Source organism: Camellia sinensis, chromosome 3, assembly GCF_055761805.1.
Source record: "Camellia sinensis isolate YWXY chromosome 3, ASM5576180v1, whole genome shotgun sequence".
Taxonomy (NCBI): Eukaryota; Viridiplantae; Streptophyta; class Magnoliopsida; order Ericales; family Theaceae; genus Camellia; species Camellia sinensis.
In genome coordinates, this window is record NC_138963.1 from 205,247,679 (window position 1) to 205,319,767 (window position 72,089).

General features: G+C 41.5%; 1 pseudogene; it reads left to right on the forward strand.

Moving 5' to 3' along the window:
* Positions 1-14,566: 14,566 nt before the first annotated feature.
* On the forward strand, positions 14,567-29,035 carry LOC114271933 (subtilisin-like protease SBT3; annotated as a pseudogene).
* Positions 29,036-72,089: the final 43,054 nt, after the last annotated feature.

Below are 72,089 nucleotides of genomic sequence, written 5' to 3' on the forward strand. Positions count from 1 at the left end.
TCTATTGAGGGCTTGCTAATTTCATAACTCCAAAACTCGCCAACCAAAACTATGTAGCGTGCCATTAACCATAGCGCACACATTAGTTTTTATTATGCCAAACAAGGCAACAAAACCACAGCGACTTTGAGTCATGTTGCCTTACTTTGGCTCAATTAAGGCTTGATCTAAAGTCTCCAAGACTTTTGCTCATCTAAAGAATGGGATTACATTGTTTACATTTGAACATCTTTACTAAGTCTAGGTCAACCAATTAACTTCCATAAGCTAAGTCAATTTAGAGAGAAATTCGCATTGGGATTAATTTGATTAGCATAATATAATTTTGCCACAAAAATCTAAATTAAATAGCGACAATATTACACAAGTTGCAAGATCAAAAATCCGCTATGCTCATAATCATCTCTTGCGCCACAGGTGACAATTATCCAAAATTTAATTTAATTTATGCACAAAATATTGGTTTTCGGGAGTTAATCTACAAAGATTTCTCTCAACCGAATAACCTCCCACTGACTATGGCATGTCTAAAAGCATGATAAAAAATTCTAATTCCATACAATAGCATCATAATGTAGATACACAACCAACTCATGCTATGTCACAATTAATAATGAAATTTAAACAAATAACAATTAATTATGCTATTGCAATTACAACATATTAGAAACTCTAGGCAAAAAATAATAATATGCTGTATTTAATATTCAAATTATGCCATAACAGAAACTATATCACTTTTGAAATTTTCTGGAATTTTTTGGTATTTTCTGAAATTTTAAATAACTAATAAACACACATAAAATTAGAAATAAATATTTCAGAATCTGGTAAAATGCTATAACTATACTAGTAAATAGTAAACTACAACAGTAGTCTACAATAAAAATTCAGCCCCAGAAACTTAATCATGTAACACCAGATGCATTTTAAACCAGAAATAATGAATTACTATTTCAGGAAAAATATTTTTTATTTTTATAAAATTTTCAAAATTTTACAGAAGATAAAAAATTTAATTATGAGTCTAACGGTACCAACCACGCTTAAAACGAAGCTATAACGAATTAATTATGACCATTTAACGTGATTCAGAATTTAAAAACAAAACAAACAGACCCTTAACATCAGCAGCCAAGTCGGCGCAGGAAAAACAGCGCGGCTCAGCGCGCGGCTCAGAGACGGCTCAACACGCGGCTCAGAAACGGCTCAGCAGCAGCTCAGCGAGCGGCTCACAAGCGGCTCAGCGCACGGTGCGTGTGCGTGGCGCGGACGGCGCGAGTGGAAAGAGCCACAGACGCTCGTGGAAGCGCGTCTGAATCGCGTCTGGTTCGTGGAGGCGCGTGCAAGGGCGTGGCAGCGCGTGGAGACGCATGGAAGCCTCCCACGGCGTTAGGTGGCGCGTGAGGCCCACGCTTCGCCTTCCAAGGTGTTTTCTGGTTCGATTTTTGTACCGCCGGACTCCATTTTTCACAATAAAAACATTTATGGCATTAAAAATAACATTTAATGAACATAAAAATGAAGACATCTTCCTCATTTATTAATATTCATGCATATATCACGTATATATATTTATATAAAAATATACACATATTTTAATGCATAACAATAAACACGAAAATACCTATAATAGCTCTGATACCAATGTAAGTCTAAGGTAAAACGCAGCGGATGAAAAATTATGGTCATACCTTTTTCTGCAGAGTCTGAATTGAAAGGATCTCGTGGGTAAATCACGTGCTTCCTGAATCTGATCAATCAACCCAGCAGTGGAGTGATATTACAGAATGAATATCACCCACACAAGTCACAGTGCAAAATGGCTCTTGATTGTTGTATTTTGGGAGAGAGTCAGAATATGGGAAACAACATACGACATACGTTATTCTTCTCTTAATCACCCATATCCCATATTATATCAGATATATTGGATAATAATAAATCTATCCATATCAGTTATATCAGATAGATATGGATATCCTGAGTGGTTATCCAAGTAGGTTTTGAATTCAAATTCAAACTTTACATGGATAAGGATCAAAATGTTCAAAGGGTCATGCCACGTGGGCGCCCAATTTCTAACACTACTAAATTACAACAAAATATCAAATCATCCTAAACTTCCAAACTCCAAAACTACTCTCAAACTACCTAACTTGGGCAGGCCGGTGGGCCTGCTCCCTAGCCTAGGCTCGGGCTTACGGCGGGCCTGAACAAATTTTTTATTTTTTATTTTTTTGATCAAAATTTTATTATTTTTCACTAAAAAAACACTAGGTCTCGGCGCGAGCCTCGGGTTAGGCCTTGAATGGGCCTTAAGCAGGCCGATGGGCAGGGTTCACGGGCTGAGTTGGGCTTCAAAATGATGGCCCAGGGTCTCGGGCTAGGCTTAGGCCGAGCCCAAACGAGCCTAAACGGGCAGGGCCCATCTAGGGCCATGGGCGAGTTCGGGCTGCCCTCGGGCTACAAGCCATTTTTACACTCCTATATACAAATTACCCTCTCACACTCCAAGGATTGGAATTAAAATGTAAAACATAAGAGCATCTCTAATGATTGTTGCTATAATACCATTGCTGTTGCTATAATTTGACAATGAATAGTAGTAATTTGCCAAATTATAGCAGTGGTGCTCCAATGGTACACATGTTCTTTTGGCAAATCTGAACCAATTTTTCCTCCAAATTTATAGGTGTTGTTTGGATATAGATTTTTTAGTAATTGTTTTTGTTTATTTTTTTTTGTCTTTTGTGACCTTTTTTTTTTTGTAAAAAAAATTATATATTTATATTATACTTGGCTAGACAAATATAAAAAATAAAAAAGGAATTGAAAAATTGAAAAAATAAATTTAAATACTCAAAATATCTAGGTTCTCTCTTAAAATATCTATCTCTCAAAATGTTTGGATAGAGATGAACCATGGGCTCTCTCTCAAAATATCTATCTCTTTGTCTCTCTCCATTGCCTTTGTCTCCCTCTCTCTTATCGTCTTCATCTTTATATACCCCACTTTGCTATCTCTCTCTCTCACTCAAAATTTCCTATCAATATTTGATGAATCGCTCATGTTAATCGTCTCCAATCTCTGTACGTACCACCGTAGCTCCATCCTTTCAACCTTATTCATTGTCCCGAAAAACCCTAGGTTCATAATCCAATTGAAGTTTTCTTCAATGGCGTCATTGAAGCAGATAAAGAAGAAACTCTTTCTCTTGCTCTATTCTTTTACTGACACTACAACATATAAGAGTTTTAGAGACCAAATATTTTGGTCTCTAAAAGTAAATATTTTGTTGCAAAAGATATTTAGGGACTAATTTCTATCGTCATGAGGACAGTCGCTAAAAGGTCGTCTAAGAAAGTAAAAAATAAGGCTTATAGCAACAAAATTTTGAAAATGTCACTAATAAATAGACTTTTAGGGACAAAATAATTTGGTCTAAAAATGATTTATTTTTTGAGACAAACTCCCAAAAGGATAATAATTCATCATTAATGTCTAATTTTCGTTGTTAAAAATATAATAATGACACTTTTCGCAACAAAAATATTTGGTCCCTAAAAAATAATTTTGTCCCTAAAATCTTAATTTTTTGTAGTGTGATTGAAGTTTTCTTTGAGGTTGGGTTTAGTGAGTAGAGACGAGCAAGGGTTCGACACGACCAAATGGCACCACTTGAATTGCTTTCCCATGAAATCAAAGTCGATTGCCATACCAAAGGCGATCAAAGGGTTCTTTTCGCTGAAGGTTGGTTCGATGGTTATGCTAATTCACTGTTTCAATTTAAAGTTAAAAAAAAAAAATGAATATGTTGAGATTGCTTGAAATTCTGTTTAAAAATAAATTGTTGATTTTTTTTTTTCTTTCAAATGTCAATTGCCAACACTGTTTAAACAAATTGGTGAGTTTTGTTTGAAAAAAATTTCCTAAATTATGCAAAATGAAATTATTGATGTTTTTGTTTGAGTTTTTTTTTTTTTTTTTTTTTTTTTTCTAGAAAATGATGAGAAAGGGAGGGAGGAAATGAAGAAAATCAGTTAGTTTTAGGTGAGCTGGTGGATTTGCTATTTGCCAAAGTTGTTGTCAAACTTGGCAATAACTTTGGCATTTGCCATTTATAACAGCTGCTATTTGTGAACATCGGAGAACCTTTTTTCCTCGAAGCTGCTATAATATAGCTTTAGCAGCTCCAATGACAAATCATTGGAGATGCTCTAAAGATGTCATATATCAATTTGTATTTTCTCGAAATAGATGATAATGTTGAAAACAAAATTTAAAACAATCCTTTTGTTTTCACTAACCATCTCTATTGGTGAGAAAATTCTATAATATACATTCATTTTCTTTAAAATTATAGTATTTTATGATCTTAACTACTACTTTGTCTCATAACCAACTTATCTTCAATAATAACCAAAGACAACAATGGATCATAACTAAACATCGTTAAGTCATAAATAAATGGCCTATTTGGTGCAATCTATTTTAAGCAAAAAAATATTAATAAGAAAATAAAAGCCAAAAACAACCTTCCCTCTGCTTCTAAATAATCATTTCGTTTCAATTTTTTAAAAAACTATTTTCACATAATAAGTTGTAAGTATAAACTGTATTAAATAGTCTATTATAAACTCTGAAATTAAAATAAGTTATAATCAGCTCATTTAAACTATAACAAACATCACCAGAATAACAACCACAATAAATCATAAAAAACACTTAAATTGGGTCATAATTTTTTTTAAAAAAACTTGAGCTCAATAAATGTAAGTAGCCATCATAACCAAAACTAGGAAAAATTATATGCGGACCCAAACAAGTGCGTAGGTCTGGTCAATGATGTAGTTATATGCTAGTCAAATAATAAAGAAATGCATTCACTGCAACAAAATGCACCTTTTGTGACTAAAATTGGTGACTAAAAAAAATTTAGTCACCAAAAGTTGTGGAATTGGCAACTAAAAAATTTTTTAGTCGGCAAAAGTGCAATATTTAGCTACTAATTTTTTTTAGTCGGGATATATTGATTATTGGCGACCAAAAAAAATTTAGTAGCTAAAAATATTAGAATTAGTGACAAAAAATTATTTTAGTTGCTGTATATTGAGTTTTGGCTACTAAAACGATTTAGTCACCGAATGTAAAATAAAAAATTATTTTTTATCTTTGGCGACCAACATTTTGGTTGCCAAAAACTTATTTTCAATGACAAAAAGAAATTTTAGTTGCCAAAAATTTAAAATATTTTGAGGGAGACACATTTCAAATTTTGGAGGGATTTATAAAATTAATTGGTGACTAAAGAATTTAGTCGCTAATGGTGTGATACAAATATATATATATATATATATATTTGGTTTCCAAACCAAACAAACCGGCGCTTCTCTCTCTCTCTCTCTCTCTTCAACGTTCTTCTCTCTCTTTGTTTCCCTTTCCAGTGCCTGTTTTGGTGTTCTCAGCTGCTGCTGTTGCTGTTGTGGCCGCGACCTTCTTCTTTGTCCTCTCTCTCTCTCTCTCCTTCTCCTTCTCCTTCTCCTCCTCTTCATTCTTCTTGTTCTTACCCATTTCCCGCGATCTTAACCACTGCTGAAGTCGCTGTGTCTGGGGAAGAGATGATCTCGCCAACGACGGAGGATGTAAGATGGGTGAAGGATTAGATTGAGGCCAACAGACTTCATATGCAGGACAATGTCCTCCGTAAGGGAATTAACCCTCATAGCTCTAAGATCTTATTCAATCAGTAACCTCTCTCTCTCACTTTCAATTTGTCTATGTATGTATTGGATTTTTGGAAATCTACACTTGTCAAGCTCTTCATTGAAAATAAATGGTGAATTTAGGTTTTGGATTTTTAGAGATATGTTATATTATGGCCTATAGATTTTAGGTTTTGGATTTTGATTTGGTCTACATTCCAATTTCGATGTTTTGGACTTCTATTTGTGTTTCTTAATCAAACATTGAATCTAATCACATTAACTTCTCCAGTTTTTTATTTTTATTTATTTATTTTTAATTTTACATACATACTAGTGAATATTTGTGAATGTGTGACCTGTTCTGGTTCAAGATTGACAAGTTATGGACTTTTAAACCATCTCCATCACCCACGAAAACTCGATTGGCGGCTTCTTCATCACCAACGGAGTGCACGGGTGCGTGCGTGTGTGCTAGGAGGTCAAGAGGTGATGTAGATCCCTTTGACTTAAGAGATTATCAATCAAGAACTCTAGGTAAGGATTACATGCTTGAGTATTTCAAGATGAGCCATTGTTTCTGTGTGTGATCTAAAGCAGGATTTTCGGTGCAGAGTTGGTTTTATAGCTGTAACAAACTCTTACTAGGTATGTATCGAATAGTTTCTCTTATGTGTAAAAATTTATTGAGAACAAGGGTTATGTGTTTCTGTAGATGCATGTTGCTTGTTAAGAAAAGTGCTAAAACGTCAGGTAGTGTATATGTACACTGTAGAGCATGCTCTTTTTTTTTTTTTTTAAAGTCTTCATGGGGTTTCCTCACTTGTTTGATTTTTGAAGTTGTTGAAAAATTGGAATTATCTTTTTCATGTTATATGAGGTCCCTAGGGAATGCATGTTGGGGTTTACCATAACTTTTAACATTGTTGGTGCGGAGCCTTTGTTCCAAAATCTGTCCATTTGTTTCAAAAATAGTCAAAGTTGTATTTATAAGTGTTTTGAGATAGGACGAAAGAAGAATTGGAGACAAGATCCTAGAATGATATTGCTTGATGAATGTAGTGCCAACATTATTAAATATGGGCACATTCTTTATTTTTTGGTTGGATTTACTTTACTGATTTTTATTGAATTTCATTAAAATATCTTTTATGAATAAAAAAAAAAATAGATTCAACAAGATTTGGAATTCGAGACATACATATAGTCATAACATAAAGAAGGGCACATGACGGAATAACTGGTTTTACATTGGATAGAAGTATTGTTTGGAAATTCACATTGGTGTAGTTCTTATGATACAATTCTATCAGTAGGTCTACCAAATAGGGTGCTATAAATGTTGTTTGCATTTTGGAAATTTGAAGTTGGTTGTGTGTCCGTTGACTAAATGGTCCTTCCAGTTTAGACATGATCATTTTTTCATTCAAAATTTTAGCAGAAGCATCTCACTGTATTCTCATTTACAAGAACTCAAGCTTTGCAACTAAGAGAATCTCCAGTGAGATGCTATAATTGTTGTTGTTGTTAAATTATAACAACTCCCCTAAAAAATCCTTCTCTAGTGGGTTGCCAAAAGGACTGCCAAACTGAAACTAGGAACTCGGAAAAACACCTAGAAATTGAAATTGATGGCTAGGATTCACTCAAGGTTTGGTGACACAACAAAAACTTTAAACAAACACCATAGATTTATTTTAAACACATTGGATGATAAGGACCTTGATCAATTCATGAGTGTGAAAATAGGACAATTTTGGTGAAGGTTCAGGTTTGAACCTAAGTTGTCATGCTTTTGATTTTGGGGGAATTTCATTTCAGTGCAAATTAAAAAAATATCTATTTACATATTAATGTTAAACGCTACAACATTAAAAGATAATTTTACAAATTTTTTCATGTATCTGAAATTATTTTTTGACCTTATTTCCCCCTTTTATTTTGTGCTTTGATGATATTTGCATTAGTTAGAACTGGTATTGGATATAATTTATGATGGAGTTTAGGTTTACTTATTTATGAATAGCTATTGTGGCAGCCATAAGATGAATAATTTTGTTTGCTAAACTAATTATTTAGATTCTTCGCAGTTGTGAAATTGTAGTGCCTTCAATGTTCAATATTTGTGAAAATGCAGATTGCCAAAAGTAACAAAATTTGATGAAAACTACTGAAGGATTTTGATTCTGAAACAATTAGAATCATATTGTATACTGGTGAGAAGAAAATTTTGGAAACATTGCATGTAATTGTCAAACTAGAGTTTACTAGGTAGGCATGAGGTTCAATTTGGGGGTTGTATAAATTTTCAACAAAACAAAAACATTAAAATGATCTTGATAGGATTATATGCAGAGTACAGTATATCTAAATTATTAATTTTAATTTTAGTATTGTTATAATTTGCAGAGTATAATTTATCTAAATTGTTAATTTTATAATTGTTATAATTTGAAACATTAATTATATTGAATAAGTGCTAATGGTTTTTTTTTTTTCTTTTTTTACAGATTGCTTTTGCGTGGACTGTTGTGGATGTGTACGAAGAGCATTTGTTCTGTATATGGAAGACATTTATTTCGGAACAACAATCTGTTTTGGAAATCCAGTGTTTTTATATGTAATATTTAATTTAGATGGATTACACTTGGTTTGTATGGATTTATATGATATTTGGAATATGATGTTGCAAGTTAAAGTTTTTGAATAGTTGATAATGAAATAGGTATTATTCATAATGGATTTAGATTATAATTGATATATGTATTATTCTGTATACGTACAGGTTACAGGTTGCATTGATAATGAAATGTATATAATTTATAAATGAATGAAAAACATTCAATTTTTGCATTTTAAAAAAATTAATAAATAGAGCTTAAGCTTTTGGTAACTAAACATTTAGTAGCCAAAAAATAAAAAAGGAACTTATTGGCGACTAAACAGTTATTAGCCAAAAAAAAAAAATGAAAGTTTTTTGGCGACTAAAAAATTGGTAGCCAAAAAAGAGTCACATTTTTAGCAACTAAAAAATTGGTAGCCAAAAAGGAGTGTCACCTTTTTAGCGACTAAAAAATTGGTAGCGAAAAAACTGAAGATGGAAAATATTTTCTTCTTGGCGACTAAATATTTTCTTTTCGGCAACTAAATTTTTAGTCGCCAATTTGTGAGTAGCCAATTTGTGACTTTCGGCAACTAAAAAAAAATTAGTCGCCAATACTTTTCCCGACAATCATCTAACAACAAAGCTAGCGACTAAAAAATTTAGTTTGCAAAAATCTTTGACGACTAAAAAAATGACTTTTGGCGACTAAAAATTTAATCGCCAAAAGTATAATTTGTTGTAGTGATTATTAGTTTTTTTGACATATAAACTAAAGGCGTCATGTTTACAAGCAAATGTTAACAACTAAATAATATGAAGAAAGTTAGAATTTCAATATAAAATTCCATTAAAAAACATGTAGAAAAAATTGCAAAAGCAATGTCTCATAGAATTCTCCCCCTAACTATTTGTCATTTCAAAATGACAACAGAAAAAAATAATAAAAAAATTAAAAAAAATACTTCAAATTGCAATAGAGTTAAGTTTAATTGAGTTTGTAAAAAAAAAAAAAAAAATTAACATCTAATTAGAAGTGACTTTTTTAATTTCAGTCTGAACAATGTTAGAAACGCCAAATTTTTTATCAAAAAATTTATCAAATACTCATATCGGTGTGGATCCTACATGAGTGTGAGTTCCACATCTATGTAATACATGAATGTGAGTTCCACATCTATGTAAGTGATTGGATAAATTTTTTGATAATTTTGTTAGTATTCCTAATATTTTTCAGAGAAAACGCCTAAACATTCGGCCTGCAGTTCTAGGTTGATCAGTGACGGTAATGTCAAGGTTTTTCCCTATGAATTCTTATAAAAATAAAACTATATGATAGGATCTACATTATTATTATTATTATTATTATTATTATTATTATTATTATTATTATTATTATTATTTGTAGAAAACAATACAAATAGTTGAAGGGAGGTCGCATATATAAATACCTCTTGCATGAGTTTTGGATAGTGAAAGAAAAATGGGTTTGGTTATTGATCAAATTCCTCTACTTTGCTCATCAATTTTCATGTTGTTCTTCTTCTTCACATGGTTTCTGTTCATTCATGAAGAAAAGGATATTCTTTCTCATTCATTGAATTATGAATTACACAACTGTATTTATATATACAATGCTAAATTAAGCTTGTAACTAATTCATTGTAACTACCTAACCAATTCCTAACCACTTAACCAATTCCTAACTGACTATACAATGCTCTTGATGTAACTAATTGAGAATGTACAACTGGAGCTGTAGCAATTGCAACTGATTCTGAAGCTGAAGCTAAACCTGGAGCTGCTGTTGCTGTGGTTGGCTTATCACCCTCCTGCAAGCTGATGGGAGAGGAAGAGACCAGAAGCTTGGCTTGAAGATATTGGAACCTAGACACACAGAGAGGCTTTGTTAAGATATCAGCAATCTGGTCCAAAGAAGGAACATAACGGAGTAAAATCTGTTTGCGGGCAACTTTTTCGCGAATGAAGTGACAATCTACTTCTATATGTTTTGAATGAGTGTGAAACACAGGGTTGGAAGCTAAGGCAATAGCCGAGAGGTTATCACACCATAAAATGGGAGCAACTGAGGAAGGAAGCTGAAGCTCACAAAACAACATTTGCAACTAGGTGAGTTCAGCAGCAGTATGTGCCAAAGACTTGTATTCTGCCTCTATGGAGGAACAAGACACTGTGGGTTATTTTTTTTGCTGACCAAGAAATAAGATTCGAACCATGATACACACAATAGCCATAAGTACTGCGACGATCGAGAACATCACTAGCCCAGTTAGAGTCAGAGAAGGCCTGTAAATCGAAAAAACTAGGACTGAATGTGAGACCATGAGTTAAAGTCCCTTGAATAAATCGAAGCAATCTCTTGACTGAAGCAAAATGCCCAACAGTTGGAGCATGCATATGTTGACATGCTTGATTAACTGAAAGAGACAAATCAGGCCTGGTGATCGTAAGGTATTGGAGTGCCACAACTATATTGCGATAAAGTTTAGGTTGACTAAATGGAATATGAGAATTTGAAGAGAGAGAAGGCTTAAGAGAACTTGGGGAATTGCAAGGCTTGCAATTTGCTATTCCAGCCTTAAGAAGAATTTTAGAGGCATACTTATGGTGAGACAGAAAATAAGAATCACCACAATCCTTAATGGAGACCCCCCAAAAATATGAAATGTTCCCCAACTCTTTTATGGCAAAAGCAGTATGCATGTGAGCAATAAGAGAGGTAATGTGAGAAGAATTACTGCCCGTGACCAGGATATTATCAACATAGACTAGGAGAATAGTGATGGTAGAAGCTGTCCTTTGAATGAATAAGAAATTATCACAGTGACTGTTAATGAAACCTTATGATAAAAGAAAAGTAGAGAATGTTGACTACCAAGCTGTAGGAGCTTGCTTTAAACTATAGATAGCCTTTTTTAAGAGACAAACATGATGTGGATGAGCAGCACTAGGAAAACTAGGTGGCTGAGTCATGTAAACTTCCTCCTCCAAGGTTCCATGAAGAAAAGCATTACTAATATCGAGTTGCTTGAGAGGCCAATTGTAATGCAAGGCAACACACAATAATATGCGAATGGTGGGTTGTTTGGCGACAGGGCTAAAGGTTTCAGTATAGTCGATACCCTCTTATTAGAGAAACCCCTTGACAACCAAACGAGCCTTATAACGAGCAATAGATCCATCAGAATTACGCTTAATGCAAAAAACCCACTTGCAGCCTATGGCCGATTTTGAAGAAGGTAGAGGAACCAATGACCAAGTACCCTGGGCTAGAAGAGCATTATATTCCTCCAACATTGCATTATGCCAGACTGAGGACTGAAGAGGTTGCTGATAAGTCAATGATTCAGTGTCAAGATAGACAGAAGAAGAAGCAGAAGAAGAGGCCAATAAGGCTTGAGAAGAAGTTTTGGATCAAGTGAGCATTGGGTGAGTGTTAGTGGTAGAAGGAGGAAGAAGAAGGTCAATAGAAATAGAAGAAATGGGAATAGAAGAAGGAGGCTGGACACCAGCAGAAAGAGACTGATCAGTAGAGGCAATACACTGAGAAGGATGTTCAAAAGATGGTGTAGGTTGAGCAGAAAAGGAATGCAAAGAAGGCTGAGACATGACAGCCTGCAGAGGGACATAAACAGACTTAGGATGAGATGAAGATTGAAGATTTAAAGAAGGAGACTAGAAAAAAGACTGGAGATGAGACAAAGTCTGAGAAATTGGAGCAGTAAAGGCTGCAGCTGTAGCAGAGGTGGTACGAAATGGAAAGATTTGCTCATGAAAGATGACGTGGTGAGACAAATACACCTTCCCAGAGGAAGGATCTAAGCACCTATAGCCTTCGTAAGAAGGATGATAACCAAGAAATACACACAAAGTAGATTTAGGTTGTAGTTTATGAGATGTGTAGGGTTTTAGCCAGGAAAACATTGACAGCCGAACACACGTATAAAAGAGTAATCTGGAGATTTATGAAACAACAATTCATAAGGAGAAGAATGAGGAGTTTTAGAACTAGGCAAACGATTAATCAAAAAGATAGCTGTAGAAATGGCATCAAACCAGTACTTGATGGGAAGGGAAGAATGATGAAGCAAAATAATGGCAGTCTCAGTGATATGCCTATGCTTCCTTTCAGAGACTCCATTTTGAGGAGGTGTATGTGGGCAAGAATTTGATGGAGAATGCCATGAGTGTGAAAAATTGAGTCATAAATGAGTTGACAAACTCAGTGCCACCATCAGTGCGGAAAATTTTCAGGTGAGTAGAAAATTGATTTGCAACATAAGCTGTGAATTCCAAAAATTTAGCAAAAACTTCACTCTTGTAACATAAGGGAAAAAGCCAAGTAAACTTGCTATATTCATCAACAAAGATTACATAGTATTTGTAACCAGAAACAGATGGTAAAAATGGTCCCCAAATATCATAGTGAACTAGTGAAAAAGGTTTATTAACAGTAGAGTTAGACAGATTAAAAGGTAATCTATGACTTTTGGCCATACAACAGTGAACACAAGGGAAATCATTATTCTTGGCTTTATTACAAGCAACTGAAAGAGAAGACTTCAGTTTATTAAACTTGAGAGGTGATGGATGACCCAACCTCTGGTGCTAAATAGTTTCAGGCACAGTAGTAGCAGTGGAATTAAAGAAAGCATTATGAGAAATAGAAGAAGAAGGAGAAACAGCAGCAACAGATGAAGAAGAGGCAGGCATGGATGGTGCATGAAAATGATATAAACCATGGGAATTAAGGCCCTTGGGCAAAATGCCCTTCGTGTGCTTGTCCTGAATAACGAAGGAAGAATCATCAAATGTAATTGTACAATGATTATCTTTAGTGAGTTTATGCACAGACACAAGATTAGAAGCAATAGGAGTGTGCAAAACTTTATCGAGTTTGAAAGTATGATGTGAAGTGGGCAAAAGACCCTTACCAGTGTGAAGAATAGGGATAGAATTACCATTACCAACAGTGATATGATCAGAACCTTGGTAAGGTTGATGAAGACTCAGATTTGACAGATCATTAGTCATATGATCAGATGTAGCTGAATCAAGATACCATGGGGAAGAGTAATACTGAGATGGAGCAGAGGCCACATAAGCTTGAGAGTTAGACAGTCCAGTTGATGATTGTGAAGATTGATAAGATGGAGAGGCAGTTTGCTGAGACTGTGGCTGAGTAGGAAGATAAGTAGCATCTAACCTATGCCAACAATCCAAGGCTGAGTGATTAGTCTTACCACAAATCTGACAAATCAAGTTGTTGTTGTGTTGTCCTCCTGAAAATTGTCTACCTCTCCCTCTAGGAGAGTATCGACCTCTGTAGTCGTATCTAGAACTACCTCTGTTACCTCTGAACGAAGACCGTCCTCGGCCAAAAGAGCCACGAGTAGTAGCATATGCAATGGGGGATTCATGTGCCTGAATCTTCTTTGTTTTTGAATCAATATGCAGAGACTCTGAACAGAGAAGAAAGGAAAGTTCCTCCATAGAAATAGCTTTGGTTCTTGCTCGAATTGTAGTCTTTAAAGCATCAAATTCATCTGGTAAACCGTTCAAGATGGGAAGAACTAGATTTTCTTTTTCTATAGGAGAAGAAGCAAGTGCAAGTTGATCTGCCAAATTTTTAATCTGAGACAAGTATTCTTCAATTGTCTGAGAGCTTTTAGTCATATTATTCAAACGATTCTTCATTTGATGAATATGACTACGAGACACAGTAGTGAACCTTTTACAGATAACATTCCAGACCTCAGCACTCTGTTGCAGATGCAAAACAGAATAAAAAATCACAAGTGTGAGTGTAGCTGTAATACAACTCAGGAGATGTGCATCAATCTGTTTCCACTGTGCATAATCTGGATTGATTTCTTCAGCTCCATCAACATTTTTGATTGTTAATGGTGGAGAAGGAGAAGAACCATCAATGAACCCTAGCAGATTTGTAGCACGTAGAATATTGAGAACTTGACTTCTCCAAATGATAAAATTTGATGAATCTAGCTTGACAGTTATAAAGGAATTGAGATTTGAGATGAGAAGACTGAGATTTGGAGGAAGAGTGCTTGAGGTATTCATTGAAGATGTGGAAGAAGTCATTGGAGATTTGTGAAGCTTCTTGAAGAGCTTTGAAGAGCTACAGAGAAATTGATATAAAAAATTCAGAGTGCTCGTGGGAGCTATAGGAGCTCTGATACCATGAAGAAAAGGATATTCTTTCTCATTCATTGAATTATGAATTACACAACTGTATTTATATATACAATGCTGAATTAAGCTTGTAACTAATTCGTGGTAACTACCTAACCAATTCCTAAACACTTAACCAATTCCTAACTAACTATATAATGCTCTTGATGTAACTGATTGAGAATGTACAGCTGGAGCTGTAGCAGTTGCAACTGATTCTGAAGCTGAAGCTAACCTGGAGCTGCTGTTGCTGTGGTTGTCTTATCAATTCAGGATGTTGGGTCAACTTCAGTGGAGAGATCCACCTATATTGTTTACATGGACAAGTCTCTCATGCCCAAGGCTTTCACTAGCCACCATGATTGGTACTACTCCACTGTTGATTCCTTAAAACCAACGATTCCTTAAAACCAACGATTCCTATTGTCACAACAACCAGTTCTCAATATTCTACAATACCACCCAGGTTGATCTACACTTACAACAATGTGGCGCATGGTTTTTGTGCACTCTTATATCAAGATGAACTAGAAACCTTGAAGAAGTCATTGGGCTTCGTCTCGGTCTACAGTGATAAGCAAATCAAACTTCGTACTACTCACACCCCTGAGTTTCTCTCTCTCAATCCTTCCACGGGCCTATGGCCCGCTTCGGATTACGGAAAAGACGTGATCGTTGGTCTTGTTGACACTAGAGTATAGCCGGAGAGCCTAAGCTTCAGAGATGATGGTATGTGGACGTCACCAATTCTAGCCAAATGGAAGGGAAAGTGCGAGGTTGGACATGAATTCAATGCTTTCATGTGTAACTCAAAGTTGATTGGAGCAAGATACTTCAACAAAGGACTAGGCCTAATATTACCATCGGCATGAACTCAGCTAGGGACATTGACGGCTATGGTACTCACATTGCATCAACGACAGCTGGGAATTTTGTGGAAAGCACATCATTCTTCGGCTATGCAGACGGAATAGCAAGAGGGCTAGCGCCACGTGCTAGATTGGCTATTTATAAGGTCTTTTGGGATGAAGGAGCCCACGAATCTGATTTCTTGCTGGTATAGACCAGCCAGTTGCCGATGGGGTTGATATATTGTCACTCTCTTTTAGTTACGATTGGGACGTTCCATTCTCTGAGAACACAATTGCAATAGCTTGTTTTGGGGCCATGGAAAATGCTGTTTTTGTTTCTCATGCAGGAGGAAACACTGGTTCTGATTATTTGCCCATTTTTGATTCGATGCCATGGACCACAACAGTTGCTTCTGGAAGCATCGACCGTTCATTTGCTAGAATGTTGACTTTGGGGAATGGATTAACCTTCACAGGATGGACTATGTTCCCTGCAAGTGCCTTGGTGGAAAAATTACCACTAATTTACAACAAAACTATATCTTCCTGTGGTTTAGTTGAGTTGCTATGTGTTGGCAAAGGTTATGACGTGTTCAACCAATTAAGTGCTATCTCTATGTCCAATGTTGTTGCTGCTATATTTATACCAAATGAAAATTTTGAGACAACATCAGATTTTCCATGTCCTGGCGTGGTGATAAGCCCAAAGGATGGATCTGCTGTGATCAACTATGCAAAAACTAGTGATCGTCCTTGGGCTAGCATGAAGTTCAAGCAGACCACGGTGGGAACAAAGCCTGCACCAGCTATAGCTTCTTATTCATCAAGAGGTCCTTCTCAAACTTATACTGGAATCTTGAAGCCTGATTTAGTGGCACCTGGGTCACTAGTCTTAGCCGCTTGGATACCTAGTAATTCTGTAGCCTTGATTGGGTCTAATATATTTGTCCAATGACTACACAATGCTCTCTGGGACTTCCATGGCTTGTCCTCATGTTACTGGTGTGGCTGCACTCCTAAAAGGTGCACACCCAGAATGGAGTCCGGCTGCTATTCGATCAGCCATGATGACCACAGAAAATCCACTTGATAATACTAATAATCCTATTCGAGACCTTGGAAACAATCTTACATTTGCTTCATCGCTAGCTGTGGGGTCAGGTCACATTGATCCAAATCGAGCACTTGATCCAGGTTTGGTATACGATACACCTCCACAAGACTATGTGAATGTGTTGTGCTACATGAATTACACACAGAAGCAAATTTTAACTGTCACAAGGTCAAATCGTTACAATTGCTCAACGCCATCCCCTGACCTAAATTACCCATCATTTATTGCACTGTACGATAACAATTCAGCAATTCACACATTTCAGAGGACTCTTACTAATGTTGGAGATGGTGTGGCTACTTATAACGCTGAGGTGATGGCGCCAACAGGTTCCAAAGTTACAATCTCACTGATGATGTTGATTTTCGATCAGATGTATGATCAAATGAGTTACACTATGAGTATACAGTATGAGGGTGGCTTGAATGAGACCACCAGGTATGGTTCACTTGTTTGGGTTGACACTAATAGAACACATATGGTGAGGAGTCCAATCGTTCTACCTGTGATAACTTATTAAGCACACCATTTGAATAAAAGTAATGCTATACAAATAGAATATTTATATAAAGTTTTTGATGAGATTTCTATATAAAAATTCTATTTGTATATCAATTTCTGTTAAATAATTGATTGGAACATGTTGGGAAATATTTCTTGCATGTTAGTCCATTACAAAAAATATGTAATTCATATTTTGGCTTATGGATTTTCTATAAGTGAGCAATGCAACCTAAAACATTGGCCTGTGGACTTCTTTTCTTATTGAAGCTTTGAGGTATTCTGTTTTTGATTAATTTTTTTTATTTCTTGTTTGGTATCAATAAAGGATTATTTCCCTCTCTTTTTTTCCCCTCCTTCTTGTTTTTTTGGTTTCAACTCTTTTTTTTTTTTTTTTTTTTATTTATTTTTTTTTTTTGGGACTGATCCTAGGGTCCAAAAAATAAAGAATTATAAATTTATATTGGAAAAAATTATTTTAAATATGTTGTATATAGAAAATATTTGATGATTAAGGTCGCTTTCAACTGGCGTTAACCTAGAATCTTATCGACAAAAGGCCGTTATTCCATTTTTTTTTTAAAACTTTTAGTGGCAGATTGTAGTTTTTGACAAACAAACTAGTCCTTTATTGACAACGATAACCGTCCATTGCCATGATCATGTTTGGTTGACATCTCGTAGTGACCTTAATAATTTGTTGTTGATACCCTTCGTAGCTACCTAATTGGAAACAAAATCGCTACATGTTTTTTCACAGAAAAAGTGTTTTTCCTGTGATCCCACCAAAAAAAATAAAAATAAAAAAATAGACTCCCACTACATCCCCTAATTGAGACCTCTCAATTCTACTCCAATGACATGGTTACATCCCCTAATTGAGACCTCCCAATTCCACTCCAACGACGTGGTTAAAATTCATGTGAAACAGTCTCACACTCTTCTCTCTCTCTTTTTAAACCTCCTAATTTCACATCATTGGAGGTTAAGTTAAGGGGATGAATAATTTTTCAATAAGAATATCAACGAAGAGAAAAACTTGCACATGAATCTTATTATTTCATATGAAATTCATCTAATAATATTTCTAGTTAATAATTTTATTTATACATTAATCAGTTAATGTTGTTAACATTATTGATAAATATCAATCACCATTTTCTTTCTCATTCCCATATTGATAAAGACTTCCATTCCCCATTTCCTCCGAAACCATAGCAACCATCATTTTCCTTAGCTCACTACAAGGGCGAAAAGAAATATAACACTACTAAAAAAAGGCCACTATAGATACCCGTCGGTAACAAGATTAGTGACTTTTTGGTAAAGTGTCAAGGATACAATTGCCACCTTAAATGAAGGACGTTATAAAACTTAGGAAAATTTGTTGCCGATGTTTCTAAAACGCAAACTTAAAGCTGCTAGAGGAAGCCATCAAACTAACCTTATGTGACCTTAGCAGTGCTTTTATGTAAACCCCGCTAAATCTCTGCCTCTAGCTTTCGTTGCTCTAATATCCTTTAAACTTAACCTTAGGGGTGAGTATGGTCCGGATTGGTCCATATTGGAATAAAATCAGGACCAATTTGTTACCTACGATTCTTGAAAAATTAGAACCAACCCAATCTGTTTAAATCGTGAAAGCAATCCGAATCAATCAGTTTAAACACAAATTGGATCGGTTTTGGACCATGGATTCACATAATTAAGTAAAAAAATATATATAGAACATTTAAAGCAAACAAAAGCAGCAACAATAATAGTAGACAACAAACAAACAGAGATAACAATGACAAACAAATCCGTGTTTAAACAAACAGCAAGAACAAAATTCAGCAGCAGTAGACAACAACAAAGATAACAACAAACAAATTCAGCAGCAACGAGAACAAAATTCAGTAGTAGTAGACAAGATCTTGAAGGAGTTTCAGGCTGAGGATCATGCTGTGGCTCAGATTGAGACTGAGAGAGGTCGATGACATCATTTGTCTCTCCAGTACTTGACATCTATCAAACAAGAAAAAGAAATACAGAAATCATTTGTCTTTACATATACTATTTCTCTCCATACCACATAAATCATACTAGAAAACAAAGAAAAAAAATTCAGAAACAGAAAACAATAAAAATAAAAATAGAAAAAATAAAAATAAAAACAAAAAATAATAAAACCTCTTACTTACAATATAAATGAGATAAAATCACAATAAATTTTTTTTACTTACATTTACCGAATCCATGGTAAATGAGATAAACAATCGATTTAGGATTAAATCTACCGATCTGAGATGAAATCACAGCAGTTATGTTTTTTCTTTGAGATTAAACCCATTTCAAAGTGTTAGAGAGAGAGAGAGAGAGGGAGAGAGAGAGACAAGCAGCTATAACTACTGATCTGATCAGAGATGGATGATCTGAGCTAACTGCGTTTGAAAACAAAGGAACAAAAATAGTGTCACCGAGAGCGAGAGAGAGAGAGAGAGAGAGAGCTCATCGAGAGAGAGCTACCGATCTGATCTAAGATGGATGATTTGAGATGAGATGGATGATCTAAGCTAACTATGTTTGAGAACACACACAAAGAGAGAGAGAGAGAAAGAGAGAGAGAGAGAGAGAGAGAGAGAGAGAGAGAGAGATAAGAAGCTCACCGATCTGATCTGAGTCTAAGATGGATGAATGTGATAGACAGTACCAACAAAAAACTCAGTTTGATATGAGATGAGAAAGAGAATAGAGAGAGAGAGAGAGAGAGAGAGAGATGATAGTGAGAGACAGTGAGGGAGTGGTGTGAATTAGGTTAGAGTTTAGCTTTTATATGAGAGAAGAAATGATATTATGTGGGAGGGTATATAGTATAAATATAGACTATTTTTATACGGTCCGGATTGGTTTCAATCTGGTACCATGGGGTTCAATCCGAAACTGATCCATGGCCTACGGATTTTTAAATTTTCAATCCGAAATCGAATGATGGATTCAAAAAACCAATCTAAACCTACTGGATTGGACTGGACCGGATCGGATTACAGATTTTACGGATTTCTTGCTCAGCCCTACTTAGCCTTTTTACACTTTAAAAAAAAAAAAAGGCTATGAACAGCTATTCTTTGTGGTGATTGGTTGGCTTGTAGACATTGTCCAGTTTGATGTAATCATTCTTGTGTTTGCAATTACTCTTATCAATCAATAAATGAAAAAACCATTAACAACAATAGGGTACAACCAAAATCCCAGGGCAATCCCTCATGATTTTTCTAATAGGACGCAGTTAGAGCAATGACAAAGAACAGTAGGAGAGTAATAAAAAATTCAAGTCTATATTTTTGTATTTTTTCTTTGTAGTGCAAATTTTTTGAGCCAAACACCAATTAATAAATAGAAAATTGGCCATGTCAAGTTTTTTATTTTTTATTTTTTTTATTTATTTATATTTTTTTTTTATCAACAACGAAAGAAATCTTGATGAGATAAACTTTACAAGGAAGGAAAAAGACATCAATAGGGGGGAAGGGGGGTGGAGAGAGAGTGGGGAGGGGAATGATGTGGAAGCCATCAAACCAAGTAACTATTAGTGAGAGACCAACAGGTATACAAAACACTACAGCAGAAGTAACAACACAAAACCAAGACAGCTGAGTTATCAACACAGCTTCAGATGAGACAACAGATGTGTTACCAACAGATACACAAATACACAGTTCTAACACCATAAAAACAAATACAGTAGATATAACAACTCAGCTACAAAAGAGACTTTTGGCTAATAAACCCCATCCACCAGTGTAACAAAACCACAGCTGAAGGGAGTGATACCCAGTTCAGATCCCACCAAGTAGCAAAACTGCTCAGGTCACCTAAATGCCACTCAAAACACCAAACCAACATCCCCTACAGACCAGAGCACAACTGGTTACAGACCAGATAATAGCAAACCCTACTCACCAAGTGTGGCAGGCTAGGTACCAAACCAATCAAGCAGCACATAGATTACAGCAGACCACACTTATCATATTAGCAGGCTAGGAACCAAACCAGCTAGCATCCCTCAACTGTATTCCTTAATCTGATTCAAGTTGTTGATTAATTCCATGGTAGAGTACATGATCTGCTTAGAAGAAGCTTTAACCCATAGAGCAGATCTGATCTTAATAATCTCACATAACTCAGATCCACATGGCTGCACACCATTAAACATACAATCATTTCTTAACTTCCAAATGGCCCATAGAACAATAGAAGGTAAGGCCCTCCATAATCTCCTAATCGATTTCTTATACTTCCAACCTATCCACCAATGAAATAGGCAATCAATAGTCCTTGGCACCACCCAAACACACCCCCACCATTGCAGTAAATCAGACTAAACTTGCCAAGAAAATGAACAGTGCAAGAGGGCATGAATAGCAGATTCATTTTCAATTTCGCAAAAGGCACATAAGACAGATGCATTACTATTAAGGACACCGATATGTTGTAAAAGATTGGCCATGTCAAGTTACAAAGGAAAACGTATTGTATACGCTACGTAGGTGGCTAAATTCCAATAAAGCAAACATGTAGGTTCTCATATGAACATATTTACAAACACCTCACTGGCATATCCACTAGCTATATAGATCATAAATAAATTACAACTACAACATTGTCATGAGAGGCATACAATTTTAGACACAAAGTATACATTAAGTTTCTGGTTTAATTGTTAACTAACCTTTGCAATGAGCGTTACAACTTGTGATGTGATCTTCACACTTTCTGGTCATGTTGAATCTTCTACTTATCCCAAATTTTGAAATTGAAATGTTTGATTAAGATTTATTATCAGTGTGGTTCTTACCAAATCTACACTATCTATTTAAATTAAATACTTTTCTATCTAAATAGTACTCATCGATGATATTTCCATCGTTGGCACCAATTGGCTCAATAATTTTTTTTCTTTTTTGTTTTAAATTTAAAAAGAGACTGAAGTAAGTGATGACCAAACAATGAACGAGAGTACTACAATTCTAACATTTCTTTTTCAAGAAGGTTTCCTTTTCTTTGAGTACCTTAACAAAATCCTCCATTTTATTTTTTTTTTGGGTTGCACCAAATTTATAGTATTGGACGTCATATATTGTGCCTATCTAACAATTATTTTCTCATGACCAAATAGAAACTCACCATAATTTTAATGCATGGCTTCATTTTATTTTATTTTTGATCGGTAAAAAAAGAAACTTTATTGATAAAAGAGCAAAGTACAAGGTACAAAACAAAATACATCAATAAAGACAGGAAGGTGCAAAAGCATTACGATGAGCTAAATCATTCCAACTATGTTGACACAAAAAAGCCCATCCTATCATTTGCGAGCACCCCCAAGTTGGTGAGCAACCAACCAAAAAAACAAAAAAAACCACCACTACACCAATAGCACAGTATGACAGCCTAAACCTATCAACATAGCAGCTCACAGTTGAGCAGAGCAGTCCATGTTGGGTCGATGGACACTAATAAGTACTGTTTACTTAACCCTACTGTTTATGCTAACACTGGGTCCAATGGAGGGGGGGCAGCTCGGCTTTTCCGCGCCCCCCTTTTCGAGAGATCGAAAGAAGACCTACAGTTCAGACTTCCATGGTTCTGAATCTAATCTCTCAACTGCAATGTGAAATTGATAAATACCAATGAGTCCAAATCCAACAAATCATTTGGAAAATTGATTTTGAATAAAAAAAATAAAATTGGACTGCTTTGCTAGATACAGAGTTGCTACCTAAATATTTTATTTTGGGAAAATCTAGGAAACCTATGACTCGTGCCAAAGGCCACGTGTCCCTCATCACCAAGATTGTCTTAGCTCAAGAACTTAGGTACGAGAGGGGAAGGTCATGAATTGAGCACTCCCGCTCGCCCAATCAAAGATCAGCCTCTACTAATCATGATATAATTTTTATCAACATTATATGCTCTTGTTCTGGTTTATTAGACTAGCATTTACTATGTGATGCGTGCACACAAGATATAGACTAATTTGCCCGAATTGGAACTATTCAATTTCATGTTTGTTTTTTGAAAATGGTTTGATTTTGCCACTTAACAAAGTGGGCTTGAAGTTTGTTAATTTGCCACTTGATAAAGTGGGCTTAAACGTACATTCATTGAATCATTTCAATTCAAGCAACAAGCCTTCATCCACAGGCACTCAAATAGTTTAACAAGTAAACACTTAGCCACATGGAAAGCATGCTAGTCATGGCAGTCACTCACACTCATGCAAGTATGCTAAAGCACTAAAAACTCACCTAGTACTCCAAGCTAAGATAAAGCAAAAAAGTTAGAAAAATATGCATGATACCTAACTATACAAGATGGCTAATGCAAGGCATGCAACTAAAATAAGATCGGCTACTTAATATGTTAGTTACAACAATTTCATAGCATGAATTTAAACACGTATTCAACGAGGTAATAAACGACAATGCAAGTTTGAATGATGAACCGAGCCTCAATGTATGTAAGACAAATGAATGGATGAAAACATTCAATATGTTAATTGAAACGTGATGCCCCTAATCTAACCATGAAAAGTGGATAAATAAAAAGGAGAAAGACGTGGGATTGGAAGACATGCACATTATTACAACATTGATGCCCTCGCGCAAGAGTGTGTGAATGAATAAACTAGCGAAGCCAAACTACTTAACTAATTATTACAAAACTTGAATAAATAATTAACTACCTCTAAGCTAATTAAATATTACAACAATTAAATAATTAATTATGCAAAGCTAATTAATTAAATAACAATAATGAACTAATTTAATTAACTACTTTAAGCTAATTAAATAAGTACAATATGAAGCTAATTAGCTAACTACATTAACTAATTAATTACAAAGCGACTAATTAAACTAGCTAACTAATTAACTACAACACGAATTAATCAACTAGCCTTAGTAAGTTATTAAAACATGTAAGCGCAACAACTAAATGACAAATGACTAATTTAAACTAATTAACTAGTCCGGGAAGCGAAGGAGGCCCATGCATGCTCGGTTTCCACCGGAAGAACGTCCACTGTTTGCTCCTGAAAGCCTCTGTTGCACAACCCTTGCACTGGTTTTCCTTTTCCAGATCAACTCTGCTTTGCTTCATAAGCATTTTGCTCAAAATTCACGGGTGATCGACCGGTTGCCGTCCAACACTGATGGCCTGCAGGCTAGAAACAGTGGCTGGCCGGCCACTAATGATGCACCATTTCTTGCTGCAACAGAGAGCAAACAGAGTAAAGAGAGGGTATTCTCATAGGTTGTTTGTACTGTGTATCCCTCTTTATCATCAAAACAAGCTCAGAGGAGTAATACACTTGGTTCAAAAACACATCAATCAAACAATTTCATTACATGATGGCTAAAGAACCAAGGTGTAAAAATTAATAAATGCGCAAACAAGACCCATGACCTTCACCCTACCATGCATGATCAAGGGTAATGGAGATCTAGGAAACTTGGCACATTACATCACTTTGAGTATGAAATGCCCCAATTTTCCTTGTATTCAGTTAACGTCCGATTGAACACACCAAAACACAATCAAATTCTTATCTTTGCACAATTTTAGTTTCAACTTTAGTTACTCATTTTAATTACCCTTCCATTCTTTAACCAATTAAGTCCATTGGTGAGTTAAGTCCTCTAAAACAGAAGGAAGTGTCAAACAAGGAGTAGTTTAAGGCAAGAGAGAGGTGTCATGCCATTGATAATGAACCCCCAAAAGAGGATTAAACCGTTAAGCATGGACCTCAATCTCGAGCTTAAATAATCCTAAGGTTGACACAACCCTCAAAGAAAATAAAGAGTCAAGAAATGAGGGTGGTTGCAGAGATTAATGAGTGCTAAATTTAAGTGAGAAAAGCATTAAAACATGTAATCAACTCAAACAAGTAGAGTTTAAATGCTTAAAACACCAAGCTTGTAAGGACACTTACACTACAACCATGCAAAACAAGACTCAAATGACTTAAACAGCCCAAAATAGAGACAAAAAGTGTAAAATACATCTTAAAACATGCCGGAATTAAGCTACAAAAGACTAGAATATTAAGCTAACCCATAGAGCTAACTAGGATAGCAAATAAGACACAAGGAGGGGAGGCTAATCCCTCCAAATTTAGACTTCAAAAATAGATTTTCACCACTAAAAACACTCTGAAATTCAGTGTTCAAAAGCCCAAAAAAAGATGGTTTGAAAGTGGGAAACAAAGATGGAAAGGCCTTACAAATAAGGAAGAAAAAAGGGTGAACCACCCCCTACCTTTAAATGGCCTACAACCACCAATTTCAGCCCACAAAAATAGAGTTTTTATAGCCCCAAAACAGCCCAAAATTAGTGGGAAAAAGATAGAAAAACAAGTATACAAAGTAAGTTATAAAGGCAAGAATTATACCTCTTCAAGGGAAGACCAACTTTAGACAACAATTTAAGCCAAAACCACCTTCTAGAGCTCCAAGAAGGCCTCAAGAAACCTCAGACCAAAGGTGAACCACTTTGGCTAAGGAGGTGTAGGCAAAAGTGTGGTGTATCTAAGCTGCTATGCACAAACTTGCAAGAGAGAGAGAGAAATGTAGAGATAGAAGGATAATTTTTGCTACAAAAATTCTAACCATCAAAAATGGGGAAGGACACCCTTATATATAGAAAAACATGCATTTGGCTGAGATATATCCCTCCATACACATGTAGGGAGATGCAGCCGATTGTGCCAACAGCTGGCACAGCTGCCAACAAAATATCTGAAAAACGACATTGATGGCCGGCAGGCCACCAATAATGGCAAGCAGGCCACACTATTGACTGGCAAGGCACAGGGTGGCCGGCACCCCACCAGAGGAGGCTTGCAAGTCCCTGGGTCTTGAGGTTTGAAGGACTAGGGTTTTGGTCCAAAACAAGGCATAGAATGGATAGGGTTTAAAGGCTCAAAGACAGGGCATTCTGTTGAGGACTTCGGGCACTAAAACGAGCACATGCAGTCATAATCATCGAGTGCACAAGTGATGACGTCCAAGTCTTGAGGACGGTCAAAAATGGGGTGTCTACAGTTGCCCCTCTTTGACAGAACTCGAAAGTCATGAAATGATGTGAGTGAACGTCAAAGTCCGAAGATGACCCATTTTGACAAGGGCAAAAGACTTGGACAAACAAACAAAACAAAAAGAAAATGGTTGCGCCTACAGACTGCCTACGTATCCCTTTGTAAGGAATCAAACCAGTGTAGGTTTAGGGCAATGCAAATGATATGCGTGAAGAAAACTTTGAAAGCTGGACTAACACGCCTCGCGAAACCGACTATTTTGAAAATGCATGATCATGCGAGATGATGCAATAAGCAATAACAACATCCGATAAGCAACGATGACAACAATAAGTAAGATAGCAACACATGAATGAGCAGCCTCAAGCTTAAAACCAACACGGGTTTCCATACAAGAGATGAAACGCACTCTAACCACGTCAAAACACAAGATAAGGAAAGAAAACACCGCTCAGGTTCGCGTTTCACGTGGCCTGAGAAATTGAGAACCGCTTAAGGTCGTGTTTCACATGTCTCGAGATAAAACCCGCTCAGGCACATGCTTCGCATGTCCCAAGATGAAACCCGCCCAGGGCCGCGTTTCATGCATCCTGAGATAACAAGAAAACTGCTCGGGCGCATGCTTCGGACGTCCCAAGATAAAACCCGCCCAGGACCATGCATCACGTGTCTTGAGAAACTCTAATCACGTTAAAATCATGAGAAGATGAGAAAAGCCACTCGGATTTGCGTTTCACGCGTCTTGAGATAAAATCTGCCTAGGGCCGCGCATCACGGGTCCTAAGATAAACAACCTCTCGGGTGCGTGCTTCGCATGTCCCGACGTAAAATCCGTCTAGGGCCACGTTTCACGTGTCCTGAGAAACAAAACCGTTCGGGGCCGTGTTTCACATGTCCCGAGGTAAAACCCGCCCAGGGCCGTGTTTCACGCATCCTTAGAAACAAAAACTGCTCGGGGCTATGTTTCACACGTCTCGAGATAAAACCCGCCCAGGGCAGCATTTCATGCGTCTTGAGAAACAAAAACCACTCGAGGCCGTGTTTCACACATCCCGATATAAAACCTACCCAAGGCCGCATTTCACATATCCTAAGAAACAAAAATTGCTTGGGGCCGTGTTTCAAACGTCTCGAGAACACAAAAAGGTAGTGTGCAATAGATGCACGAAGGTAAACGAGTGCGATAGACGTACAAAATGAACAAGTGCGATAGATGCACAAAATAAAGGTGCAGGTTCTCCTATCGAGATACAAATGAATTTATTCGGAACTCCTTTGAACGAACCGTACATACAATATCGTTTGTTGGTTAGTATGTGATAGATGCACATGGTGAACAAGTGCGATAGATGCACAAAGTAAATGCGTGTGATAGATGCACAAAATAAATGCATGCGATGGATGCACAAAGTAAATGCGTGCGATAAATGCACAAAGTATTCAATTCAAGATGGACAATCGACGTATGACGTTAATTGAAAGCATGTTCTATGCATGAAATAAAAGCATGTTCTGCATGAAACAATGAGCAAGAGCAAGAGCAAGAGAAAGAGCAAAAGCAAATTCTATGTGGAATTGATGGCATGTTCTATGCAAGATTGATAGTGTATTCTATGCATGAGTAACATGAGCATGTTCTATGCACAATTCAAAAAAGATGCAAGAGATGCGTGCAACATACATATACGAGAAAAGAAAGACGACAAGGATGCTATTTCGATTAAGCAAAGCAAAAGCAATACGTGACGCAACCTTCGATTTACCTCTCAGAGACTTACAACAACAAAAAGATACACGTCGTTAACAGCGGCAAGTGGGACATAGTTACGCCTCGGAACGCAGTTAAAACCTTCCAAATCAAGACCCTCTCATATACCACTCAGAAAATAGAGGCACAAAATAGCATCAGGACACTAGAGAAGGCCACCGGCCACTTGTCGGTCACTGGAAGGGGTTGCCAACCACCTGCCGGCCTTGAATTACTATTGTTGGCCACCAATGGTGGCATGCCGACCACTCGTGGCAGATTGAGGGCTCTTTGGACATTTTGCCGCGGGTCTTTAAGTATAGGGCTTGGGGCCTCATTTGCACACAACTACACATCCGAAACTCCTCCCTCTCTCTCTAGGTGCTTTTTCTCTCTAAATCCAGGCTTTCTACGCGTTTTCCAATGCCCCACATGAAGTTTATTTGCTAAACCCTCTTTGTTTCCTCCGCTTTGAACCGATTGAAATTTGATTTCGGTGCTTTTTCTTGGAGCTTCACCACTTGAGGCTTGTTACCCTCTGAGTTTCTCTCGAGTTTTGTGCCTTTTCTCGGGCTTTGACTTTTTCTTCCATTTTCTCTCTCCTAGGGTTGACTTCTTTCAAGTTTGCCCTTTTTCCTTCGTTTTTCTTCATTTTTCAATCACTTTCTCATCTTGTTTCCAGATGCCGGACGATTTATCCCATGACAGAGCTCCCCTTGAGATTTCACCCCATTTATCACCTCTAGCAGAGATGGAGGCGGATTTCGCTCCTGAGCCCGAGCCCGAGATAATACCGCTGAGCGTACGCCCCTTCGATCTAGTGACATACCATCCTCGAACGCATGTACTTCCACCCGGGGGTATTAGGCAATTTAGAAAGTTCACGCGATACACGCCGAAGGACCTTTTGCTGTGGAAACCAGACTCCCATTTGTCGCACGATGCCACGGAGGTACACACTGTATTCTCATGCTTTCTTCACTTTACATTACATTTCTTGCTTTAACAATATTCCTTGCTTTAACTGTATGCTTACACTGCATTTCTTGCTTCTTACTGTATTTCTTTCCTTAATCAGACTCTTGCACTGTATTTCTCACACTGCCTTTCATCTGTCTGTTCTCATATCACTGTATATCACTGTTCTAGTCACAGGAGGACTCTCGCTCCATCAGGGGCTACGGTGCCACGACAACGAAGGACTGGTATCTGGAGTTCCTAGTCAGCGTACACGACATCATCGATAAGGCTGGCTTCGGCCTGTTCTGCACTGGGTTATCACGCCATATCCCGAGTCGGTGGAGTGTTGGTGAGATAGCACCAACTCCTTCCACTTCTCCACTACCGGGGAGATGACGATGACTCCCTATGACTTCTCTATGTTCACGAGCATAGGAGTAGGAGGCGATCCGATCCTTTATGACAGGGATATAGGTGAGTGGGAGGCCGCCCGGCTACACTTACTAGGAGCATGCCTACCTTTCTTTAGGTTGGCCATAGTCTGATACAGCTGGTTCACTGAGCACTTCTACGGGAGAGAGCCACATACCCTAAAGGAGACTGAGCGTTATGCCTGGGGTTTTTCGATGTTCCTCCTCAGTACCACCTTGTTTGCAAACAGGTATAACACTGCAGGACTGTATCTACTGAGCGCTCTGGTGACCTTACCTCAAGTCTGGCTCTATAACTGGGGAGGAACTGGCCTCGCCACACTATATGGCTACATAAGCTCAACATCCTATAGGAGAGGAGACAGGGTTGGAGGCTATTGGCGAGCCTAGGAGGTATGCTTTACATTTTCTATCTTCTATTTTTGTTCTTTCTGCTTTGCACTTTTTGTATACTGTATACTGCATTCTTTACATCTATACATTGTGCTTTCTGCATCGCACATTCTGTATTCTCTGCATCTTTACTTTCTATACACTGTATACTTACTGTTGCCTTTTCCTTGCAGCTCTGGGTATTTGCATATTTCTTGACCCTTGCATCGGAGCTGGCGGAGGAGATTCCCCCCGTTGTGATGTACTCTCATTGGTATGATGGCAAATGCTTGCGTAGGACCCATGAGACCTTCTCATTCTTCAGCCAGTACTTTGACACAGTGACTGCAGATTTGACACAGTGGCTGCAGAGAAGGTAACCCAAAATGTATAGTTATTTTTGCTTTATCAACAACTGATAATGACTAACAATCTGTATATTCCTAGTTTGTAAATCACCTGGCAGCCCTGGGCGACGATGTTGGTTGGGGTAAGAGACCATTACACTGAGGCTTGGGCCACATCTCGATTCCATATTTTGTTAGAGGGCCTAGTTTGCCGAGTTTGGTTTTTGTGCGAGCGGTTTGTGCGCCAGACTATGGGCTTGCCTGAGCTAGTAGTTCCCATGCTGCCCCCAGCATCTATGAGGGCTATAGAGAGCCTCTCTTTCCCGGAGGTGATCCAGTTCATTGTGGGCTTGGACGCTGACTACTTCTGCAGGGAGAGAGATTACTCGACATTCATCCAGACACATCTCATGCCTTCCTTGATAGGTGCTCGTACAGGCAGAGCAACAGGTGCCTCCATGGTAGGTAGGACTCGAGCGACGAGGGCCAGGACTAGAGGGGCTCCTCCCGCTAGATAGGTTACCGGTTGGCTAGAGATCCTGACCATGCTGACATACTAGAGGCCGACCGGGACAGCATACCAGATTCCGATCGAGCCAGCAGAGGCCGGGCATAGATACGTCAGAGCTCGCGACTGTAGACACCCCATTTTTGACCGTCCTCAAGACTTGGACGTCACCGTTTGAACACCCGGTGATCATCCATGTTTGTGTTCGTTTACAGTTCCCGGAGGTCTTGGCTACGCGCCTTGCCTCAGGGTCTCCGAACTCGACTGTTTAGTGTCTGATTTTGCACCAAACACTTGTGTTTTGCCTTAGAGGGGCAGGGAATGCCTTGTGAGGCATCCCCACACATCACCGGCCATGGCCAGAGGCCACCGGCTGGTGTTTTGTTGCCATCGGCAATGTATATGGCCGGTCGGCATTCTTTGTTGCCGGTCGGCAGTCCATTTTGTCAAAATGGCAATTTTGAGCAGCCGACTACCGTTCATCTGCTTTTGCAGATATTTTAATACAGCTGGCTTGCATTTTGTTCCCCTCCATACACATGTGTGGAGGGATGGCTTCCTTGTTAGCTTCTTGAGTAAGCTTTACAAGATTGGCTCCTCTATAAGAGGAGCCCTCCTCTCTTAGCTTTGGGGTTAGACATTTTTTTAGACAGCCATTTTAGGGTTTGAGTTCTAGGGTTAGGATTTGTCTATATCCTAGCTCTATATCTCTCTTCCTCTTGTGTTTAGTGTGTGTGTTTAGGCTTACTATTGCACACAAACACATAGTGTTACACCTTTTCTTGGTTCTTGAAGGGCCAGAGGTTTGTTCTCGAGGTTTTGGAGCTGTTTTGAGCTCAAGGAAGGGGCTGGTCCACCATTTGTGAAGAAGGTCTTCAAGGGTAAGAAGTTTGTCCCTTTATTCCCCATTCTTGCATACTATTTTTGCCTATCTTAGAATTTTTTTTGTGTTTAGTATATAACATAAAAAAGTTCTGTTTTTAGCCCCTCTAAATAGTTTGTTTAGAGTGTTTTGTGGTTTGGAGGTGTTTGACCCCTCTTAAGCCTTGAGAGGCTCCATTTTGTGCTATTTTGAGTGAGCTCCGGGACTTAGGTGTTTGGGCCTCCTCACCACTGAAATCTTGAGGGATTTCAGTGGTAAGGATGGTGCCTTGAGTCCCAAGAAGGAGAGGGCCACCCCCTCTCCTTGTTGTCCTCGAAAAGGACCATTTTTAGCCTCTTGAGGGAGCACCTAGCTTAGGCTCTTGTTGACCATGCATTAGCTGATTTTTGTGCTTATTATGTCATAATATGCCTCTGTTTTTAGTTGGTTTTGGTACACCATGCATGCTTAGCATACCTACTTTGTAATGCCATGTTTAGGCCTTAACATGCCTTAGGTTGTAAACCATGGTTCTAGCATGTTTTAGGCCTAACTTTGTGAATCTTTTGTGCTTATTTTGCCATGTTTGGGGTCTGTCTTTAATCATTTTGGTCAGCCATGACATGCGTTATATACCCCCTTTGCATTTTTGGTTTGTTGGCCTTAAGTTTTTTTGAGTGTGTAGCATGCATTACTTGCTTTATTTCAGTGGTTTGGCACCATTTGTAGCATCATTTCAGTCCCTTTGACATGCTTGTATGCTTGCCTTGGACAACTCTTTAATGCTTTGAAAGCTTGTGTTGTATGCTCCATGTTTTGGTCATTGTGCATGCTTTTGAAATCAAGCCATTTAGATGCCATCTAAGTGGTCTTTTGAGCTTTGTTTTATTTGCTAAAACTCTGTTTTTGGTCATTAAATTCATGCCATGTTTGGTCTTGTTAAGTGTGGTCAAACACTTCATTAGCTTGCCTTGAATGCTTGGGCCATTTGTTGCATGTTTAGCCTATCTTGTTTGCTTGGTTTGGCACCATGTTCTTGCATGATTTTCAGAGCTTAATACATGCCCCATGACCATGATTATTCCCTTTTAAGTGTGCTTAAAAGGTGCCCTTTGATGCTTAAGTGTTTAGGCCTTAACGTGTGCATGTGTGTATGTGTGTTTGGTCCCATCTTCTTAAGCTTTGGCCACTATTTTGGACTTAACTTAGAGCTGTCCAATTAGTGTAAGTCCATCCCTCGCATGCCATCCAAGTGTTGTTACACTCTCCCATGTTTGCATGCTTTGGTTGCATGTGTTGCATGCTTGAAATTACTTGCATTTGGCATCTATCCCCTTGGTCAAGTTGCTAGCTTGTCGCATGGTTAGATTGCATCTTGCATGCTTTAGTAGTTTGCATAGTTATGGCATGCTTGTTTGCTTGTTTGCTTAGTTTGTGTACCTAGTGTACATCACTTGCTTGTATGATTATGTAGCATGCTAGCTCACATCATTAGGATTGCATTGCATGGGCATGCATGCTCTACCTCTTGACCAAGTCATGATGGAGGTAGAAGCCCATTGGTTTGATTGTATGCATTGCATTTCATTTGACATGAAAATGCACACTTGATTCTTTGGGCCATCACGCATTAAAATGCGCGCTTGATGGACCATGTCCATGTCCCTTTGAGCCATACACATGATGAGGGATAGGATTGGTCCATACATTGCTTGAATTGCATTGTCATGCTATGCCTTGCCCTCTGTTGCTGCCAATTGCAGATTATGCAGGAACTTTCTGCCGACCGACAGTGTTCAGTGCCGACCGGCAATCCATTGGTGGCCGATAGCTTCACCAACAGTCGATGATCACATACTACTGCCGGTGGCTATTCTACTCAGCCGGTGGTGTCTCCCAATGTCCAGGGAAGCAATCCTGGGACTTTGGCAGTCTCTAGGGGAGTATAGCAGGGAAAGCAGAGGCAGCTTGTGTATGGCAGTGTACTTCTGAGCAGGACCGAGCATGCATTGCATTGGGCTCTCTTCCCGAGGCGGTTTATCTATTTTCCCTAGATCAGTTAATTTGCTTAGCTAATTAGTGGCCTGCAATATTTAATTAGCTTGTAGGTTAATTATTTGTAATATTTATTCGGTCCCTCCGAGCGAGGGCAAATTTGTAATAAGTGTGGGTGCATGTGTGCATGTCTTCCAACCCCCACTTCTTTCTCCCTCTTACTTACCTGCTTTTGATGGTTAGTATTAGGACATGTTTACTTTAGCATACCTTATGCTATGCATGCGTGCATCATTCATCAGTATTGCATGCACCAGGCTTGGCGCATCATACTAACTGCATAAGTATTTCAAATCTAACTTGAATATATGCTACTTGTCCATTTTCACATGTCATTTATAGACTAGCCGAGCCTACTTTAGTGACATTCCGCATGTGTTACATTAGCCATCTTAACATGAACTAGGATCATGCATATGATTACTAACTAGTTTCTGTTTTGGCTTGGAGTACTCTGTAAGTCCTTTTGCTTTAGCATACCGCATGCGTGTGAGTGTTGTCATAATTGCATGATTACCATGAGGCTAGCTGCTTATGTGATATAACTGCTTGAATGCCTGTGGATGGAGGTTGAATTGCCTAAATTGGAATAATGCATTAAAACTGTGAGTTTTAAGCCCACCAGATAGTGGTAAAACCATCTTTTCTAAAAGCCCACTCGAGGGTGGCAAAACCTGTATTTTAGCCTACTTGCGAGTAGCAAACTGTAGACACCCCATTTTTGACCGTTCTCAAGACTTGGACGTCACCGTTTGAACACACGGTGATTATCCATGTTTGTGTTCGTTTGGAGTTCCCGGAGGCTTCGGCTCACGCGCCTTGCCTCAGGACCTCCGAACTTGACCGTTTAGTGTCTGGTTTTGCACCAAACACTTGCATCTTGCCTTTGAGAGGCAGGGTGGGGCTTGTAGACCATCCCCACCCATCACCGGCAGTGACTAGAGGCCACCGGCTGGTTTTTACTGCCACCAGCAATATAGTTTGCCGGCCGGCACTCTTTGTTGCCGGTCGGCACTCTTTTGTGCCGGTCGGCACTCTTTTTGGCCAAGATGACATTTTTGGCCGGCCGATTGCTGTTCATCTGCTTTTGCAGATATTTTTAGACAGCTGTATTGCTTTTGCTCCCCTCCATACACGTGTATGGAGGGATCTCCCTCTTGCAAAGCTTGTCTTGTAAGCTTTACAAGAGGCATATAGAGAGGAACTCTCTCTAAGGAAAGGAGAGGGCTTTTAGACATTTTTGAGAGAGAAAAATACAGACCAAGCTCTGGTTTTTTCTAGGGTTAGGGTTAGATATACACTCTCTATCTCTCTTTCCCTCTTATTTGCACACTAGGTGTTTTGTGTCTCACTATTGCACACAAACACCTAGTGTTTCACCTTCCTCTTGGAGCTGAGGTTCCAAAGAGTGTGTTTTGAGATTTTGGTGTTGGATTCAAGCCAAAGGAGGTCATTGGAGCACCATTGTTGAAGAGGACTACAAGGGTAAGAAACTAGTCCCTTTTTCCCCCATTTTTGCATTGATTTTCCACCTGTCTTAGAGCTGTTTTTGTGATTATTGTATAACATAAAAAAGTCTTGTTTTTAGGCCCTCTTTATTGTTTATTAAGAGTGTTTTGTTGTTTGAGGGTTGTTGACCACCCTTAGGCCTTGAAAGGCCTCATTTTGAGCCATTTTGTGTTAGCTCCGGGATTTTGGTGTTGAGGTCTCTTCACCACTGAAATCTTGAGGGATTTCAGTGGTGAAGATGATGCTTTGAAGTCCTAAGAAGGAGAGGGCCACCCCCTCTCCTTGTTGTCCTTGAAAAGGGCATATTTTGGCCTCTCAAGGAAGCCTATGCTTGAGTGTGTGTTGAGCATGTTTGGTTTGTTTTTCATGCTTATATATCCATAATATAACATGATTTCAAGTTGGTTTTGGAACCCCATGCATGTTTAGCATAGTTGCCATGTAATGCCATGTTTATGCCTTAATATGCCTTAGGTTGTTAGCCTTTGTTGGAGCATGTTTTAGGCTTGTATTTGTGAAGATTATGTGCTTATTTTGCCATGTTTTAGACCTGTCCATAAGTATTTGGGTTGATTTTAGCATGCATTATATAGCTCCTTTGTATTTAGGCTTGTTGGCCTTGAGTATGTGCATGTGTAGCATGCCATCTTTGCATTGTTTTGGTGATTTGGGGTCGCTTTATATGTTATTTCAGTCCCATTTCCATGCTTGCTTGGTTGCCTTGCATGCATCTTTAATGCCTCATAAGCATGTGTTGCGTGCTCCATGTTTTGATGCCTTTGCATGCCTTTGAATTTGGGCCACTTAGATGCCATCTAAGGAGTCCTTTGGCATTGTTTTAACATGCTAAAAATCTGTTTTTAGTTGTTTAATGCATGCCATGTTTGGTCATGTTAAGTGTAGTTCAATGCCTTATTGATTTGCTTTGAACACTTGGACTATTCGTTGCATGTTTTGGCTTGATTTTGTTGCTTGGTTTGGCACCATCCTAACATGATTTCAATACTTATGTTGCATGCTAATTAGTCCATGATTCCTCCTTTCAAGTGTGCTTGAATATTGCTCGTTTTGTGCTTAAGTGTCGGTCCTTATGTGCATGTGTGTGTGTATGCCATTTAGCCCTCACTTTTTAGCACTTTGGCTACTGTTTTAGGCCTATTTTAGAGTCGCCTAATTCATGTTTAAGTCCATCTTTGCACCCATTTGTATTGCCATATGCATGCTTGTATGCTTGCATAAGTTAATTGCCATGCCACGTTGCATCCTTAGCTTGTATGCCTAGGTTGCATTGCATCTTGCATGCATGCCTTGTTCCTTGAAATGGTGATAGGAATTAGGCCTAATTTGTTTGATTGGTTTGCATGCATTTGAAATCAAAGTTGCATACTTGGTTCCTTGGGCCATCATGCATGGAAATGCGTGATTGGTGGTCCGAGAACCAAGGCACATGTCCCTTTGAGTCATCACAATGATAAGAGACATGGTTGGTGCATACATGCCTTGAATTGTGCTGCCATGCCTTGTTTTGCCCTCTGTTGCTGTGAGTTGTAGGTCCAGCAGACTTTCTTTGCCGACTGGCAGTGTAAGGTGCCGGCTGGCAACCTTTTCTCTGCCGACAGACTCAATTTTGTGCCGATGGACACATGCCAGTGCCGGTGATGATTCCACTCAGCCGGTGGTACTCCCCAGTGCCTAGGGATGCAACCCTGAGGTTTTGACAGCCTCCAGAGGAGCATAGGAGAGAAAACAGAGGCAGCTTGCGCATGACGACGCGCTTCCCGAGGCGTTTTCCTGTTTTAATTAGTCTATTTAATTTGTTAATTAAATTAGGCAATTTGTAATATTAATTAGCCGGTGTAGTTAATTAATTTGTAATATTTATTCGGTCCCTCCGAGTGAGGGCAAATCTGTAATAAGTGTGCGTGGGTGGTGTGTATGTCTTCCAACCTCACTTCTTTCTTCCCTTTTACTTACCCGCTTTAATGGTTAGTATTAGGACACGTTTAAATTAGCATACCTCATGCTATGCATGCGTGCATCCATGCATTTGTATTACATGCATTGAGCTCGGTACATCATGCTAACTGCATATGTATTTTCAAATTCCAAACTGAATATGTGTTAATTGTGCATTTTCACATGACATGGCTAGGTTAGCCGAGCCTATCTTAGCAACACTTTGTATGCGATGCATTAGGCACTTAACATGGACTTGGATCATGCATGTTTGCTAACGAGTTCTTTGTTTTGGCACGGAGTACGATGTAAGTATTGCCGCTTTAGCATATCGCATGAGTGTGAATGTTGCCATGTCAGCATGCTTAACATGTGGCTAGATGCTTATGTGTTATAAACTGCCTGAATGCCTGTGGGTGAAGGTTGGATTGTTTGAGTTGGAAAAACTCGTTGAAATCCGTGTTTTAGCCTACTTGCGAGTAGCAAATTCCGAAGCATTTTCAAACCGAACGGATATGCAATGTTTATTTCCAAATTAGGCAATCTAGTCTATACTTGTTTGCTGCGCGCTGTAGCCGCGCCCCGCGTGGGCCTCGATGCTACAGTTCGGACTCAATTTGTGTCACGGTTCTTAATCTGAACCAAAGAGTCCAAATCTGGCAAATCGTTTTGAGAAACAGATTTTTGAAAAAGTAGTGCCAAACATGGACTGCTTTGCCAGATACAGAGTCGCCACCTAAATATTTTTAAATGGGAGAATTTAGGAAACCCTGACTCGGTGCCGAAGGCCACGTGTCCGTCATCACCGGAGTTGTCTCGGCTCGGGAGCTTGGGTACGATCGGGGAAGGTCAGCTATGAGCACCCCCTTTCGCCCGGTCCGAAGACCGGCCTCTACTAACCGTGATATCCGTTTTTGAAAACTTTACGTGTTCTTATTCCATTTATTAGCCTAGAATTACTATGTTATGCGCACAGCAAACAAGTATAGACTAGATTGCCTAATTTGGAAATAAACATTGCATATCCGTTTGGTTTGAAAATGCTTTGGAATTTGCTACTCGCAAGTAGGCTAAAATACGGATTTCAACGAGTTTTTCCAACTCAAACAATCCGGCCTTCACCCACAGGCATTCAAAACAGTTTAACACATAAGCATCTAGCCACATGTTAAGCATGCTGCCATGGTAACATTCACACTCATGCGATATGCTAAAGCGGAAATACTTACATAGTACTCCGTGCCAAAACAAAGAACTTGTTAGCAAATATGCATGATCCAAGTCCATGTGAAGTGCCTAATGCATCGCATACAAAATGTCGCTAAGATAGGCTCGGCTAATCCTAGACATGTCATGTGAAAATGCACAATTAACACATATTCAGTTCGGAATTGAAGTACTGATGCAGTTAGCGTGATGTACCGAGCCTAATGCATGTAATACAAATGCATGGATGCACACATGCATAGCATAAGGTATGCTAAATTAAACGTGCCCTAATACTAACCATTAAAGCGGGTAAGTAAAAGGGAAGAAAGAAGTGAGGTTGGAAGACATACACACCACCCACACACACTTATTACAGATTTGCCCTTGCTCGGAGGGACCGAATAAATATTACAAATTAATTAACTACACCGGCTAATTAATATTACAAATTGCCTAATTTAATTAACAAATTAAATAGACTAATTAAAACAGGAAAATGCCTCGGGAAGCGCGCCGCCATGCGCAAGCTGCCTCTGTTTTCTCTCCTATGCTCCTCTGGAGGCTGTCAAAACCTCAGGGTTGCATCCCTAGGCACTGGGGAGTACCACCGGCTGAGTGGAATCATCACCGGCACTGGTATGTGTCCATCGGCACAAAATTGAATCTGTCGGCAGAGAAAATAGTGCCGGTCGGCACATTACACTGCCGGTCGGCAGAGTATTCCTGCAGAACCTGCAACTCACAGCAACAGAGGGCAAAACAAGGCATGGCAGCATATTTCAAGGCATGTATGCACCAACCATGTCTCTTATCATTGTAATGACTCAAAGGGACATGTGCCTCGGTTCTTGGACCACCAATCACGTATTTCCATGCATGATGGCCCAAAGAACCAAGTATGCAACTTTGGTTTCAAATGCAATGCAAACCAATCAAACAAAACACCCAATCCCTATCACCCAAGTCAAGGGACAAGGCATGCGTGCAAGATGCAATGCAACCTAGGCATACAAGCTAGGAATGCGACATGACATGGCAAGGCACTTATGCAATCATGCAAGCATACATAGGGCAATGCAAATGGATGGCGAGATGGACTTATACATGAATTAGGCAGCTCTAAAATAGGCCTAAAACAGTAGTCATTGTGCTAAAAGGTGAGGGCTAAATGGCATGCACACACACATGCACATAAGGACCAACACTTAAGCATAAATCAAACAACATTCAAGCACACTTGAAAGAAGGAAACATGGACAAATTAGCATGCAACATGAGCCTTAAAATCATGTTGTAAAATGATGCCAAATCAAGTTATAAATCAAGTCAAGCATGCAACAAATAGTCCAAGTGTTCAAGGCAAATCAATAAGGCATTGAACTACACTTATCATGACCAAACATGGCGTGCATTAAACAACTAAAAACAGATTTTTAGCATGTTAAAACAAGGCCAAAGGACTCCTTAGATGGCATCTAAGTGGCCCAAATTCAAAGGCATGCAAAGGTATCAAAACATGGAGCACGCAACACATGCTTATGAGGCATTAAAGAGGCATGCAAGGTAATCAAACAAGCATGGAAATGGGACTGAAATAACATATAGGATGATTCCAAATCACCAAAACAATGCAAAGATGGCATGCTACACATGCACATACTCAAGGCCAACAAGCCCAAATACAAAGGAGCTATATAATGCATGCAAAGATCAACCCAAACGATTATGGACAGAGCTAAAACATGTCAAAATAAGCACATAAACTTCACAAATACAAGCCTAAAACATGCTCCAACAAAGGCTAACAACCTAGAACATGTTAAGGCACAAATAAGGCATTACATGGCAACTATGCTAAACATGCATGGAGTTCCCAAAGCCAACTTGAAATCATGTTATATCATGGATATATAAGCATGAAAAACAAACCAAATATGCTCAACACACACTCAAGCATAGGCTTCCTTAAGAGGCCAAAATAGGTCCTTTTCAAGGACAACAAGGAGAGGGGGTGGCCCTCTCCTTCTTGGGACTTCAAAGCATCATCTTCACCACTGAAATCCCTCAAGATTTCAGTGGTGAAGAGACCTCAACACCAAAATCCCGGAGCTAGCACAAAATGGCTCAAAATGAGGCCTTTTGAGGGCTAAGGGTGGTCAACACCCCTCAAACAACAAAACACTCTTAATAAACAATAAAGAGGGCTTAAAAATAGAACTTTTTTATGTTATACAATAATCACAAAAACAGCTCTAAGACTAGTAGAAAATTGATGCAAGAATGGGGAAAAAAAGGACTAGAATCTCACCCTTGATGCCTTCTTCAACAAAGATGCTCCAATGGCCTCCTTGAGCTTGAATCCAAGACAAAAACTTCAAAACACACTCTTTAGAACCTCAGCTCCAAGAGGAAGGTGAAACACTAGGTGTTTGTGTGCAATAGTGAGACACAAAACACCTAGTGTACAAAATGAGAGGAAAAGAGAGATAGGTGAGTGTATCTAACCCTAACCCTAGGAAAAACCAGAGCTCTCCTCTGTCTTCTCTCCTCAAAAATGTCTAAAGGCTCTCTATATGCCTCTTGTAAAGCTTACAAGACAAGCTTTGCAAGAGGGAGATCCCTCCATACACGTGTATGGAGGGGAGCAAAAGCTATACAGCTGTCTAAAAATATCTGCAAAAGCAGATGAACAGCAATCGGCCGGCAAAAAATGCCATCTTGGCCAAACAAAGTGCCGACCGGCACAAAATAGTGCTGACCGGCAACAAAGAGTGCCGGCCGGCAAACTATATTGCCGGTGGCAGCAAAAACCAGCCGGTGGCATCTAGCCGCTGCCGGTGATGGGTGGGGATGGTCTACAAGCCCCACCTTGCCTCTCAAGGGCAAGATGCAAGTGTTTGGTGCAAAACCAGACACTAAACGGTCGAGTTCGGGGATCCTGAGGCAAGGCGCGCGAGCCGAGACCTCCGGGAACTCCAAACGAACACAAACATGGAAGATCACCGTGTGTTCAAACAGTGACGTCCAAGTCTTGAGGACGGTCAAAAATGGGGTGTCTACAGTTGCCCCTCTTTGACAGAACTTGAAAGTCATAACAATGACGGGAGTGAATGTCAAAGCCCAGAGACGACCCATTTTTGACAAGGCCGAAGACTCAGACAAACATACAAGACAAATAAGATATGCGCCCGGAGGCAGGGGCAAAATGCAAGACAATGCACAAAGCCGAGCATAACTTATGATCATGCAAAGAAAGCTGTAATGAAGCAAACATGCGACAATTTTAAGCTAGCATACCAAACTACACTACAATGCAGAAAGGATGTAAGAGAATTATGGAATTCTCAATACGTCTCACTCGGGAGATACAATACCTGTCCGGTTCGTCTGGTTGCGCCAGCCTCAAATGAACCGTACATACAATATCGTGCCTGAAAAGAAAACAAACTTAACAGGTACAATATGGTTAGCAAAATGCACGACAATGCAAAATGGATGGAAGACGACATGCAATATATACAAAACAATGTATAAACAATGCAAATGAAGATGCAATGTATTCGAAACAATGCAAGCTACATGCAAAGCATTTGAATCGTGATCCAATCACGAACGGTTCGAAACCACACCTATGTCAAATAGATTGATGGAGGTAACAAGTCTGTCTACCATAGAACGGTCAACTGAACTATGAGTATTGTAGACAGACGCAAGAACAAGCATTGGGTGGAATTGACATAAGTGGGGAAACAACCCGCTGGAGAAAGGACTACGATCCTAATGCCGGATGCAAAAATTACACTACAATGTAATGGATGAATATGACACGCAGGCCAAACCAAATCTTGCTTAGGAAAGGCATGCATACATACAAGCCATGTGTAACACAGAAAAGGTGCCGCAACCCTCAACCAACATATCAACGTGGAATCGGCGCGATACACATACAGAACTGTGTTTTAACATGAAAAGTAAGGGCACATACCGGACCAAGCTTAACCTGGAAAGGCGCAAGCCAAAGGCGGAAGGTGATGCAATGAATGCATGCAATCTACAATGCAATATCTACAAATATGCAATGGAATGGATATGGATACAATGGATATGGCACGCAAGCCAAACCAAATCTTGCCTAGGAAAGGCATGCACACGTACGAGCCACGTGTAACACAGAAAATGTGCCGCAACCCTCAACCAACATATCAACGTGGAATCGGCGCGATACACATACAGAACTGTGTTTTAACATGAAAAGTAAGGGCACATACCAGACCAAGCTCAACCTGGAAAGGCGTAAGCCATAGGCGGAAGGTGATGCAATGAATGCATGCAATCTACAATGCAAATGCATGACAATGCACTATGATGCAATGACTATGATTGCAACTTTCCCTATCTTACCAACAGGGTGATATACTAGGTTGGTTCAGTATCCAGAACTGAGGCGTAGACATGCCGCCTCAACCTATGGGGCTTCCATACAGATTTCAAGCCGAGGGTAAACCTCTGGGTATTTAAACCAGACTTTAGTCTCGGAACTCCCGAACCTTTGCGTTCTAGGCATAAGCCGTTCGAACTCTAGTTTCCACCGTCCCAGTTGGTCTTCTAGGAACTCATCGCAAGCACAGGCAGGTGGCCTTACCAGACCACCGAAAAGTCGTTCGGGCACGACAAACACCGAAGGAATTGCACCTTCAGAGGATTTAAGGTCTCCTAGACCGGAATGCAAAATGTATGCATGACTATGCACGTTTTTTTTGTTTTTTTTTGAAATGCAAATGATGCAAGTGATGCATGTTGCATGGAATGCGCGACAACACGCGGCTCTCGAAGTGTACGACAATGCGAACACTAAAGGTCTTACACCTTCCAAGGATTTAAGGTCTCCTAGACCGTACGTGTTTAAGGTCTCGCCAGACCATGCGTGTTTAAGGTCTCGCCAGACCGGCGGTATTGCACGACGGTATGATGCGCAAAATAGCGCAATGCGTTAGGCAACGCAAGTGCACAGGACAGTGCGATGGAATGCATGCAAAATGCAATGAGATGCGCAAAACAGCGCGAAATTGAAATGCATAAAACAGTGCAATGCGCAGAACAGCGCGAGGTTTGAAATGCACAAAACAGTGCAATGCGCAGAACAACGCGAAGTTTGAAATGCACAAAACAGTGTGATGCGCAGAACAGCGCGAGGTTTGAAATGCACAAAACAGTGCAATGCGCAGAACAGCGCGAGATTTGAAATGCACAAAACAGTGCAATGCGCAGAACAGCGCGAAGAATTGAAATGCACAAAACAGTGCGATGCGCAGAACAGCGCGAGATTTGAAATGCACAAAACAGTGCAATGCGCAGAACAGCGCGAGATTTGAAATGCACAAAACAGTGCGATGCCAAGTGTGACATGCATGCCACACGGAGTGTAAATGGGCTTAAATGCGCAACAACGCACGTATTCCGGAATGCATGACAATGCATGGAATGGAAATGCAATGATGATGCATGAGAAATGTGCACGATAATGCAAAGGGGTGCATGTTGCAACGCATGTAACATGTGCATAACAATGCAAATGTGTGGCGCATGACAGCGCGATGCAATGCACAGAAGTAGTGTGATGAACTCGCGCAACACACATGGGGCAACTTTTGAATTCAAAAGGATACAAAAAGGATACACCTTGCACGATTTTGAGTGCCACGCACTGGAGACACGGCCCGCGGTCAGAACGGAGGCCGGTTGAATGTCGGAGATGCACTTTCTTGCACTTTCTTCAGCTATGAAGACCCAACACAACTCAAATGGCCTAAGCAAAGCTGTGGGAACCCCACCGGCCGAAAGACGAGGCCACCGGCTGGCCATCGGCACAAAAACAATTCCATCGGCACAAACAAGTGCCGGCCGGCACAAAACATTGCCGACCGGCAAACAGTTGCTGGTGCGGGGCAGTTTTGTCTTTTCACCTTGGGTGTTATAAAATAGGGCTTCATGCCCTATTTCCTCATTTCCTACCGCCGAAAACTCTTGCTCTCTCTCTCTAGAGTGCTTCTCTCTCATTTTTCGCCCGTTTCTTCGCGTTCTACGCCCGTTTCGTCGTCGGATTCGCGATCCTCTTCGCGTTTCGGACATTTTCCACCGATCACATTCTCGTTTCGGTGCCTCGTTCGGCGTTCTTGCCTTTTCGGGGTTCGTTCCCCTCACTTTCCTCTTCATTTTCGTGCCTTTTCACATTCCGGCCTTCCCGGCCATTTCCGACCCTCTCGGGAGTTGACTTTTCAGTTGACTCTTCGCATTCCGGCTCGGTTTTCCCTTTTCCGGCCATTTTCACACCACTCTCTACATGGCGGACGACATTCCACGTGGCGGGACTCCCCCGGACCACGAGATGGATCCCGGGGTCGAGCTCTTACCACTGAGCGAGCGCCCGTTCGACCCGGCGACCTACCGGCCGGCGATCCACGTTCTGCCCCCAGACGGCCTGCGTCAGTTCCGGAGCTTTGAGAGGTACGCGGCGCCTGAGATACTACTACGCGAGCCTACCTCCCACCTTTCATTCGGCACTTCCGAGGTAACTCTTCATCTTCTGCTTTACTTTCTGCAATGTAGGATACAAAACTGCCATAGTTAGCTGTATTCTCTAATTGCTGAAATCTGATATGCCGTAGACCGTAGTTGACTGTAAACATACATACAACTGATATCTGCTTGAGACTGACACATGCACACACACTGCACTAGTCCTAAATCACCTAAACACACGACACCCACTGTATTCTACTGCACACACACTGGTACCCAGTATTTGTCTGAATCTGTCAAACTTGCACACATGCCACATCTGTTCTGAAACACCCAAACACGCTGACACAGCACACGTATTTCACTGTAAGCACACCGGCACCCGGTATTTGCCTGAATCTGACAAACTTGCATACATGCCATATCTGTCTTTTCACAACTGCATTTTGAATGTTGTCTTGCAATTGTCATTTTCTGTTTGCAGGAGGGTTCCCATACCATTCGCGGGTATGGGAATACTGGTGCTCGGGAGTGGTATGACGAGCTCCCTGATGCGGTCCAGCGCATCGTGGACCGAGCGGGCTTCGGCACCTTCTGCCGAGGGCTCTCTAGGCTCTCCACATGCAGACCTCTTCTCGCCGCTTTGGCGGAGAGGTGGTGGGACACCACCGATTCTTTCCATTTTTCTGCTGCGGGGGATATGACGATGACCCCTTATGACTTCTCGATGCTCACAGGCATCGGGGTAGGGGGTGATCCGATCCCCTTCGACACCGACATGGATGAGTGGACCGCCGCTCAGGTCCATCTACTGGGGGAGGCGCCACCGCTAGCTCGTCCAGGCTTCGTCCGATACTCCTGGTTCGAGGCACAGTTCAGGGTCCAGCCCGCATTAGGGGAGGAGGTGCAGATGACCGAGGAGGACGTGGAGAGGTATGCCCGCGGCTTCCTCATGTTCCTGTTCGGGACTACTATCTTCGCCGACCGGGCGAACACCGTGCCTCTCTGCCTTCTCAGCGCACTGGTGGACGTCCGGGATATCTTGCACTACGATTGGGGCGGCGCTGCTCTAGCCACCCTATACAGATATATGAGCTCGGCTTCTCGCGGCAGCGGCCAGCTGCTTGGAGGCTACTGGCGGGCTTGGGAGGTACATTTCTTCTCCACTTTTTCATTCCTGTCTCATACTTTCTGTACTCTGTACACTGCACACACTGCGGTCTGCTTTACACTCACTGTATACTGTACACACGGCACACACATACATTCTGCTTTACACTGACTGTACACTGCTCACACTGTACACTGCACACAATACACGGCTCAACACACGGCTCTGCCATTTCTGCTTTATCCTGTATCTCCTGCTTTATCTGATGGTCGTACTGACATCTATTTTGCAGCTGTGGGTTTACGCCTACTTCCCTAGGCTTGCACCCGTACCAGTCGCGGAGCCTCCTCTGGCTGTCCCGTTCTCGAGTCGCTTTGACAGGAGATGCACCCGGCGACCACGGGAGACGTTCGGCTTCTTCCGTCGATATTTCGACACCATCACCCCCACAGAGGTATGCTTTACTTTCAGTTCGTTTAGCTTCGCTTTCCCACTGCATATTTCAATAACAGTAGATAACAAACTGTCTGTCATTTTCAGATCACATGGCGGCCATGGGCTTCCTTGCCGTCGGCGATGCGGGGTCGGTTCCCTGGTGCTGAGGAGACCTCGCGTTTCCGGATTTCGCTTGAGGGCCCGGTCTGTCGGGCTTGGTACCTGGGGGAGCGTTTTCTACGCCAGACCCGCGGGTTACCTGGGCAGATAGTCCCGGTTCACCCTCCTGCAGAGATGAGGGAGACCGAGGGGCTGACCCCTGAGCAGCTGGATGATTACTCCATCGGCTGGGAGGAGGCCGGCTTCCGAGGCACCGGCGACTATCAGGAGTACGTGCGGACGTACCTGATGCGTCCCTTGAGCGGCCGTCGAGCAGAGGGGGCCAGGCCTGTAGCATCGGCGGCTGGGGCCGGAGCGGGAGCAGGGGCTGGATCTTCGAGGAGGGCCCGGGTCCGTGGCAGGGGCGGAGTGCGGGGAGGACGAGGGGCTGGCTGGCCTGCCCTGCCTGCTGTACTGACTTTCCAGGGGCAGGGTGGGTCGACCTATCAGATCCCCTTCGCCCCTCCACCGGTTGGTCACGAGTTCATTGACGTCCCCGACTTACCTCCGGTATATACTACTGCACTTCGTACAGTTATTTTATTTCAGTTTACTTGATATTCCACAGAATACTGATGCATCTGACACTTTTGCAGGCTTCTTCTGAGTACACCCGTCAGTCGTTGGCGATGAATGCCTCGATGATGGGGATGCTCCAGCGGACATTTGACCTTCTAGCCGTCTACAGCATACCGGTATGTCCTTCTGACACTGGCCTCAAACCATTTATACACTGCTTTGCATAATCTGATGCACGACACAACACCTGATACACTGATCTCACAGTATCTGAACACTGCATACACTGCATTCTGCACTAAACTCTGTACTGATAAACTGCTCACGGCATTCATACACTGTACTCATATACTGCATTCTGCACTGATAAACTGCTCACGGCATTCATACACTGTACTCATACTCTGCATTCTGCACCTTTAAACTGTTCACAGTGTACTGATGCATTTCTCTTTTTGTGAACTTTTCAGCCTCCTTTCCAGATTCCCATGGCAGGAGGTGCTCCAGCTAGACCTTCTGTCCCTGCTCGGGGGAGAGATGAGGAGGGCAGGATATTTCCCCGTACCAGGGGAGGGCGTACTCACGTCGGGAGTAGCTCGCGAGCTCCAGTCCCGGACGATGACGACGACGAGGAGTCAGAGGCGGAGGCAGGGTCATCGGAGGAGGAGACCGGAGGCGATTCTAGCTCGGGCTCTGACGACGACGCTGATGATGCCCCTGGACCTTCGTCCAGGAAGAGGACCAGGACGGACTGACGGCCCTTGGAGTGATCGACACAGATGCAGATTTTTGCTATCTTTTCTTTCTTTCTTTGTACTTTTCTTTTTGTTGGTAGATAGATTACCTTGTACTGCCGCAGGCAGATTTTTGTTTCCAAAACTTGTCCATTTGAAAAGCTAAGTAAATGAAACAAACTTTTTATCTGAAAAAGTGTTTACATTTACACATTTCATGCCTTGCATCGCATCTCATCATGTTACACCTCGATGTAAATGGAATTGATTGGTTGTCTGAAAATTAAACATTTGCACTGTAATAATCAGATGACTTAAACAGCCAACAGCAAAATAACCCAAGCAACCCACTGCCTAATTCTGGACACACAGCCCTTACTCTGTTGGGGATTAACCTGCATACAGCCCATAACACAGCATTCGATTCATTCTGCACACGGCAATTCTAAACAAAACAGCCCAATCTGACAAGACGGACCTCAAAGATGGAACTGGTTGGAGTCGAAACACGTTCAAATGTAGAGAACGGCACAGTATTCTGAGCATAGATGATTTTTGAAATCGAATGAGGGTTTTTCAAACCGGGGTATCGAGCCTACAACTGAACACAGCGGGGCGGACTCAAACGAAGAGGTACACGACCTAAACACAACGAGGCGCGCTCGGAAAAGACTGAAAACAAAAGACGAGATCGTCAAATCAAAGAGACACGACACACAGACGCGTAAACGAAGATGGGAGACCTCGGACCACGAGGAGCCAGTTCAATCTGGGTATTGTTTCCCACCCTTTCTGATTTGTGATTCTCGCATCACTCGGCTCTCAAGCTCGGATTTTCTCTCAAAACCCTTTTCCTCACTTTTCTCTCAACTTACACCTCTCTATTCTTCAATCTCTCATTTTTCATCCCTCCCCGGGGTGACTGATGGATAAATAGAAAGGTGTGGGTTCATGCTCAACATCGTTAGCTCACGGCTATTTCTTCCGGCGGGCAGCGTGCTCTTCTGGCAAGTACGTTGATGACGGGGGAAAGACAGAATGCCTGACTCAACTGTGCCCCTAGTTCATCATTTTAACCATTCTTTCGTTTTTGCTTTCTACCAAAACGGTTTTGATCAAAATGAGAGTCGGATTAACGTACTTGTTCAATTTTTGATTTGAAAAGCGTGCGAGTCAGGCCGCAAGCACTGAAAATTTTCCTTTTGGGTCCAAGACAATGGTCCAGTTTTGGAAAATGAAATAGTTTTCGAGAAAATAGTCAATCTCAGTAAAAATTTTCAAAAACTATTTTTCAAACAGCTGATGCTTAACAAGCATGGAACTTACTCTTCGAGATGCGCAACCTTGGTTCGGAGGCAATGGAAAATTGCCCCTGGTTTGAAGGAGGGTGGGAGGCAACGGAAAGTTGCCCCTAGTCTGAATGGCGTCTCACGACGGCTTGTGGCAACGGAAAGTTGCCCCTTGTTTGGGATGGTGCCGCAGCAATCCGCAGACAGTCTTCATTGGCGGTGGTCGAGCTCTTAGACATAGAGATGACGAAGACGGTCACAACACATATATGGACACAATCACCTTGAAGGGTGTTGGCCACTGGACTTTGGAACGAAATTGAAACCATTGCATGGACTGAGACGCTTATGAAAGCGTTGGGGGCTGGACTTCATGATGAAGTTGCCTACGTATCCCAAACATGGGAATCAAGCCTTACGTAGTTCCGGTTAAGGTACACTCGGGTATTTTAACCTTCACTTTGTTTGGCTCTTATTTTTGCCAAGGCGCCCAATGCGGGTTTTCGACCTTGCGAGCTTCTTTTCATTTTCTATTTCTTTTTCATTTCTTTTTCTTTTCTATTTTTTTTCTTTTCTTCTTTTTCAATCTTTCTTTTTGTATTTTTCTCTTTTTTTGTTGTATTTTTCTCTTGCTCTAACTTTTGCCTGGGCCGCCCTTCCGGGTTTTCGGCCCAGCGAGCCTCTCAAAGGGTAAAAGTGTAGCAAGTCCATGCCAAATGGTTTTTTTGAAATTGAAGCCTCTCTGTATCTAGGAGAACGGCTGTTGCACTGATTCGCGGAGAATCCATCCCGGTTGCTCTACGAGCTTCTTCCGACGAGATCTACTCCTTCTGATTCGGCTTTGGTGCCTCCTGCTCGAGGGCTGTTTCGAAACTGGCCACACGGGCCTCCATGGCGTTTGTCCGTTGAACTTTCTGAATATTCTGAACGGGTTCAAACTCGGAAAACAAATAGGTTGAATCTTGAGACTGAGAGCGATCCTAGGCTGCGCAATCTCAAGAGTGATTCCACACAAGTCTTCGCAGGGCCGCGTAAAACATTTGCTTTTGAAAGTTTTTAAGAAGGCGACGAATCGCTCGCGCCGAAGATAGTGTGGAACCAATCTGGATCAGGCCAGGGTCCTTCTCAGTACTCACGCCGACAAGCATGATTTCATTCATAAAAAGGCTTAGCACGCCTCTCTTTCTCTCAAAATGATCAAAATTTTGCAAAACCCGAGGAATTCCTTCCTCTTCGTTTTCATCACCGCAGTGTTCAAAAGTTTGTTTTTTGAAAAACTTAGGTTAATGCAATGAGTTTGGGCACACAGGAGAGCAGGCGAGATGTACTGTCAGCCCATTCAAATTCTCTGGTCCTTATGTTGAAAGCAAGCATGAAGGTTGAGATAGCAACAGCTGTTTCAATCGGCTCTGTTGGTGCAACTGGCCCCTCGGCAGAAACAGACTCAAAACAAAAACAGATAATAATTACAAAACAAAATGGTGTTCGGGACAACAACCCCAGAATCACCTGGTATTATATACAACGGGGACTGACTCGATACAACAAGACAGACCCTTAAGCAAAAAAAAGACTGACTCAAGACAAAGAGACAGACTCAAAACAAAAGACTGACTCGACATCTAAGCCAAGATTTACAAAACTCGGTTTCACCGATACTCAAAAATGCGTGCCAGACGCTTCATCCAAAATGTACCAAATGTTGCCCCCAGGCGGTTCACTTTACATACTCGCAGTATCTGAGCCCTCGAAATCCAACAACTGAGTGGTGACGGGCTTGCCGGAGGTGGGTGGTAGGATAACCTTGTTATCAATCAAATCCTGCACTTCATGACGAAGGCGGGAACATCCATCGGTACTGTGACCGGACTGTTGATGGTACGCGCAGTACAAGGTAGCATCATGAGTGGCGGGGAGATTCTTCGGGAGTGGCCGGGGCTCCAAAGGCTTAAGATGCCCATTCTTCGCCAATATTAACAATGCCCTAGACAAAGGCATGTGGAGGTCGTGAAAGACCCTGCGCCCTCGGGGCAGGTACTTTGCAGTTTGAGGATTCTTGCCAGATGCGCTGGCGAAAGGATCAGCTGGCGCTGCCTTGGCTTTTTGAACCTTCCCCGGTGCAGGGGTGGGAGCTACTGGAATTGTCTGGGCATGACGGGGCCCATCCCGGTTTTCTGTCTGGCTTGAGCTGCCTTTGATCGGAGCGGGGAAAGCATCATCTACAGCTTTGGTCACTATTGCAGATGTTTGTTGCTTGTTCATCCCTCTGGCCTTCAAAGCCTCGACTGCCCACAGCAGTTGCTCAATGGGGTCGGCGTCTATCTTTGCCTTGTCTTTTCCTCTGGCCTCAGCCTGGTCAAGGGTCGGGGTTGGTGCTGGCATGTCGCAGCTGTAGCCGGAAGCCACCTCTGGCTGGCTGAGCTCTATCACAATCCGCCCCAGTAGCGGGGGCTCCTGTGGTACAAAATTCCCGGCATACGGCGCCGCTGGCGGTGAAGCCGACATTCCATAGGCGAGGTCTGCCACAGACCTTTGGAGATCGCCTATCATCCCCATTAATTCGAAGGTGGTGGGCTCACGAGCCTGGTATAACTGGGGAGCCCAAACTGGGTGCACAACGGGCATCCTGGGCGGGTGTGACATACTGATGCTGGCTTCACTCTGCGGAGCGGTCCCCTGCTCCAATGCAGCCGTCATAACCACAATCTCTTCTGAACTTGGCGCCGCCATAAATCCTGCCTCAGCAAGGGGGAGACACTGGTTATTCTGTATCAACTCTGCAACTCTCTGAACTGAAAGAAAAACAGACAGCATTTCAGCCCAAACTGATCAATCACGGGTGTAGCCAAACAACTGTACCCTACTGCTGATCACTGTTCCCAGAAGTCACTGTTCCCGAAAGCTGAACCAATACCCGCGGATAACTGATTCCCACAACTGATACTGATACTGGTGTCCCCAGGTTTGATACTCAAACTTGCAAACTGACATGTGCGTTCTTGTAGAGCAACACTCTAAAAGCACATAGCAAGTAAAAGAGAACAAAACACCCCTATGTTGGGGTAGGGTTTCCCTGTCCTATTTTGTCAGGAGCTAGGGTTTCACTACGCACACAGCGGTTTCAAACAACTTAGCATCGGGTAAGCAACCTGTCCTAGCTTGGAATGGTCACTATGGATCCGAATATGCACTAGGTCGAATGGTCGAAAATGGGTGCCCCGGTAAAACCGAGGTTTGCGTTCCCATACTGTCAGAGCCCATAGCCGGTCAGCCTTATGGACATGCCTTGACAAGACAAGCCTCCGGCAAACCGTTCAGGAATGGCAAATGGCAAACACTGTGTTCCTAGGCGCACCAATGCACATGCAATGCAAAGAAACACATAAATGAGATCAAAACAGGATATCACGAGTTCGAGTCAAACTCTCTAAATCTCCCCAGCAGAGTCGCCAGAAACTGTAGACGCGCCCGTGTGGGCCTCGATGCTACAGTTCGGACTCGATTTGTGTCACGGTTCTTAATCTGAACCAAAGAGTCCAAATCTGGCAAATCGTTTTGAGAAACAGATTTTTGAAAAAGTAGTGCCAAACATGGACTGCTTTGCCAGATACAGAGTCGCCACCTAAATATTTTTAAATGGGAGAATTTAGGAAACCCTGACTCGGTGCCGAAGGCCACGTGTCCGTCATCACCGGAGTTGTCTCGGCTCGGGAGCTTGGGTACGATCGGGGAAGGTCAGCTATGAGCACCCCCTTTCGCCCGGTCCGAAGACCGGCCTCTACTAACCGTGATATCCGTTTTTGAAAACTTTACGTGTTCTTATTCCATTTATTAGCCTAGAATTACTATGTTATGCGCACAGCAAACAAGTATAGACTAGATTACCTAATTTGGAAATAAACATTGCATATCCGTTTGGTTTGAAAATGCTTTGGAATTTGCTACTCGCAAGTAGGCTAAAATACGGATTTCAACGAGTTTTTCCAACTCAAACAATCCGGCCTTCACCCACAGGCATTCAAAACAGTTTAACACATAAGCATCTAGCCACATGTTAAGCATGCTGTCATGGTAACATTCACACTCATGCGATATGCTAAAGCGGAAATACATACATAGTACTCCGTGCCAAAACAAAGAACTTGTTAGCAAATATGCATGATCCAAGTCCATGTGATGTGCCTAATGCATCGCATACAAAATGTCGCTAAGATAGGCTCGGCTAATCCTAGACATGTCATGTGAAAATGCACAATTAACACATATTCAGTTCGGAATTGAAGTACTGATGCAGTTAGCGTGATGTACCGAGCCTAATGCATGTAATACAAATGCATGGATGCACACATGCATAGCATAAGGTATGCTAAATTAAACGTGCCCTAATACTAACCATTAAAGCGGGTAAGTAAAAGGGAAGAAAGAAGTGAGGTTGGAAGACATACACACCACCCACACACACTTATTACAGATTTGCCCTCGCTCGGAGGGACCGAATAAATATTACAAATTAATTAACTACACTGGCTAATTAATATTACAAATTGCCTAATTTAATTAACAAATTAAATAGACTAATTAAAACAGGAAAACGCCTCGGGAAGCGCACCGCCATGCGCAAGCTGCCTCTGTTTTCTCTCCTATGCTCCTCTGGAGGCTGTCAAAACCTCAGGGTTGCATCCCTAGGCACTGGGGAGTACCACCGGCTGAGTGGAATCATCACCGGCACTGGTATGTGTCCATCGGCACAAAATTGAATCTGTCGGCAGAGAAAATAGTGCCGGTCGGCACATTACACTGCCGGTCGGCAGAGTATTCCTGCAGAACCTGCAACTCACAGCAACAGAGGGCAAAACAAGGCATGGCAGCATATTTCAAGGCATGTATGCACCAACCATGTCTCTTATCATTGTAATGACTCAAAGGGACATGTGCCTCGGTTCTTGGACCACCAATCACGCATTTCCATGCATGATGGCCCAAAGAACCAAGTATGCAACTTTGGTTTCAAATGCAATGCAAACCAATCAAACAAAACTCCCAATCCCTATCACCCAAGTCAAGGGACAAGGCATGCGTGCAAGATGCAATGCAACCTAGGCGTACAAGCTAGGAATGCGACATGACATGGCAAGGCACTTATGCAATCATGCAAGCATACATAGGGCAATGCAAATGGATGGCAAGATGGACTTATACATGAATTAGGTAGCTCTAAAATAGGCCTAAAACAGTAGCCATTGTGCTAAAAGGTGAGGGCTAAATGGCATGCACACACACATGCACATAAGGACCAACACTTAAGCATAAATCAAACAACATTCAAGCACACTTGAAAGAAGGAAACATGGACAAATTAGCATGCAACATGAGCCTTAAAATCATGTTATAAAATGATGCCAAATCAAGTTATAAATCAAGTCAAGCATGCAACAAATAGTCCAAGTGTTCAAGGCAAATCAATAAGGCATTGAACTACACTTATCATGACCAAACATGGCGTGCATTAAACAACTAAAAACAGATTTTTAGCATGTTAAAACAAGGCCAAAGGACTCCTTAGATGGCATCTAAGTGGCCCAAATTCAAAGGCATGCAAAGGTATCAAAACATGGAGCACGCAACACATGCTTATGAGGCATTAAAGAGGCATGCAAGGTAATCAAACAAGCATGGAAATGGGACTGAAATAACATATAGGATGATTCCAAATCACCAAAACAATGCAAATATGGCATGCTACACATGCACATACTCAAGGCCAACAAGCCCAAATACAAAGGAGCTATATAATGCATGCAAAGATCAACCCAAACGATTATGGACAGAGCTAAAACATGTCAAAATAAGCACATAAACTTCACAAATACAAGCCTAAAACATGCTCCAACAAAGGCTAACAACCTAGAACATGTTAAGGCACAAATAAGGCATTACATGGCAACTATGCTAAACATGCATGGAGTTCCCAAAGCCAACTTGAAATCATGTTATATCATGGATATATAAGCATGAAAAACAAACCAAATATGCTCAACACACACTCAAGCATAGGCTTCCTTAAGAGGCCAAAATAGGTCCTTTTCAAGGACAACAAGGAGAGGGGGTGGCCCTCTCCTTCTTGGGACTTCAAAGCATCATCTTCACCACTGAAATCCCTCAAGATTTCAGTGGTGAAGAGACCTCAACACCAAAATCCCGGAGCTAGCACAAAATGGCTCAAAATGAGGCCTTTTGAGGGCTAAGGGTGGTCAACACCCCTCAAACAACAAAACACTCTTAATAAACAATAAAGAGGGCTTAAAAATAGAACTTTGTTATGTTATACAATAATCACAAAAACAGCTCTAAGACTAGTAGAAAATTGATGCAAGAATGGGGAAAAAAAGGACTAGAATCTCACCCTTGATGCCTTCTTCAACAAAGATGCTCTAATGGCCTCCTTGAGCTTGAATCCATGACAAAAACTTCAAAACACACTCTTTAGAACCTCAGCTCCAAGAGGAAGGTGAAACACTAGGTGTTTGTGTGCAATAGTGAGACACAAAACACCTAGTGTACAAAATGAGAGGAAAAGAGAGATAGGTGAGTGTATCTAACCCTAACCCTAGGAAAAACCAGAGCTCTCCTCTGTCTTCTCTCCTCAAAAATGTCTAAAGGCTCTCTATATGCCTCTTGTAAAGCTTACAAGACAAGCTTTGCAAGAGGGAGATCCCTCCATACACGTGTATGGAGGGAAGCAAAAGCTATACAGCTGTCTAAAAATATCTGCAAAAGCAGATGAACAGCAATCGGCCGGCAAAAAATGCCATCTTGGCCAAACAAAGTGCCGACCGGCACAAAATAGTGCTGACCGGCAACAAAGAGTGCCGGCCGGCAAACTATATTGCCGGTGGCAGCAAAAACCAGCCGGTGGCATCTAGCCGCTGCCGGTGATGGGTGGGGATGGTCTACAAGCCCCACCTTGCCTCTCAAGGGCAAGATGCAAGTGTTTGGTGCAAAACCAGACACTAAACGGTCGAGTTCGGGGATCCTGAGGCAAGGCGCGCGAGCCGAGACCTCCGGGAACTCCAAACGAACACAAACATGGAAGATCACCGTGTGTTCAAACAGTGACGTCCAAGTCTTGAGGACGGTCAAAAATGGGGTGTCTACACGCGCATAACATAGTAATTCTAGGCTAACAATTGGTTTAAGAACACATAAAGTTTTCAAAAACGGATATCACGGTTAGTAGAGGCCGGTCTTCGGACCGGGCAAAAGGGGGTGCTCATAGCTGACCTTCCCCGATCGTACCCAAGCTCCCGAGCCGAGACAACTCCGGTGATGACGGACATGTGGCCTTCGGCACCGAGTCAGGGTTTCCTAAATTCCCCCATTTTAAAATATTTAGGTGGCGACTCTGTATCTGGCAAAGCAGTCCATGTTTGGCACTACTTTTTCAAAAATCTGTTTCTCAAAACGATTTGCCAGATTTGGACTCTTTGGTTCAGATTAAGAACCGTGACACAAGTCGAGTCCGAACTGTAGTAACCCCAAATGAACAGAATGGGACTCATCCTCCCGGGGCGTTCGGGGCTTGTTACACAAACCATCTTCAAAACGAACATGCAATGTTTTGTTCCAATTTAGGCGATTTGGTCTATACTTGTTTGCTGCGCACATAACATAGTAATTCTAGGCTAATAAATGGAATAAGAACACATAACGTTTTTAAAAACGGATATCACGGTTAGTAGAGGCCGATCTTCAGATCGGTCGAGAGAGGGTGCTCATAGCTGACCTTTCCCAATCATACCCTAGCTCCCGAGCCGAGGCAACTTTGGTGATGACGGGCACGTGGCCTTTGGCACCGAGTTAGGGTTTCCTAAATTCCCCCTTAAAAAATATTTAGGCGGCGACTCTGTATCTGGCAAAGCAGTCCATGTTTGGCACTTCTTTTGCTAAAAATTTGTTTTCTCAAAACGATTTGCCAGATTTGGACTCTTTGGTTCAGATTAAGAACCGTGACACAAATTGAGTCCGAACTGTAACGAGGCCCACGGGCGTGTCTACAGCGACACACCTCTGGCATGTATCATATTTTCTCCAGCTTTCTGTTTTCTTTCTAATATTTGTTCCTTCCGGATATTGATCATTCCTAATGCATTGGTAGGCACCCCCAGAGTACATTAAGGGACTGCTCGAGCTATTGGCTTCGTTCGAGGGCATGATACTGAGGAGGGAGGCATTGCTCAATCTTCACGGCATCCAGGTATTCTCCTCTATTTTTTGCCCCCCTTTCAGTATTTTCCACACTGTTGTGTACATTATTCTCGCTGAAGCACTGATACTCATATCATGGTTTGCATTTTGCCTCTTATCACATTACACTGACATGCTGCACTAACATACTGTACTATACTTGTACTGTATCTGGCTCATTGCATTCCACCACTTTCATCATATGGAATCTGCAATTATACATTGTATCTGATATGCCAATATTGCATCTTTTTCAGGTTCCGGTTGCACCGAGAGCACCAGCGGCTGTGACTGCACCTGCACCATCACCATCTCCTCCTACAGCAGAGGGGAGGGAGAGACGGGCCCCAACACGTAGCCAAGAGGAGTGTTATGGTCGAGGCCAGAGGAGCCCCTCGGAGCCAGTGTTGAGTGACGACGATGCTGAGACCAGTGGCTCTAGGGTGCCAGTGAGTCCACAGTCTGAGTCCTCCGAGAGTGGAGATGATGGTGGCTCGAGATCTGAGAGCAGAGGTGATGTTGAGTCGAGCTCTGAGGTAGAGAGCGACGATGATTCTGGTTCCGGCTCGGCATCTGATTCAGACAGCGGCGCTGATGGAGACAGCGCTGAGTCCCCACCCAGGAAGAGGACGAAAAGGGCCTCTCGAGTCTGAGATGACTGGCACTGATTTACTTGTATTTTTGCTTAGTTTCTTTTTGTTTGGTAGCATTAGCATATGTATAGCTTTAGGAAGTTCTATTTTGCTTTAAAACATGTACTCTTCTTTTGTAAAAAGCCATGATCGGAATAAAACCTTGCAATTTTTAGGAAAAGCGTGTTGTCATTTTTGCATCATGAGCACCATATATGCATGAAATGGACAGGGAATTGAAATGGCCAAGAGTGCTTGATTAAAACAAAATGCTTAATCAGGTAATGAATCGACCAATAACCAAAATACAAAATGCAATATACAACTCGATAAACAACCATGACTTGATACACAAAATAACAATAATTCAAATATATTGAGCGACGATGATTCTAGTTCTGGCTTGGCATTTGATTCAGACAGCGGCGCTGATGGAGACAGCGCTGAGTCCCTACCCAGGAAGAGGACGGAGAGGGCCTCTCGAGTCTGAGATGACTGGCACTGATTTACTTGTATTTTTGCTTAGTTTCTTTTTGTTTGGTAGCATTAGCATATGTATAGCTTTAGGAAGTTCTATTTTGCTTTAAAACTTGTACTTTTCTTTTGCAAAAAGCCATGATCGGAATAAAACCTCGTAGTTTTTAGGAGAAGTGTGTTGTCATTTTTGCATCATGAGCACCATATATGCATGAAATGGACAGGGAATTGAAATGGCCAAGAGTGCTTGATTAAAACAAAATGCTTAATCAGGTAATGAATCGACTAATAACCAAAATACAAAATGCAATATACAACTCGATAAACAACCATGACTCGATACACAAAATAACAATAATTCAAATATAAATACAAACAAAGACTAAAATAAAAAGACAAAAGAGTCAAAACAAGACCACCCAAAACACCAAAAAACGAGACAAAACACAAGCTACCCACACTTTCCAATACACAGGTGGACAGTAGGCCAAAAAGGGAGGCTGCCGACTAGAGGAGAAAGGCGGCTAGCCATGGATGAACTTTGCCGGCCACCAACAGTGGCCTGCCGGCCATAAAAGTGGCCAGCCGGCCATCAATGCGCAAAACCTCTAGATTGTTGACAGCTGACTTCTACTCACTGCCTTATCTTCTACAAAAGCTTCACCTTCGTCATTTCTTCTCTAGAACTCATTCTAACTACTGTGTTTTTGCCACAAATTGAGCCATTTCTTGTCCAAAACCTCGCGAGGTAGATTGTGACTTTGGATGGCTCGAAAAAGGTAAATTTCTGGGGTTTCGACATAAATGCACTTTTTCTGTTGAGTCGAACTCCACTTTGATTTCCATTCCTCCACGCCGTAGCTAGATGCTGGTGCCCAATTACACATGCCTTTAGCTTCGGGGGACAAGAAATGTGCCTGACAATTGAAGAATTTCAGGAACTAATGGAATCTCGGCACAATGAGGAAATTATACCTCAGCCCCGTTTTGGTCACGCCCAAGCTCTGGGACGGATGTGTGGACTTACTATGCATGAGGCTCGATCTCTGGCCCACAACGGAGAACTAGACATTCCCAGTTTGGTTCGTTGATTTTCCGATGTTGGTGACCGTGGCGACCATCTTTGGCACGGTTTTCGACAGCATGCCCTCTGCTTATGTATGCTATCTCATTTCCTTCTTGCCCCAGTTTCGATGGATCTAGCATCCGATTGATTGAAGTGGCCCAAGGTTTGAAAGAAGGCAAAAGTTGCATTGGCTTGGCGCTGGCTGAGACCTTGATAGGCTTTAGACTCCTTTCATCGATGGGAAACTACCAGATTCACAGGGAGTCCACTACTTCTTTAGGTAATGTTTTCCACCCTTTTTCATATGTGTTTCTCACATCTCTTAGCACTAATGCTCTATGTTTCTCTAAAAGCCATTTTCTCACTTTTCTCTCAACATACATCTCTCTATTCTTTAATATCTCTTTTCTTTCATCCCTCTCCAGGTATGGTTTATGGAAAAACTAAAGGTAGTGGATTCTTTCCCTGAGTACTTAGCTCGAGGCTACTTTTTCTGCCACCAGCTTGTAAATTTCCCGAATGAGGGGTAGTGGTGTGAATGGATGTGCAATAGGTCTGCTGTTGACATAGCCTGGCGCTGCCCCTGGCTCAATCTCACTGAGATGAGTTACAACATGGCTTGGCAGTCTGGCATAGCCTGGCGCTTGACATAGCCTGGTGCTTGACACACTGTGTATTTTACTTCTCGTTCCGGTTCAGACGTCAGTTTAGGCATAATCAGACCTGCCCAGAGGAGGGAGTAGAGTACCCAGTTTCATTCACCATCCAAGGTTCACACTTGGCTAGGTACCTTATTGCTTGGAGGACGAGGGAGCTTCTGGCCCCTACCCCTAGTTTCAATTGCGTCCTTTCTGGCAAGTTCTTTGCTTGGCTTGGCTCAAGGTTGAGGCACAAACCGGGCCCACTTTGGCATCAGAAGCTTCCACAAGCACGAGTAGGGGATGCAGCAGCACCTGACTCATCTATGCCCCTAGTTTATTGCTTTGATATTTCTTTTCAAGTTTTTTGAATGTAATAAAAGCAATTTTGATTTGTATCAAGAGTTGGAGAACTTTGTATTGAAATCAATGAAATTAAAAGTTGTGAGCACTGAAAATCTTTCTTTTGGTCCAAAAATGGTCTAAGTTTTAAAAGGTAAATTTGAACAAAAATATACTTTTATTAAAACTTTCCAAAACCATTTTCGACAAGGATCACCACATGACATGCATGGAATCAATCCTCAAGATGTACAACCCCGAATCCATAAGATCATAAATTGCCCCTTGTTTGAACACCACTGCTCTACACTGTACCAACTCTTCTCTCAGAGTGAAGATAACAAGCGAACCCTCCGGTAAAGGACATACAAAGATGACCTGATCAAACACATGGACAAGACAGTTGATTTGGAGGTGTTTAAGGCCGGACTTTAGGATGAAGTTGCCTACATATCTCGAAGATAGGAATAAAGCCTTACGTAGTTCGGTTCAGGTTCACTCAAGTATTAACTCTATCCTTTTGTACTCTAACTTTTGCCAAGGCCGCCCTTTAGGGTTTTCAACCTTGCAAGCTCAGTTCTTCTTTATTTCTAATTTTTCATGCTCTGACTTTTTCCTAGGTCACCTTTCTGGGTTTTCGGCCTAGCAAGCCTCTCTAGGATAATATTTCCTTAACTTGTGCATATTGATCGGTTGGGAAAATTCTAGGCCATCTAGGTCTATGAGAATAACAGCTCCACCCGACCAAATAACTTTGATGATATAAGGACCAGTCCAATTGGGTCTGAACTTGCCCCTACGGTTATGGATGGGAGCCTGATTGTCTTTCAGCACCAAATCCCTCTCTCCGAGATTCCGGGACTTAACCTTCTTGTTAAAAGCCTTAGTAATCCTGCGTTGATAGCCTTGAACATGGTATAATGCTTTTCGCCTTCTCTTATAAAACAACATCAGTTCTTCAAACCTACTCTGTTGCCAGTCTGCCTTTTCTATATGACACTCAGCTATAACTCGTAGTGACGGGACTTCTATTTTGATTGGCGGAACAGTTTCCATCCCATAGACAAAAGAATAAGGAGTTGCGCTTGTAGATGTTCGGATTGAAGTTTTATAGCCCCATAGTGCGAATGGCAATTTATCTGGCCAGTCCCTATAAGTCCCAACCATCTTCTGGAAAATATTCTTAATGTTCTTGTTGGCGGCCTCAACAGCTCCTTTGGTTTGCAGCCTGTATGTAGATGACTTATGGAATGCCACATTGTATTTCTCTAACAAGTCGATCACCTCCTTCTTGAAGTGGGAGCCATTATCTGAAATGATCTCGTTTGGGACTCCATATTGGCAAATGATGTTATTTCGGATGAACTTAGCCACATGCACTGCTTTCAACACTGCGTAGGACTGAGCTTCCACCCACTTCGTAAAGTAATCAATCGCCACCAGAATGTATTCATGCCCATTCAACCCTTTTGGTGTGACTGCCTTAATGACGTCAATTCCCCAGATTGAAAAAGGCCATGGTGAAGTCATGTTGTACAGCTTCAACGGCAGAATGTGCATGCGATTTGCATGAATTTGGCATTTGTGGCATCGCCGAACAAAACCAATACAATCCTCCTCCATAATAGACTAGTAATAATCTTGCTTGAGAATCTTCCAAGCTAACATTACTCCGTTTATGTGCGCTCCACACTCTCCTCTATGGATGGCCCCATTCGGTGCTTTGATTCTTCTTCTTCGACACACAACTTGTGCATTCCCAGATGACCTCTCTTATATAGTTTACCTCCGTAGATGATAAATTGAACGACCATCTGCCGTATTGCCCATTTGTCCTTGGCATTTGCCCCTGGTGGATAAACCTCATTTTCCAAGAAGTTCTAGATATTGTAGTACCGAGGGTTCTTGTCTTGCACTTTATCTATTGTGGCGATAGTTTCATAGGCCGACATGTACCTCTGCTCAATAACGATTGGACGCATCTGGACTCCAAGCGGGATGTCTATCATAGAAGATAGAGTTGATAAGACGTCAGCGAACCTGTTGTTCTCCCTCAGTGGATGTGTAAAAGTCAGCTATTCAAACCTAGGAATCAGAACGTCCAGGGTCTGGTGATAAATCTTCATCTTTTCTTCTTTGACCTTCCAGTCTCTATTTGCTTGAGAAACATCTAGGTTCGAGTCCCCGATGACGTCCAACTGTTTTGCCCCTAGTTCCAGGGTAGCTTCCAAAACAGCGATACACGCCTCATGTTCTGCTTCGTTGTTGGAGACCTTGAACCAGAGTTTGAAGGCTAAAGGTATATGGGAATTGTCGGGTGCTATCAGCAACACACCTATCCCATAACCATATTGATTAGATGCTCCATCAAAGTACATTGTCCAAGTCTCCTCTTTGACTTGCAGAATGGCTTCATTTGGGAAGAGGTATTCTACCGCTTCAACCCATTATACTGGGTGATCTACCAGGAACTCCGCTACTGCTCTCCCCTTGACCAACTTGCAAGTAACATACTTCAGATCGAATTCGGAGAGAAGAAGTAACCAATGAGCTAGCCTACCCGTAAGCGTTGGTTTCTCAAAGAGATATTTCATGGGATCTAATCTCAAAACCAGAATTACGGAGTGAGCTAACAAGTACTGCCTCAACTTCCTGGTAGCCCATACTAAGGCTAAGCAAGTTTTCTCTAACGGAGTGTAGCGGGTCTCGTATTTCAGCATTTTCTTGCTCAAGTAATAGCTAGCTTTCTCCACCCTATCCCCAGATTTCTGAGCAAGCATGCATCCTACAATGGTGTCTGTTATTGACAAATATAGAATTAAAGGCTTCCTCGGCTTTGGTGGTGATAACACAGGTGGATTCTGAAGGTACTGCTTAATCTGCTCAAAAGTGAACTGACATCGATTATCCCATCGGAATTTCTTTCCTTTCTTCAAGAGACCAAAAAGTGGTTCACAAGTCAAGGTTAATTTAGAAATAAACCGTCTTATGAATTGCACTTTATCCAGAAAGCCTCACAGCTCCTTTTCAGTCATTGGTGGTGGCATTTCTAGAATGGCCTTGATTTTGGAAGGATCTACCACGATGCCCCTCTGTGTGATAAAAAAACCTAGCATTTTTTCTGTTGTTACGTCGAAAGTACACTTCTGCGGATTCAACCTCAGTCTGTATTCTCTGATCCGTTGAAAGAATTTCTTCAAGGCGGCGTAGTGGCCCTCTCTTTCTTTGGACTAGACAATCATGTCGTCCATGTACACCTCAACCTCTTTGTGGATCATATCGTGTAGAATAGTGGTTGCAGCCCTTTGATAGGTAGCCCCAGCATTCTTTAGCCCAAACGGCATCACCCGATAGCAGTAGGTTCCCCACAGCATAGTGAAGGCGATTTTCTCTCTGTCCTTGGGCGCCATCAGAATCTAGTTATACCCGAAAAACCCATCCATGAAGGAGAGCAATGCATGACCCGTGGTGAAGTCTGCCAATTCATCAATATATGGCAGGGGAAAATCATCCTTTGGAATAGCCTTATTCAAATCCTTGAAGTCGACATAGACTCTGATTCTGCCATCCTTCTTTGGGACTAGAACAATGTTGGCCAACCACGTTGGATACTTAGACACAATCAAGAACCTTGCCTTAATCTTCGTAGGACCACATGAAAACATCTTTGAAATCTTTTAATAAGGCGACTAAGTGCTCTCGCTCTTGCGAAGACAACGTGGACCCGATCTAGACCAGACGCGGATCTTTTTCAGTACTCACATTAAAAGCAATGATTTCATTAGCAAGGGGTTTTGCAAACCTCTCCTCCTCTCGATTAATTAAAAATTTCAAAACCAGAGGAATTCCTTCCTTATTGTTTTCATTAAAATTTTGAAAATCTTGAGCAATGCAATACACAAGCGGCACAGAGAATTACTCAGAATCGGTAGCAACATTCTCATTCATAAAGTCTATCTCATCCAGCTCCTAGGTTACAACCGACTCAAAAGCAAAAGAAAAAGAGGACCTGGACAAGACCTTGACATCCGGGTTATCACCCCCTGGAAAACGGGACTCAGAGTCAGAAGAATCGAAATTTGATTCCAACTTCACAGACTCTGTGGAATCAGATTCTAGCTCACTACTGAACTCAAAACTACTAGACAGGTAGCCCTCCTCCAGCTGCCAGATGAGAGATGGTGCTTCAGATGCTTCCAAAATGTTGCCAGATAGGTTCACACCCGGTTGGTCCCTGATCATGGAGATGGTAAGGTTATTCCCAAGCTCTCTAAGTTAGCTAGAGGATTTGAAAGAAGACATGCCAGTGCTGCCCCTACTTCCAGTTCGCTACTATCTGAGTCATTTTCTATGCTCTGTTTAGCTTCAGCACTCGGTTCAACCTTTTCCTCGGCATCACTGTCTTGCAACTGGAGGTCGAAGAAGATTTCAAAGCTAGGAACACGCTATTTCTCAGAATTCATCCAGGACTCGGGAAAGCCACAAAATGGGAAGGCTTCATTCTCTTGAACAAAGTGATCATTCAGCGTTCCCCTGATCAGCCTGTGAACTAGCTCATAGTGCTTCCTAGCCTGCTGGGCTCTGGCTCTGCCTTCCATCTCTTATTTTTTCCTGACCCAATCCTCTTTGGTGGGCATATAGCCAAGACCAAAAGCATGCGGATTAATGCTGTGACGCCTTTTCGACCACTTCTTCCGAGTCTCATTCCTGACACATGTTGCAGCTTGTTCATGAAATTAATTGATTGGGCTCTGACATACATGCCCTCATCAGCTGCCAAGATAGTTTGCATTATCTGGGCCTCAGCTAGAGTAAACCCAGAAAGGAATACATCTTGCTCGCCATGAACGATCTCCAGCATCAGTGTAGTTACCTCTGGCGAAGGATGTATAGATGAATTCCCGAACACAATAGCCACTCCCTTCCCATTAGGGTATTTTAGTATTTGATGGAGTGTAGAAGAGACTGCTTTCAGAAGTTGTAGCTAGGGTCTTCCTACCAGTAATTTGAAGGTGGCCGAGACGTCTATGATAAGAAACTCGACATCCTGTTGAGCTGGACCAACCTGAACTCAGATTTGTATTGTGCCCATCACCTCCCTGCTTGTGTTATCATATGCCCGAATCATTTGGGCTGTGGGCATGAAATTTGCTGGTTTTAGACTGATGACATAAGCTATACGAGACGGATAAACATTAATAACTGACCCAATATCGACCAACACCACTGACACCCATTTTTCTCTACAGTCAACAGATATGTACAGAGGTTTGTTGTGTGCTGAGCCTTCCGGCGGCTGTTTTTTCTCGGAAAAGATTAGGGTTGGGCTAGCACCACCTGGGAAAACTAATCCCACAAGCTGTTCAAGGGTGGTGTCAATGGACATTTTGGCTTTGTCCATTGTTGATAATGCAGCCTGTTGATGCACTCGAGAAGCCATGAGCAGCCCTCAGATTGAGATATCTGCTTGGATCTTCTTTAGTTGTTTCAACACTACCGCTTCCTCCAACTGCTTCTCTTTTTGCTTCTCAACTTCTCTCTCTTTCCTAGAGGCCTCAGCTTGGTCCAAGTGAGGTGGCTTGAAATTCCGCCCCCTTTTAGTCATATGGTTTATCTCTTCAGCGTACCATGTGTTGTCTAACAGGGACTCATCCTAATCTTCGTCAGTGTGGGCCAGAAGTAAATCATCATCCTCCTACCATACACCTTCAACAACCGATAAACAATTGTTCGGTTCCATTCTAATCATTCTTACATCAGAAATATTCCCCACAGGGTGTTGGGCTTTTCCAGCTTCTTGTTTGTCTTGATCCTTTTCTTGCACAAACTGCTTTAACGCAGCTTCTTGTTCAGTGTCTGCGGTACTGACAGTGCCCAATTCCTGAGCTGAACTTTCTGTGCCGGTGTTCTCTGGTAGTTTTCCCTTTTCATTGGCCATTCCGGCCACTGCAATAATTCTTGCTCCCTTTTCTTCCGGTCTTGTTTCAGTTCCTTTCTCCATATCGGGTTTATCACTCAACCACCCAGAGTTGTCCGTCGACCCATTCAAATCAAACCAGTCAATCTGCACATCTCCTTGATCTTGTTTGTCGTAGAACTGCAGATTGTCTAAGTCCTCCTCTAATTCTGCCAAATCATCTAAACCTTGGCTTGGGCTATGCTCTCTAACCACACTGACCTCCGCTGCAGTTGGCAATACCAGTTCTGGCTTGGCTTGATCAGCTAGCACATTGTAATAGCATGGATTGTACACCCCCTTGGACAAGCCCTTAGAGCACTGAGGCAACGGACTCGTACTCTCCTCTAAGGCCAGCCTCCTTTCTTCTGCCACTGTCACTACCACAGTTTAGGTTGAAGTGTGGACGTGTCAATCATGCACAAATTTGTGCTTTCAGGAATGAACACGATCGGCCTAGATAGGTGGAAAGGGGTAATATATACGTTGGGGTCATAAGGCAGAGCTAGTGTATGGACTAGGTTTAGATTGTGAGGTGAGGGAACTTGATTGTGGGCTGGGAGAGGGTTGGTGGTTACATTTGGCTTTTGAGGTGGTGCGATCACCTTGTTGTCGATGAGATCTTGAATATCATGACGCAGCCTGAAGCATTGGTCGGTGTCATGACCGTGCTGTTGGTGAAATGCACAGTACTTGGCTGGGTTGTGTTTTGGTGAGAGAGGATCAGGTAGCGGGCGAGGCTCTAACGGCTTGAGGTGCCCCTTTTTGATCAGCACCCTCAGGACTTGTGATAAAGGCATGTAGAGTGGGGTAAAGGTTCTTTGGGATCGGGCCTGATTGTTTGAAGTTTGCGGGGTTATACTAGCGAAAGGATTGGCGGTCTTGGATGTGGTGGTGACAACACTCACATCAGATAGCCGCACAGCTGTGCTTCCACTAGTGGTTGCATTGGAACTGCGCACAAAAGGCCTTTTGGCCTGCTTTTTCTCATCAGCGATCAGTCCCTGTTTCATGGCATCTTCAATTTGAACTCCCATCTCATGGAGCTCTGTGAACGTGAACAAGGGCAGGACTATCATTTTCTATAGCAATTTCCCGTGCAGATTTTGAACTACCATTCTTATCTGGTCTTTCTCTGAAGGTCGTGTAGTCATCATAGAAGCGTTGGCCTTTCACCTTGACATGAATTCTAAGAAACCCACTTTTGGTTCTTGGTGCGTTGCTTTGAGATCACGGGTTGGGACCTTGATTTGGGTATTGTAGGAGTACTATGCAACAAAGGCCTTAACCATTTCCTCTCAACTCTGCTTCATAGAATCCTTGAGCTTTGCATACCAGATAGCTGCTATTCCAGACAAATTCTGGCCAAAAAGAGACAGCTTTTGAACTCTGGTAAGGCCCATCGACCGCAAGCTATCAGAGAACAACCGCAGATGAACCATGGGATCTCTAGAGCCATCGAATCGATCGATGTATGGCATTTTGAACCGATCTGGCAAGGTTACTGCTGAGTCAGTATATTTATATTCGATGTCGAGGATAGAGTTCACACCTTGTGCCCGCTTGAAAAGGTGCTATAGCTTGTTGACCTTAAGCATAGTCGGGTCAACTTTAAATTCAAATGAAGCCTCAGTTTGGTACACTGGTGCCTTGGAGGCTTGTGGTGGGATCGGCTCTATCGAGTTGCCCTAATTCTTAGCCTGGGCATTACCAGTATGGACTGTGGCTCCGGATGCTAGAATACTCGTAGAAGGTGCATGAGATGCAGAAGTCGCTGCCAACTATGGCTATTGTTGGTGTAGACTATTGATGACCTCAGCCTGACGTGCCGTGACCTCGGCCTAATGAGTAGCGTCTTGCTGCATGGTTTCAATTGTTTGTTAGTGGTGGATCAAGTCCTCCATGCTAACTGGGGGATATTGAGCCATCAGAATAGGTGAATGATCTCGAACTGGACTGGATATAGAAGACTGAGCCTGACTAGATGCATGTGAAGTAAAGGGTGACTACTGGATTGGTGAATTGTGCCTAACTCTTCTTCGTCTGGTAACCTATAAGAGCGAAGCAAACACTGGTTGTCCCCTAACAAGATGGCCTACAGGCCAGAAACAGTGGTCAGCCGACCACTGATGATGCACCATTTCTTACTACAACAGAGAGCAAACAGAGTAAAGAAAGGGTATTCTCACAGGTTGTTTGTACTGTGTATCCCTTCTTATCATCAAAACAAGCTCAAAGGAGTGATACACTTGGTTCAAAAACACATCAATCAAGCAATTTCATTGCATGATGGCTAAAGAACCAAAGTGTACAAATTAATAAATGCACAAACAAGACCCACGACCTTCACCCTATCATACATGATCAAGGGTAATAGAGACCTAGGAAACTTGGCACATTACATCACTTTAAGTATGAAATGCCCCAATTTTCCTTGTGTTCAATTAACGTCCGATTGAACACACCGAAGCACAATCAAATTATTGTCTTTGCACAATTTTAGTTTCAACTTTAGTTACTCATTTTAATTACCCTTCCATTCTTTAACCAATTAAGTCCATTGGTGAGTTAAGTCTTCTAAAAGAGAAGGAAGTGTCAAACAAGGAGTAGTTTAAGGCAAGAGATAGGTGTCATGCCGTTGATAATGAACCCCCAAAAGAGGATTAAACTATTAAGCATAGACCTTAATCTCGAACTTAAACAAGCCTAAGGTTGACACAACCCTCAAAGCAATTAAAGAGTAAAGAAATGAGGGAGGTTGCAGAGATTAATGAGTGCTAAATTTAAGTGAGAAAAGTACTAAAACATGTAATCAACTCAAACAAGTAGTGTCTAAATGCGTAAAACACCAAGCTTGTGAGGACACCTACATTACAACCATACAAAACAAGACTCAAATGACTTAAACAATCCAAAACAGAGACAAAAACATCTACAATACAGCCTAAAAAATGTTGCAATTAAGCTACAAAAGACTAGAAATTTAAGCTAACACATAAAGCTAACTAGGCTAGCAAATAAGACACAAGGAGGGAAGGCTAATCCCTCTAAATTTAGACTTCAAAAAAAGATTTTCACCACTGAAGGCACTCTGAAATTCAGTGTTCAAAAGCCCAAAAAAAGATGGTTTGAAAGTGGGAAACAAAGATGGAAATGCCTTACAAATAAGGAAGAAAAAAGGGTGAACCACCCCCTACCTTTAAATGGCCTACAACCACCAATTTCAGCCCAAAAAAATAGAGTTTTTATAGCCCCAAAACAGCCCAAAATTAGTGGGAAAAAGATAGAAAAACAAGTATACAAAGTAAGTTAAAAAGGCAAGTATTATACCTTTTGAAGGGAAGACCAACTTTAGGCAACAATTCAAGCCAAAACCACCTTCTAGAGCTCCAAGAAGGCCTCAAGGAACCTTAGCTCAAAGATGAACCACTTTGGTTAAGGAGGTATATGTAAAAGTGTGGTGTATCTAAGCTACTATGCACAAACTTGCAAGAGAGAGAGAGAGAGAGAGAGAGATAATTTTTGCTCCAAAAATTATAACCCTTAAAAATGGCGGAGGAGACCCCCTATATATAAGAAAAACATGTATTTGGGTAAGATATATCCCCCCGTACACATGTAGGGAGATGCAGCTAATTGTGCCAACAGTTGGCACAGCTGTCAACAAAATGTCTGAAAAAAGACACTGATGGCCGACAGGCCACCAATAATGGCCGGTAGGCCACACCATTGGCCGACATGGCACAAGGGTGGCCGGCAGCCCACCAGAGGAGGCCTGTAGCTCCCAGGGTCTTGAGGTATGAAGGACTGTGGTTTTGGTCCAAAACAAGGCATAAAATGAATATTGTTTAAAGGCTCAAAGATAGGGCATTCAGCCGAGGACTTCGGGCACTAAAATAAGCACATGCAGTCATAATCATCGAGTGCACAAGCAATGACGTCCAAATCTTGAGGACGGTCAAAAATGGGATGTCTACAGGGGGTGTGGGGAAGCCTCCTCTCAAGGAGAAGAGGGGGTCCACGGGGGTTTACCCCATCGGTCGAAATTTTTTGGGTACTTTCGTAATTCCCATGTGCTTCTGTGTAATCCTAATTTTATACTTATAAATAGATAAGGGGACGCCTCTTTTAGGTTGGGATAGAGTTGTATTTTTCTGATCATAGTGAAAACCGCAATTGCCATGGACCTAACCCTATCCTGGGGTGAACCACATAAATCCTTGTGTTCTTGTGTGTGTGATTTGTTTGATCATTAATTTCTTTCTTGTTTGTTATTTCGTGTCTCACCGATCTCGGTTAGGAAGGGTCAATTCCTAACAACTGGTTTCAGAGTATTGGTTCGAGTTGGTGTGATGGCTATAGACAAAAAGGTTAGAATTGATAAATTCAATGGCACAGATTTTGGCTTTTGGAAGATACAGATTGAAGACTATCTGTATCAGAAAAAGCTGTATGAGCCACTTTTAGGGATGAAACTAGAAAAGTTGATGAGGGCATGTATGTTATTCGGCTAACATTGTCTTGTAACGTTGCATTTAACGTAGCAAAGGAGAAGACTATAGCAGGTCTCATGGTTGCACTCTCAAACATGTACGAAAAACTCTCGGCCTCAAATAAAGTTTATTTGATGCATAGATTGTTTAATATGAGGATGACAAAAGATGCTTCGGTGACTGAGCATCTGAACGAATTCAATATTGTGGTAATACAATTGAGTTTTGTATCTATCGAATTTGATGATGAGGTTAGGGCTTTGATTCTTTTATCTAGTTTGCCAGAAAGTTGGAATGGTACTGTAATGGCAGTAAATAATTCTTCAGGAGAAGAAAAGTTGAATTACAATGATATTCAAGATTTAATTTTGAGTGAAGAAATTCGCAGGAGGGAATTAGGGGAAACATCAGGTTCTGCCCTGAATACGGAAGCCAGAGGAAGATCAGCAGGAAAAAACCTGAACCGCAACAGATCAAAATCCAAACACAGAAACAAGTCAAGAACTGGAGAGGGACAGAGTTGATGGAACTGTGGAAAGAAGGGACATCAAAAGGGAAATTTCCTGACATTGAATAAGAACAAAGGTGAACAAAATCAGAAGTTTGCTAATGCTACAACAAAGGAGATTTATGATACTTTGATTTTGCGTATTGACAGCCCTCTTGGATCTTGAATTTTAGATTCTGAGGCATCATTCCATTCTACTTCATAGAGGGAAATCATGGACAATTACATTGGTGGTGATTTTGGAAAGGTTTATCTGGTTCAAGATAAACCTTTGAAGATTATGGGTAAAAGGGATGTAACAATTAAGTTGCCAAACGGATCTGTCTAGAAGATACAAAATGTTAGACATGTGCCTAGTTTGAAAAGAAACTTGATTTCTGTTGGACAATTTGATGATGAAGGTCATGTTGTAACAGTCATGGGTGGTTTGTAGAAAATCACCAAATGAGCCATGGTTATTGCTCGTGGTAAAAAAGAAGGCACCCTTTACATGACTACGACCAATAGAGATGCAGTAGTAGGTACTGGTGAGAAGGAAGACTCAAATCTTTGGCACTAAAGGCTTGGGCATATGAGTCAAAAAGGGGATGAAGTTACTTGCATCCAAGGGGAAACTATCATATTTGAAATTAGTGGACATTGACTTTTGTGATGATTGCATCTTCGGCAAACAAAAGAGGGTCAGTTTTTCAAAAGATAGCAGGAAACAGAAGTAAAAAAAATTGGAGTTAGTTCATACAGATGTGTGGGGATCTGCACTAGTTTTATCTCTTGGAGTATCATCATACTATATTACCTTTATCGACGACTCAATGAGAAAGGTATGGATTTATTTTCTAAAACATAAATCTGAAGTTTTTACTACTTTTAAGAAGTGGAAGGCCTTGGTGGAGACTGCAACAGGTCTGAAAATTAAGTGCTTGAGATTAGATAATGAAGGGAGAT